This window comes from Pelodiscus sinensis, chromosome 27 (genome assembly GCF_052426305.1).
Source record: "Pelodiscus sinensis isolate ZL-2025 chromosome 27, ASM5242630v1, whole genome shotgun sequence".
Taxonomy (NCBI): Eukaryota; Metazoa; Chordata; order Testudines; family Trionychidae; genus Pelodiscus; species Pelodiscus sinensis.
Window position 1 is genome coordinate 17,659,721 of NC_143078.1, and position 57,187 is coordinate 17,716,907.

The 57,187-nt window shown below is 52.7% G+C and overlaps 2 protein-coding genes across 3 annotated transcripts; both read right to left on the reverse strand.

Moving 5' to 3' along the window:
• Positions 1-4,390: 4,390 nt before the first annotated feature.
• PI16 (peptidase inhibitor 16) lies at positions 4,391-18,150 on the reverse strand. Its single transcript, XM_075909928.2, has 6 exons — positions 17,457-18,150; positions 11,191-11,409; positions 10,384-10,493; positions 9,572-9,660; positions 7,473-8,795; positions 4,391-7,143 (listed from the first exon to the last, which is right to left on the reverse strand). The coding sequence occupies exons 1-6, from the start codon at positions 17,607-17,609 to the stop codon at positions 7,004-7,006; spliced, it is 2,034 nt and encodes a 677-aa protein (XP_075766043.2). The 5' UTR covers positions 17,610-18,150; the 3' UTR covers positions 4,391-7,003.
• Positions 18,151-20,614: 2,464 nt separating this feature from the next.
• C27H6orf89 (chromosome 27 C6orf89 homolog) lies at positions 20,615-51,949 on the reverse strand. Of its 2 annotated transcripts, none has more exons than XM_075909932.2 (8): positions 51,795-51,949; positions 45,072-45,279; positions 40,963-41,128; positions 30,009-30,163; positions 28,920-29,059; positions 27,429-27,555; positions 26,335-26,458; positions 20,615-25,246 (listed from the first exon to the last, which is right to left on the reverse strand). In XM_075909932.2, the coding sequence occupies exons 2-8, from the start codon at positions 45,264-45,266 to the stop codon at positions 25,161-25,163; spliced, it is 993 nt and encodes a 330-aa protein (XP_075766047.1). In that variant the 5' UTR covers positions 45,267-45,279; positions 51,795-51,949; the 3' UTR covers positions 20,615-25,160. The 2 variants fall into 2 exon arrangements, with proteins under 2 accessions (XP_075766047.1, XP_025041528.2); XM_025185743.3 differs by lacking the exon at positions 51,795-51,949 and adding an exon at positions 46,041-50,946.
• Positions 51,950-57,187: the final 5,238 nt, after the last annotated feature.

The window sequence follows — 57,187 nt, forward strand, 5'->3', positions numbered from 1 at the left end:
CTAGTTTGACCTGAGATGGCCAGCTAGCTGGCAGTAGTTTGGGAGATCAATGACAACACCGGCTAATAAGTTGTGCACCTGCTGTATTTTCAAGTGGTGTCATAAAAACTGACTAAGCAGCAAAGGTTACAATGAAAGACTCAGGCTGGAAATAAAAAGAGCCATGCAGCTGTTTGGTTTCAATCCCTGTTCCACACATCTATGTTCTTTGTTGGGGATCCAATCATGTTCAAAGCCCAGGGATATTCACTAGCCTACAGGGAAACTTGCTGTTCATTATTTGTAGTGTTGGTCAAGATCTGGCTTTGCTTTTGTTGGAGAATGTAATTGATTTTGAATTCTAATAAAATATGAATGCAAAAGTTTCCCTCCTCTCTTGTGTTTTTCAGCTTGCTCTATTTATTTGGGTTTTACTATTTGTCTGTTTAAAAACAAACACAGAAAGAATCAGTCCTCCAATCCTGGCGGAAACAATATCACATGGCCACTCACTCACTGGAAATAGTCACCATGACCAGACCCGAGGCTGGAATGGGTCTGTTTGGGCCGTATGAATAAAGTTCCTTGGTGGAAAGCAGGACCTGGAGCCTGCGGGCTGCTTTGGGCCCCTGGGCATGTGCACTTGCTGGGCTCTGACAGAAGGGATGTTTCAGGGAGCTGAAGGGCGTCTAGATCTTGTCCATGTGGGGGGTTGGTCTGAGTGCGAGGAGGGGCTGTGGAGCGAACCCCTAGGCCAGAGTAGGCTGATGAGGTATCCCTGTTTTCTAGGCACAGTCCCAATATTTGGGGCTTTTCCTTGTACAGGTGCCATTACCCCTCCCCCGGTAGGCCTGAGGCTCTTCGCACTGCCAGCGCGCCCCTGTGCTCCACTGCCCCAGAAGGCAGCGCAGCCCACGGCGGTTCAGGGGTGGCCTGTCGGCTGCATTTGGGGCCCCGCGGCGCCTGGCCTCAGTAGGAAGCGGGGAAACAGCGCAGCGTGAGGTTGGGCAGCCGACAACGGGCCTGGTGAGTCCTTCGGGCGCGGCAGGACCCGGCCTCGGCGTCTCTCGCACACGGGGGCCCTGCCCGAGGGATGCCACTTCGCCGGTGCCTGGCCGCAGGCAGCCCCCCGGCTCCCCTGGAGCCACTTGCTGGAGGCGCCTGGGACCTTCGGCGGGGCCTGGCCGAGCCCGAGAGCGGGAGGAGGGAGCCGGGGGCGTGGAGCCGGCCGCTGCTAACAAAAGGGCTGTGTTCGAAGGCTCCAGCTGCCATAGCAACATGGCTGAGGAGAAAGGGGCCGAGCTGCCCCGAGAGGCCGTTCGGCTCCAGGCGGGGGCCACGAGGCAGCTTGTCCAGCCGTCGCCCATCCCGGGGCTTGGACCATCGCCCCGCCGGCTTTCCCGGCCCGGCATGGGATCCCGCTCCCGCCCCACGGCTTCGCCTCCCCCAGAGCCCTCTGCCAGCGCCTGTCTCGGGGACGCTCCTTCGCCACCCTCGCTCCCTGGGGGCTGGGGCGGCCGGCCCCTCACGCAGCCGGGGTGGGGGGCTGGCCAGGCCCGGTACTGCAGGGAAGGGGGCGGGTCAGTGGGCTGATCGTCCATGGGGCAGTGGGGGGCAGGCTGGCGAGGGCTGGATTTGCCTGGGCCAAGCTGAGGGGAGAGCCGGGCCGCCAGAACGAGCCTGACCCGCAGCCCCGCGCTGGGAGCAGGGCTGCAGCCGCAGAGCCCGAGAATCAGCCCAGGCAGCGGCTGTGGAGACTGAGGGCGCTGGGCAGGCACCCCCAGCCAAGAGGCCTTGCGGGTCAGACTTGGAGGGGGATCCTGGCTGGGCAGACGGGTCCAGCCTCCCGGAGCAAGAATCCAAGCCGACGCATCCCTGCGGCTTGGCCGGGGCTCGGTGGGAACAGCCCCCCGAGGTGCTGTGTGCGTCTGCTACCCGCCCCCTTGTGTCCCTGCGCCCCGGGGACCTGGCGGCTGGGCGAGGGGGGGTTTACTCTGGACTGTGAACGTGTCTGGTGCGGTGCGACCACCCCTGAGTGGGGACACTCCTGCCCTGGGTCACCACAGTGGCAGGGGTCGCGCCCCCCCCCCCCCGGCAGCAATCCTGGGCCCAGCCTGGCTGGGGTGGGGAGTGGAAGGGGGGCGCACGAGGCCTCTGGGTGACGGCAGTGAGGTGGGGGCGCATGTCACTGGGGTTGTGCAGAAACCAGGCCGCTTCCCCTCAGTAATCGGCCCAGTCGCCCTCACTACCCCACTGCCTTTGGGACTGACCCTGCACCTTCAACGCACACACACGGCCCGGGCTTTCCTTGCTCTCAGTTTGTTCCCTGGCACTGACCCAGGTACCCTTAAGAACCACCTGTCACTCTGAGCACCCCAAACTCCAGCCCCTCGAACTTGAGCAAGCCAGAGTTTGCGGTGGCTGGGAGCATAAGCATCTTTCGGAATCGCAGCCTGCGATGATTTTACTTATTGGGTGTGTCTAGACTACGTGGCTCCAGCGATAGAGCCATGGAAAGTAGTTTATTCGGCATAGTCAATGATGCGGGGATTTAAATAATCCCCGCTTCATTAAGATAAAAATGTCCGCCGCGCTGTGCCGACAATCAGCTGATCCAGCACAGTGCGGCAGTCTAGACAAGGGGAGCCTTTGTCGACCGCTCCTGTAAGCCTCGTGAAACCTGTCGACGGAGCCATGTAGTCTAGACGTACCCATTAACCCCTCCGAGCAAGGGTGCCATGGCGGGAGGTCAGTGGGGGCAGCAGCCATGTGCTTTTCATCCCGTTCCCCGGACACTAAGGGAGTGAGGGGGAAGTGCCTGTGTCCCATGCATGCCTCTCACGCCCAGCTGGTGAGCTCCCCTCGCTCCCTTAGCGTCCGGGGAACAGGAGGAAAAGCCAGCCGCGTCCTGGAGCGCACGGCTGCTGCATCCTCCTTGCCAAGTGGCCATCTTCAGCGTCTCCCCCAGGGTTCCAGATCAATTTGCAATTAAAGAAAAAAAGCAAAGAACTCTTTCTCGTTTGCACTGTCAAGCAGCCCCTCTGGCGCCCCACAAAAATAGTCCTTTTAAATCATGAGATTACAAGTAAACAAAGGTGACAACTGCATGGGTTAGGGCAGGAGTGGGGAACCTAAGGCCTGGGGGACGGAGGCAGCCCCCAGCTTGCCTGGATCCGGCCCCTGAGGGTCAGGGCTCCCCCCAGCATCTGTGCTGTTGCTCCAGCCCGCCCTGCTATCCCCCTGCAGGGCTGGAGCACACCAAAATCCACCAGCCCCAGGCTCTGGTGTGTGGTCGTTCTCCTTCTTAGTCAGGGGCCATGGCAGTGAGGGTTTTTTTTTTTTTTTTTGCCTCTCACGTGTGTGAGACCCCTGACTGATTCTTCTGTGGGTCAGCATCCCCCAACTCAAAACCAGGTTCCCCACCCCTGGGCGAGGGGTTGTCTGCACTTGCACTGGCTTGACAAAACTTTTGTCCTGCCCAGGTGCTGAAGCCGCCCTCCTATGAACACCAAAGTTTTGCCGCGGCACATGACCGTGTGCACGCTGCTTTGTCGGCAAGAGCTCTCCACTGTCACCGAAGTGAGCCCTGCCCCGTGAAGCGGGGGGCGGGATTGTGTTGACGAGAGTGCCAGCAAAGACCATTCAAACGAGCTGTCTTTTACCAACAAGGCCGTGTCGACGCAGCATTGGCTCTCTGGTCACCGCATAGCTCTGACACTGGGTGCGCTGGGCCACGTCTGGCAAAGCTAATGTGAGTTTAGTTGGTTCTTTTGCAGATGTGCAGGAGGTTTATACCACTGACTTGGCCTAGGCACAGCTTGAAGGTTATAGCTGTAAGACGCTCTTCCTGGTTTGCCCCTCTCGAGTAGCATGTGGGAAACACCCTGGTACTCTTACAAGGAGCAAATAGTAATAGCTAAAGCTGCATTTTGAGGGAGGCCTCACCGCAAACTGGCCAGGGCACGATTTTGTATTGAACGTGGTGTAGCAGCTGCTTTGTGGGCGCTTAGCCTGCACTGAGGCCACGTACAAAGCAGGTTACTTGGGCACCGGTTTATTTTTAGCTGATAGTTAAATACAGCTGCTCTTTCTGATTAAATAAAGCATTTGTGTCTCTGTAGGGTTGTTCAGCAATTTACTTCAGTGGCCCAGTTTCCTCGCTGTCTGAACCACTGCCACCTTCCGGCCACACCGGAGAACAGCCAGTGTCCCTGATGCGTGACCTGAAAAACCCCTTTGAGCGTCTTCCTGTTATGTAACTGGAGTTTTTGCTATAGGCTGTTTTTTTTCTTGCTTTCCTGTCCAGCTCAGTGCAGCATTAGCCGAGCAAAGCAGGCTCTGACGGCTCCGGAAAAGCAAAAGCCCCGTGTAAATAGCAGCCTGTGCGTCCCTGTGGCATGCACACGCTATAGGGCACAGGTAACAGGGTAACTGGTGCGCCACGCAGCGCCGTGAGGCTAAGCCAGCGCTCCCGCGTGTGGCGCTGCTCTGGTTTGCATTTGCAGTCAGACTGCTGCCAGTGGAGGGTGGAATGTGCATGAACAATCTGTTTATTTTCGACCCGCACCCCCAGGAGAAAAGCTTTGGCTGTGCAGGCGGGTGTTGTGTAATTCGCTGCTGCTGGCCCCCTCCCTGGAGCGTACGGTGCTGCCCTAAACATGCCATGGCAGCAATACTCCGCTGCAGGGCTGCAGCGCTCCACAGGGCCCAGGGCAGTCACGGAGCGGCAGCCCCACCTCTGCCACGCAGCATACGGGGGCCGGCCCAAGGTGCTGCTGGGTTTAAATGAATTTAAACGGCTGAGCTGAGCTAACAGAGCATGTCACTGGGGCAGGCTCAGTGACTCCATTCCGTGACCACGCGTGGCTCTGACGGGGCAGTGCTCTTTGGGGCTGCATCCCTGCGTGCAGTGCAGAGCTTGGCCCCCCTTGTAACACGCAAGGCAGAGGCGAGCTGCATGTCAGCGCGATGTTGGAGTACACACTCACCAGTGGACTGTACCGAGAGGGCGGACAGGCCAAGGGTTAGCTCGCTAGGCAGGGCTGCAGGCGACCTGGAGTCAATTCCCTGCTCTGCCACTGCCTCCCTGTGGGACCTTGGGCACATCACTTAGGTCCTCAACAACATTTAAGATGATTTCAATGAGCACTATCTAGGGGCGTGAGGAGCCGGGCCTTTGTCTGTCTACCTCAGTTCCCCTCCAGGGATGGGGGATAATGGCTAGGACCACGAGGCTGTCATGGAAGTCACTCCCTGGCTGACTCCCCTGAGCAGCAGCAATGGCCTAGGCCTCACCACCTAAGCCCCCGCAGCACCCTAGGCTGTCCCTGCAACCAAGCACCAGTAGCACCCCCGAAGCCACCCAGAGCAGCAGCAGTGCTGTAGAGCCCCTGGAGCACCTAGGGTTTGGTTGAGGTATTTACAGTCCAGGCCACAGGCCATGAATTTGTGTTCAATGCCCATGACCTGTCCCATGACTCAGTCTCAGCCTTAGCCCTACTTTGCAGGAGCTGCTGTGCAGAGATCTAAGGGGAAGCTGAGGCGCTCAGAACTGGTGGGACCAGAGGCCACAGAAAGGGACAGCTGGACGGTCAGTTACGTGCTGTGCACCTTCCCACACTCATGGCTCTCAGGGACTCTGAAGGAAATGAACAAAGGACATTGCCTCATCCCAGGCCTTCCCACAAAGAAGCCACAGAAGCCCTTTCTCCCTGCACTAAGCAAACAGCCAAGAGTCTCTCTCCCACACACGTTAACACGCTCCCAGGACTCCATGCACCGCTCAGTGAAACATGGTGTGCTCCGGCATGCTGGTTTCAGAACAGCGTTTATTGAGAGCAGGACCTCACGGGGTATTGGAACCAGTGTCTCTTGCAGCTAAGGGACTACAGGCCTCACGGCTTCTGTTAGCAAACCCACCGGAGACTGCAGTTGCCAAAGGTTCCTATCACTTGGCCCCTTGCACTGGATCGCAACTGGACCTGCTGCAGCTGGTTGTGTAGTTAACACACCTGTCCTGGCAAGGTAAGATACATGGCGCAGAGGCAGAGGGGAAACAAACAGGAACGCCACATATGGTGAAAGCGGATCTACGGTAAGTCCTGCTTCCAGTGGAGAACCCCCTGCGGAACTTGCTTGGAGCTCTGCCAGGCCACCTGATTTTTGCTGGGTCAGATTCCACTGTGCGTAGCGGAGGCCCACCGCAGGCCGAGAGGCGTAGCTAACCTGAAATACGCTGTGCACGCTTCAGGTGCTAGAGGGAAGCTAGTCTGAAGTCGTGCCACGAGGGGCAGAAGATGGCGACAGGAGTTTTACAATGAGCTGCCTCCTTCCTAGCGCACCAGTATCTTTTCTATGCACAAACAGAATTAGACCCTGGCACGTGGCGTAACTCCGAGCGAGAGGCATGTGACGGACGGAACGACACTCCTAAGCAGGGTTTAATTCCCGGCTCTCTGCCAAGCCTGGGCTCCGTAGGCCCATTCCCTAGAGGAGGAGAGAGGGGTTTGCCTAGGGCTGTACCATCCATGGCTCTGCACTGCCCTTCGTGCGGGATTTGTGGGGAAGGACCTTGCAGCCCCATGTGGATAGATGTTCAGGCATCATTTCCAGTGAGGGGCAGGGCCAGGAAGCTCTGAGCCACTAGACGAGCAGGGAAGGGGAACCAGGGTCCTGTCTCTGAGTCAGACGGGAAGAGGAATTAGGGAGCATCAGGTAAGAGTCAGAGCTCGGAGAGGAAGAGGAAGGAATTTCTCCTGCGCAGCTGCTCCCGCCCCTTCAACAGTGAGCTGGGCACATAAACGTAGCTCCCCCTCCCTCCCGTTTTGGGAGCCAGGGCTAGCGGGCTCTCAGCAGTGCTAGGAAGGGACCATTTGCTGGGCACGGCGCAGTGTAACGAGTGAAGCGGACTTGGGCCCAGCAGGGCGTCTCCCCTGGCTGGCGTGGCCCCACCCAGCGGGGCTGTGGGCGACCCGCACTGGAGGAGAGTTGGCGGGCAGGAGCATGGCGGGCTGAGACGGGCCCGTCAGAGCAGAAGGCCTGTCAGAAGGGGAGCAGTGAGCAGGAAGAGCGAAAACTCCAGAAAGTTGCTGGTGGCTGAACCACTGAGCTGGTCCAAATCCTTCTGCGTGGGGCCCGTCATCAGCTCTTCGATCTCCCTGGCACCTGCGAGGGGAAAGGCAGGAGACCTGCAGTCACGGCAAAGGAGCAGCCCGGTCCCACGGCTCCCCCTGCGACCGACAGCAGCACCGCGCGCCTCCCAAGGCAAGACACAGCTGGTGGGTTAGCGGGAAGCCATGCTCACGCGTCACGCAGCAGGCTGCTCCGAGGGTCCCTGACTGCGTTGGGGCAGTGCTGGGAAGGGGTCCGTGCTGTGAGGGGAGTGGCAGGGCCAGGCTGCTCTTGTTTCCTGCCACGTGTATTTAGATTGCTGAGGGGCTGCCCATGCCCTTCCGGCCCAGCCGGGACAGACACTTGCTCCCCAGCTGCCTTACCTGACAGGGAGGAGTGGGCAGCGAGGTTGTGCCCCCCTGTGGCCTTGGAAGATGGCAACACATGCAAGGGGACGGTCACCTTAGCCGTGGCGGGTGCTGGCTGTAGGGCAGGTGGGGGCTGCTTGGTATTGGCCAAGCTCAGCTCGGTTTCCAGAGGCATAAGGCTGAAGGATGGAGGGGGCTCTGAGGAGAGAGCTGGCTCAGCTCCCAGGGAAACTGCATTAGGCTCCTTCCAGGCTCCCTCTCCTCCGGGGGAGGCAGGAGGGCCGAAGGTGGACTCCAGGTCGAGGAAGAGCATGTCCTCCGTGGTCGCCAAGGGAGCACCAGTCTCCTCAGAGCCCACTTGTTTTTCGGGAGAGGGTGTCAGGTCCAGGTCTGAGGTCGGCTCCAAGGAGGGTGTCGGCCCAGTGGCTGAGGGAGGGTTGGGCCTTGCTCTGAGGGTGGGTGTCAGGCTGGAGGGGGTGGGTGTCGGCCTTTTGTTCATGGTGGTGTTGACAAGGGCTGGCCTTGTGGCTGTGGGGGAAATAGTGGGGTTCAGGGTAGAGGGGGTGAGGACTGGCCTGGTGGGTGGGCCTGGCTTTTTTTCCACTGTGGTGGGGGCCGGCCTTGTGGCATCAGTGGTGGGGGGACTCGTGGTCGTGCTGGGGGCCGGCCTTGTGGCAGCAGTGGTGGGGGGACTCGTGGTCGTGGTGGGGGCTGGCCTTGTGGCAGCAGTGGTGGGGGGACTCGTGGTCGTGCTGGGGGCCGGCCTTGTGGCAGTAGTGGTGGGGGGACTCGTGGTCGTGGTGGGGGCTGGCCTTGTGGCAGCAGTGGTGGGGGGACTCGTGGTCGTGCTGGGGGCCGGCCTTGTGGCAGCAGTGGTGGGGGGACTCGTGGTCGTGCTGGGGGCTGGCCTTGTGGCAGTAGTGGTGGGAGGGCTCGTGGTTGTGGTGGGGGCTGGCCTTGTGGCAGCAGTGGTGGGGGGACTCGTGGTCGTGGTGGGGGCTGGCCTTGTGGCAGCAGTGGTGGGGGGACTCGTGGTCGTGGTGGGGGCTGGCCTTGTTGCAGCAGTGGTGGGAGGGCTCGTGGTTGTGGTGGGGGCTGGCCTTGTGGCAGTAGTGGTGGGAGGGCTCGTGGTCGTGGTGGGGGCTGGCCTTGTGGCAGTAGTGGTGGGAGGGCTCGTGGTTGTGGTGGGGGCTGGCCTTGTGGCAGTAGTGGTGGGAGGGCTCGTGGTCGTGGTGGGGGCTGGCCTTGTGGCAGCAGTGGTGGGGGGACTCGTGGTCGTGGTGGGGGCCGGCCTTGTCCTAGAGGATGTAGAGGCCTCTTCCGAGTCTCCCCTGGGTTCTGATGAGACACAAAGAGGGCTGTGCATTATCACCAGTTCCACTAGGAGAGAGAGGAGCCCCAACCCCCCGGGCAGAGCCAGTGAACTCAGCAGTGGAGAACTGGAGAAAGCAGGGGCAGGCACTTTCCCTGGCCTCTCTGGGAATCACCCCTCTCTCTCAGCCCCTTGGCAGGAGCAGAGCTTGACAGGTGGCTGCCGGACGCAGGGACGTCTCATTTCCCAGCAGTTCCCAGGATTTCATTTGGTCTCAGCTCTGGAGGTGAGAAAACTCCACCCCTGTGGGCGCAGGGACCCAGGTGGCTGCTAATGGGACAGGAAGCCTTTTCCGTCTGGCACCAGGTGGGAGGCCGCTGAGCTGGGCGAGCGCCGATGGGCCGGTCACAAGAGCGGCCAGCCACCACCCACGGGCGGCTGCATGAGCTGAAAATGAAAACCACCTGCCCCTAGGAGAGGGCGGGGCCCTGTCAGATGGGCACGGCAGCATGTGCGAGGGACGCTTGCTCAGCTGCTGCGCTGGTCTGTGGAGAACACCGCACTCCAGTCCCGCGCCCGCCAGCACTAGGCGTCCCTCCGGGCAAAGCCTGAGACTCAGGGCTGAGAAGTGCTGGGAATGGGAGAGCGAAATCCCCCCATCGCCAGGTTCTCCCCCCTCCCTCCTGGACTAGCACTGCATTCGGAAGCTCACCCCCCTGGTTTCGGGGATTGCCCCATGGGTGGAGCCTGCCCCCTAGTTCCTGGCCCACCCAGCGGAAACTCAGCAGCTCCCATCACGTACCACAGATTGAGTTCCTACACGTGTAGCCCTCGGGGCACTGGGAGCACGCGGGGCCCTCCTTGTATGGCTTGCGCCCTCGCACGTTGCCGCTGGAAGCAGAAATGCACGTGAAAAGAACAGCCCGGGGCCACAGAGAGGACAGATCCGCCCCGCGCCCGCTGAAAGGAGGGAGATGTTAAATTCAAGTCCCGCCTTGTCTGTGCTCCTCACGGCACCTGGCCTGAGCGCTGTCTGCCGAGCCCAGAGCCTGCGCCCCGGGCCCTTTCCGTTCTCCTCACTCAGCTTTGGCTCAGGCCCTTCCTCATTATTGGAGCTCTCAGAAAAGTGACCCTCAGGCTCATGAACATTCATCATTTTCCATGAACATTTCCTGCCTAGTCCCATTGAGGTCCCCAAACTGGGACCCTGCTGGCCAGCGGGACTAGCCAGACCTTGCCCGTCCACCGCCCCACGGACTGAGGGCCTCAGAGCACCCTACACATCCATGAACTCAGGGCCCAGAGGTAACCCACGGCCAGGAGCTCCACGGAGGGGTGGCATTACACTGGGAGAGGAGCCAAGCCCATTCTTGCCAGATCGTAGCTGGGGAAAATGAAGCAGAGGCCAGGTCACAGCCAAATTCTCCCACTAGCAACAACCCCGGATGTGCCCATTGACCTATGGAGCAGCCCGGCGGCCATGCGGTGTGCCAGGACACAGCCCAGCACAACGCCCAGGACTCCTCTGTCCCAGGCTGGCTTCACGAGGCCTGTTGCACATTTTCCTGTTCAGCCTGGGGGCAAAGGTAACAGCCCTGGGAGAGCGGCACTCACGGAGGGCTGTAGTTGCAGACCAGCAGGTAGAGGTCAGGATCTTCCACGCCGTGCAGGGTTTTACAAAATTGCGTCCCACAGCCAATGTATTTGCTGCTTGCCCAGACCACCTATGGCAAGGGAGGAGGTGAGGAGGGTTAAGTCTGTCAGCACAAGGCAGGAAGGGCAGAGATGGGAGAGCGTGAGCCACGTGCCTGAGAGAGGAGGTTTAGGCAAAGGAGCGAGTGTGCGACCAGTGTCAGCATGGTCACCACGGGGACTTTCCCCCCGACCTCCAGAGCTAAAGGACCAACCCCCGCCGGCAGCCTCAGGCCCTGGAGCAAGGGCGCCACTTCAGTAGCAGCCGGCCAGAGGCAGGCCTGGCTCGTGCTTGGATGAGAGACCCCCACTGACGGTTCTTCTCTGTCCAGCCGGACACGGCCCAAACGCTCCTGACTCACGGGGCAGCTGAAGGGTGGAAGATGCCCCTGTTTTATACTAAGCCAAACGAAAAGTCCAGGCCCTGAGTAACAGAGAGTTCAAGACAAAGAGCTTGAATCCTGAATCCCAGACCAGCGCACATGAAAGCCAGCACCAGGCTGGATGAGTGACCAGCGGGTGCAGCATTAAAACACTCCCATGACGTTAAGGACCAAAGGGAACCGGTTCAGCAGGTCGGTGCTGAGCGCAGCAGCTTGCGATGCCCATGAATCGAGCCATCCATGCTGAACGAGAATCGGTTCTGTCCTGTCCAGATGAGTCTGAAACAGGGCCCGTCATCGTCACCGCTGCCTCCCCGCCCAGCCCCTCGTGCCCATAGCTAGGTACCTGGGTGTAGTGGCCACACATCTGCCCTAGGGCGCACTTGGCCGTGGTCAGGTTGTAATGCTCCTGCTCATCATACCACTGCTCCATGGCCACCTCCACGTCCATCTCGTCCGTGATGGCAAAGAGGTTCTCGCCCCGCCGCCCGCGCGCCTTGTTGTGACCCCAGATGCACTTTGCCGCATAGGCTTTGGCAAAAGCCTCCAGCTCCGGGTCCCAGCTCTGAAACAAACACAAAGCTGCCACCACCAAGAGCACGAGGCCAGGGGACGAATGGGCCGTCAGAATCGAGGGGCTGGAACTAAGGGTGCAGGGGGCTGCAGCACCCCCACTTGAAGGGGTTTCCATCATATCCAGGATATCCAGTTTGGTTCGGTGGCTCCCAGCACTCCCGCTGTGCAGAGGGTCCCAGCGCCCCGGCCTCGCGTCACATGGACTAAACGCGCTGATAGGCCGTGACACACACAGCCCATCCCCTAGCCAGCGGGGTCAGTGGCCAGACCCTAGACCCCCGGGGTCTAGTCTCAGGCGCTAGCAATGGGATGGCTCCCTCCTTTTACAAGACCACGGGCCCTTCTCCTGCATCTGGCTCTGCTAGCAAAGCCTTTGCGTCCAAGCAGTGTCTCGTAGGTGTCGTGTGGACACAGCGCCGTGACTCCCGGCGCCGGCTGCGGGTCTGTGGAGCACAGCCGCCCCGCCCTGTGGCAGGGAAGCAAAACCTGAGTGCTGAGCGAGGCTGAGAACTGCCAATGACATTCCTGCTTCTCGGGTTTGTCGGCAGCTCCTTGCTCCATAGCAGGACAGGCTCAGAAACGAACCCGCCACCCGCCAGCACTGGCTCGCGTTCAGCAGCTTTCCTGGTGGGTCGGCGCCATTACAAAGAACGCCGCGACAAGGGTCCACCGGGACCATGGGGCGCTCAGACTGCCAGCGAGAGGCACAGACTGAACATCCAGCCACACTGCCACTAGCCAGAGATTGAGCAGGGGGCACCCAGCCTGCCAGGACGATGCAGCTCCCCTTGGGATAGGGACTGCTGGGCTCGGGTCTCAGACTGCTGTGGGACGGGGCTCAAAGCAGCCCACGGGGTCGCTAGCAATGACGTGTTCCGAATGGGGACGCTGGGGCAATGGGAAAGGTGACGTCTCATTCGCTGTTCCAGGGCAAACTCTGGGGGAACCAGAAGACCTGGGTCCCTGGTGGAACCACTGACCACAAGGAACAGGACACATGGTAGGGAAGCACCAAGAGAGGGATGCGCCCAGCTCAGCAGGAGCCAGCGCACACATCTGGTACCCTCGTCATAGACACTCAACCCGAGACTCAGTCTGACAGCTGCCTCCCCAGAGATCCCTCCAGTGCCTGGACCACAGCGGTCTCTGAGCTCCCTGGGCTCCATTGCCCACTAGTTGTGGCTGCGAGCTGAGACACATCTTCACACAAGAGAAACATTAAAGGGAAACATGACACAGACGCTCGGACTTCCATTGCATTATGCAGCAGAGGAGGAAATCCAGCCAGCTGAGATAGCAGGGGAGATGGGAGCAGAGCCCCGACATACAAACCTCAGAACATAATCATGGCCAGACTGGTTCACACCAAAGGCCCATCCAGCCGAGGGTCCTGCCTGCCAGCAGTGGCCAGTGCCAGCTGCCCCAGAGGGAGTGACCAGAACAGGGAATCCTCACGTGATCCCTCCCGTCGCCCATTCCCAGCTTCTGACAAACAGAGGCCAGGGACACCATCCTGCCTAGGCTGGCTAACAGCCACTGAGGGACCTGTCCTCCATGAATTTATCGAGCTCTTTTTTGAACCCTGTTAAAGCCCTAGTCTTCACCATATCCTCTGGCGAGGAGTTCCACAGGTTGACACTGCACTGCATGAAGAGAAACTTCCTTTTTAAAAATCCTGCTATCTATTAATTTCATTTGGTGACTCCTAGTTCTTATGTTAGCAAGTGTTCGCCAGTGCAGTGGTTAGTGTGCTGGCTGGTGGTGTGAGCTGTATTGGTTCGAGTCCTGTCTGCCATGGGGGCAAAAGGGGTTTGAGTGCACTTGCTTGCCTGCAGTTAGGGCTGGCCATGAAAATCAAAGGGGCTGGAGCAGTGGGTGAGGAAGCAGGTGGCTACAGCAGGACTGGGTGTGACCCAGTGGTGTTTTGCAGGGAAGGAGAGTAATTTAGCTGGCGTGAGGATGATTCTTGGTTCACTGATTCCTAAGTACCGGAGCCCAAGGCTTAAGCGCAGATGCAGTCAGTGTTCTGCCAAGTTGCTCTGTTTTCTGTACTTACACGGGGCAGTATCCTGGATGGAGTCTGATGAGGCTGTGGAGGGATGTCTGGGTGTGGCGGCTTGTATCCCCAGCCTATGGCAGAGAGCTGGGTTCCATAAGTCTGTGTTATTTGTTTCATTAAAAAATAAGGCTTTGGCCTGCAAAGGTCCACAGTATAATCATTTCCATGGAAACCAGCTCTGCAGTCCCAAACACAAGCGCAGGGTGACTGCAGATGGGCAACCAGCCATGGGAGCAGGCGAACCCAGAAGCCCAGGTCTGGTTCTTGGAAGGAAGAATGTTGTTGGAAGCTCAGATGAGTGTTGCAGAAATGGAGTTTAACCAGAGACTCGTGGGATTCTTTTGAGCAGCCTACGAAAGTTAATCATGGCCTAGAGAAACTGCCGCTGCTGCCCAGCAGGTTTATCGTGTTTTATAACAGTAAATGTAGCTTGGATGTACAGGCAGTCCCCGGGTTACGTACAAGATAGGGACTGTAGGTTTGTTCTTAAGTTGAATCTGTATGTAAGTCGGAACTGGTACATATTGTAGGGGAAACTCTACCAAACATTTCTCCAGAGCTCAGTTTTATTCTCCCACACCTCACTTCCCTCAGTCCTTTATTCTCAAGCTGAGGTGTCTGCTGAGAAAAGCCGCTCCGCGTCTCCCTGGTCTGCTGGGGGGGGGGGGGGGGGGCGCTAGCTTCACGTCTCCGTGGTCTGCTGGGGGGAAGCAGCTAGTGCGGGTTGCCTCACCCCGTTTGTAAATAGGGATCTGATGTAAGTCGGATCCATGTAACCCGGGGACTGCCTGTACTCACCTCAACTCATGGTAAATTCAGGACAAAGGCAAGACTCAAAGGAAGCCATAGTCAAGATCAATGTTTTTCAGGGCAGGGTCTGAGTTAGAATCAGTGTCAAGGTGGAATGTGCCACAGAGCAGCCAAATCTGGATTCAAACTTGTATTTAAAACAGATAGGATTGAATGAGCGTTCTTATTGATAATATGCCTAAATTGTCATCACCCCAGTTTTACAATTAACAGCAGCATACTTCATTAAGCAAATTGCTTAAATCAGTTACGAGCATAAGGGCTTGTCTCCATGGGTGGGTCTGGTTTCTAACGCACACTAACATGTTGAGTATGAATTGTTGCGTGTGCACGCAAGGTTCCTTCGTGCATGTAGGTATGTCAAACAGAACTGTCTGACTGTCGCGTCAGATGATGACATCACATGTTCTCATGTGGCTGTCCAAGCCAACCTATGGGGAGCAAGATCGCAAACAGATGTCACATCAGAATGTGCAGCCTCCCGCTGAGGACTTTGCCGGATGCTTGTGCCCCTTTAATTTTACCCATTTTTTTCACGTATGTTTTCCTCCCAGTGTTTACTACCTTTATTGAATGGAGAGCAACTAACAGGGCAGTTACTAGACTTTGTCATCAAAATGATCAACTCTTACACCAATTCAGCATTTTCACTGGCCACCTCTTCTGTGCTTTCCAAATTTCAGTTCACCCTAAAAAACTCTTCTGGGGAGTCTGTCCTTACCCAAACAGCACTACATTAAAGCAAACCAGCAGGGCCTACAAGGACCAATTACTGTGTAACACATGAGTATGTTTTAGAAAGCACACCCCAAATTGAGCACATGACTTCCCCAAGCCTCATTTGCAAAATTGAATTAGGCACTTAAGAGGCTAAGTCCCTTTGAATTTTAGTGAGATTTTGTTTCCCAAATCACTTTTGAAAGTGGGACTTAGGTGCTTTGTAACAATTTTACCCCTGAACCAAAATACAGGCTGAACTCTGATCCAGCACTCTCCGGTCCGGCAACATCTGTGGTCCAGCATGATTTTAGTTAGCCAGATGTCCACTTGCTATGGGTGGGACCAAGTTTCCCATAAAGTTACAGCCACCAGTACTGGCTCTCAGTGCTCTGTGCTGTTCTTTAGCTCTAATTTACCTGAAATGTCTCAGTGAGCTGTGGAAGTATTTTTAATGGAGATTGCCTATCTCCTAGAACTGGAAGGGACCTTGAAAGGTCATTGAGTCCAGGCCCCTGCCTTCACAGCAGGACCAAGTACCATCCCTGACAAATTTTTGTCCCAAATCCCTAAGTGGCCTCTGCAAGGATTGAACTCACAATCCTGGGTTTAACAGGCCAATGCTCAAACCACTAAGCTATCCCTCCCCAGGACTTTGGCACTGGTCAGGTATCAAGGGTGCTGGACTAGAGAGGTTCAGCCTGTGGTATCAAATTAACTTGGGCTTTGTCTATATAAATGAGTTTTGTTAAATCAGTGCAATTTATGTCTGCTCACAAGGCCTAAACCAATCAGGTCATGCTTAGAGCTCAGGGCAGGAGGAAATGGTTTTTGTCCTTTGAAAAGTTTCCCACCCCAAAAATGGGATGAAAAATCAAAATCTCAACTTTTACATACCAAAAATGTTCAAAAAGTCAATTTGTCTCAGTTGAACCATTTCAGTTTCGTAATTTTGAATATTGTTTCAATTTTGACTTTTTAAAAAATCTTTTAACTCAAAATTTACTAACATTTAAAAATGAAAAGTTGTTTCAAATTGAAAAACTGAAAACTTCCCTCCAAAATATTTTGTCATCAGGAGAGTCATGAAAATTGACCCTGTTTGTGAACAGTTTTTGTTCTGACACTGACATTTTTCAGTACTCATCAAACAATCCCCAATCGACAGCAGTCATGGTAAAGAATCAGCTGCAGATTTCTTTTTATCCAAAGGAATACAGTAATGCAATCCAAATATCAGCACCTCACACTTTATCTAGCACTCTCCCTCTGCAAAACATTTTACTAATATTAAGTCTCAGAGGGGTAGTGGTGTTAGACTGTAACTTTAAAAACAACAAGCAGTCCTATGGCATCTTAGAGACTAAACATTTTATTAGACCATGAGCTTTTGTGTTGGAGTGGAAATTACAGAATCCAGGGTATTTATAACAGCAAAAGCAGTTTACCTGTCCTATAATTGATGGGTAAAATCTTCTGCTGTTATATATACCCTGAATTCGGTAATTTGCACTCCACTCATCTGATGAAGTGGGTCTTACCCATGAAAGCTCACGATCCAGTACATTTGTGTTAATTTGTAAGGTGCCTCAGGACTATTTCCTATTTCCATCTGATGAAGTGGGTTTCACCCACAAAAACTCATGACCTAATAAATGTGCAAGTCTCTAAGCCGATGCCACAGGCCTCCTGGTTGTTTTTACTACTATTAAGTAACGCCTCAGGTATGGAAAGACATTATTCAGAGTAAGAAGTTTACTAAAAGCAGCAACATCCTCAGTCTTATGGTTGGAGCAGGGACTGGAAGGACGAGATTCGGTTTGTCACTTAGAGACACTATTTGACCGTGGGCATGGTTTCTTTATGTTAGATCTCCCTGTTTAAAAACCAGAAATAGGGCTGTTTGGTTGGAGCTACCCCCAGGGGTCTTGTGAGAAGGAACATGCACAAGCTCTGGGATGAAAGATGATCAGTTTTAAGACACCTATGTAGCCAAAATCAGTAAGCGAGGCTCAGTTTTATATTCCATTCTATACATTAAATAGTCTACCAGGAATGACAAGTATTGATCAATGAAGTGCAACACTAATGAAAGCTCTCAGAGCTCAATACTCTGGTGGATGAATTTCAGTGCTGCTTATTTGTTCTCTGCATATTTGTTTACTAAGCAACAACATTTACTGCATAATATGGTGCGCAGCTCAGTCATTGTTACTTGGGGGGAAAGAAACTATTTGTACACTGGATCACCAGCGCAAGCCAATTACATCTATGAACTGAAAGTTCCCAGTACATGTCACAAGAAGAAATACTCCCGTTTGAAGCAGACGTGTAGGAGACCTCCCAGCTAATCAATAAGATGCAGTGAGATCCTGGATTCCCTTTCCAACATGCAGAAGACCCAGCTACCCCACTGCAATCAGACGCAAGGTCTCCCACGGGACACTTACCATTTTCAGCATGTCTGCAGCAGGAGGGGAGACCTGGGAGCGGTAGTTGTTGTGCATCTCCACAATCAACCTCTTGTCATCCTCTGTAAGGGCCCAGCTCAGCTCCACAGCTGTGAGCAGCAGGAGAAGGGGAAGAAGCCCTGAGCTCAGCATTGTAGTGCTCAGTCTCTGGCTTTCGCAGCCTGCGCCTCTGGCAGACACATTTAAAGCACTTCCCAAAACAAGGAACACCCAAAGCCTGAGACTAGGGGAGGAAATGTATCTCTTTATTACAATCCAATGTCAGAGCCACATGGAACACATCCATGTAGTGTCATTGATAAAAAAAGGAATGTTGCTTAAGGGGCCAAGAAGTGAGCCATGCTCACGCCCTGAGAGCTATCAGGTGCAGGTCTTAATTTTCCCCCATCCTAGGAGCTCCATTTTGGGGACTTACAACTGCTGTAATTTCAGATTTAAATGTGACTATTATCCTTGGAGCTGTTCTGTAATTACTCCTTCCACTTTCCTTCCAGGGGATCCCCACATATTTTCCAAACTGAAACAGAGACTACACACAGGGATCATTTTCCGTACCACTGAAATGCAGCCACTTCTGGGGCAACACATGGCAACTGTTTAACAGCAAGCTGCAACACTAGGCAACAATTCAGAATACAGTAATTGTAATTCTAGATCATCTCAGGGGTCCCAGCCTCTTGTCCAGGATTAGATCTCAAAGCAGCCAACACTTGAGGAATGTGCATAAGGTTGCCAGATGGTTTAACAAAAAATACAGACCTCTCCCCCCAAAAAAAAACACACCTGGAAAAAATTCTGTTGAGAAAAAAAAGGGGGGGAGACCCCAAAGTTGTTGAGCTTTAAAAAAAAAAAAAAAAGGCACTGCTCCTTTAAATGACCCCATGCTCACTCTCCCGCCCCCATCCGATGCGGCAGGGGCAAATTGTCCCCGCCAGGCTTCCGTCTGAGGGAAACAGGAAATACCGGACATTTCACATGTTCTGTATTTTCTAGCTTTTTTACCAGATGGGGGACCCGAATAACGGACAGTTCGGGCGAAAACCGGATACCGGGCAACTCTAAATGTGCAGTGAGCAATTATGAAATAACGTTCCTAGACAACATTTCTTCCTGACCTTCATCAGTTAACCCTGTGCCCTTAAGCAAGAGAGCTTATAGTCCTTCCCTGGGGTTATATAGGAAGTGAAAAACACCTTATGAAACTGCCTCTGAAGGAGGGTTAAAGAAGAGTAGAAGAAGCGCGGTGTGTGTCTATAAATTTGACAGGTTTTCTTGTCCCATATCATGGGGAAGAGAGGGGGACAGACAGCTCAGTGGTTGGAGCATTGGCCCGCTAAACCCAGCATTGTGAGCTCCTTGAGGAAGCCATTTAGGGATCTGTTGCAAATCTGTCAGAGATGGTACTTGGTCCTGCCATAAGGGCAGGGGACTGGACTCAATGACCTCTAAAGGACCCTTCCAGATCTAGGAGATAAGTATATCACCATATATACGGCACTGGGCCAATCAGAACTCAGTATTATACTTCATGGACCCACCTTTTGCCCACCCCCTTTTTGGCCATATAGTTTTGCAAGTCGCTCCTACCCTTTCTGTCCTTCCCAGGACCTCTTGGGATCATTTTTGGAAAAGTCCATGTCTGGTGCTGTCAGCCTTGCTGAGAAGAACAGGGTGTTTTCTGAAAGACGTAGGACGTTTTCCCTTCTGGAAACAGGATAAAGAAAGAAGTTGTCCCTTTTAAAATAAGGAAAGGCCTATTTGCCTTTTACACAATGAGTGCTATTAAACAAATACAGATGACAAAACTGCACAAAGTTTTAATGAGAGGAATTAAAGAATTGTTAATATATAGCTGTACCCCCCCCCCCCCCACCTCCCCCTTTTCTAACTTGAACACAAAAATGCCAATCATGCTCTGGGACTTTTAGGGATGTTAGGAAGAGAAAACAAGTAGAAAGGAATTAAGGAGGTTGCTTGGACCTCTCCCCCATCCCCTTCTGTCTTAGCACATTGCCAAGGGGGGAAGCCTGAATCCACCGGCCAAGCAGCAGGGTGCTCTGACTGCCCCTCGTGGACTCTCCTGGTGCAATCCAAGTGCTGGAGCTTGTGGCATGGGCAGGACATCCAGCAGCGCCCCAAGGCATTAGCAATTGACATGGCATCTGCTAGCAACAATGAATTTTTTAGCAGAGACAGCTGCAGCTGTTGGCAATCGTTAGACTGATCGAGGGCGGCGTCTCAGCTCTAGGATCCCACCCATGGTTCTTTTTGGAATCAACATCGGCAGCAAAACAAGCATCAAACTTCCACCCGTCTGCTAACAAGTTTGTCTCCTGCAGGCCCGATTAAATAAGTGTGTGAGGAATGCGGGTTTCTTGTAGTCAGATAACTCAATACAGAAACGTACGGTACAACTGCCAAACCTGATCGATTGTTAGGAACAAATAATTGTTATGTAACATATGGACCACCTAGCACACGATGGGGCTTGTGGGTCTCGTCTGACTTCAGTGGGATGTGGATCAGGCCAAATGGCTATGGTTTCCATGAGAAAATAAGGGCATTAGGTACCCCAATCCCACTGAAAATCAACAGGAGTAGCCATCTTGGGCCTTACATACCAGCTTCTGGCTAACACTTTCAAAAGCACTTAAGCAAAATCTGGTTTTCAAAAAACCAGATATGGCTATGTCGGTTGAGTTGTTGCTGATACAGATATACCAGTAACAGCCCTAGGGTGGATAGCTATACTAGTGTCATGGTGCCTTATACCGGTGGAGCTTATTTGGATTTTCAAACGGAAATACGATAGAGTATAATCCGTTTTCTACCCAAAACACATCTGCGCTATGGGTGGGTTTGCCACTAACTACAGCAGTACAGGTAAAGCAGCAGAGCTGTAAGTGCTTGCAAGACTTTAGGAAAGGATCAGTTTTGCAATTGAGATTTAAGCTCAAATTACTTACGCAGTTTTGAAAATTTTACCCTTGTGGAAAGACAAAATATTACCAGACCGTCAGATATTTAATGCTGTAGGTTGTCTGTCATCAAGCTACGCAGCATATGCAGATCTCTGCCTCACCCTCAGCCACCATTCCTGCTGCCATCGCCCAAGTACAGTCACAAAACCACTGCTCTTGCTTGCGACATGGTTTCTTTTTTTATTAAAGAAAAATCCACATTGGGGAAAAAAGTGCATCAACGTTTGTATTTCAATGCAAAAAAGTGATTTTTTAAAAAAAATTTCTTACATATAAAGCTGATTTATTTACACTTTTTACAGACTTTTCCCAATTATTTACAAACTGCAATATATTAAATTATAATCATTCATAACATTCACTGCATATTTACATTAACAGCCACTTGAATGTTTAGTGTACATAATTCAACAGTCTTTATGCATATATTTATATAATAGTTTGCCCAGCATACCCCTGAGTCTTTGTAGTATGTTACAATTAACCATATTACCCCCTTTTCCACCACAAAAAAGATAACATTACAAATAAATCAATTATCATTGATTAGAATTTGCAAAGCAAAAGGAAAGGCCAGCACTTCCCATGTTTAACTCAACACAACCCTTCCTCTGTCCCGTAAGAGACCTGTTTCAGACACCCAGAAGAGGAGAACACATCGCTCGCCAGAAAACACACAAGAGGAGGCAGATGAATTCTCTGAGAGGTGAAAGGGTTCTGTTCTTTGGGTGCAAGGCTCCTGGAATTGCTCATTATTTGTGGTCAGACCCTGGAAAGTGCCGAGTTCCCTTATTTCCCACAGAATGAGCAAGGACTCCAGGGCACTTCAGCATACTGCAGGATCGAGCCTGCAGCCCTGTCTCACAGCCGCGGTCCCTTTGCAGAGGCAGGACGACTTGCGTGAGAAAGGGTGGAGGCTCCTCTTCCTCACAGTGTAGCACGGGGACCATCCCCTTAGTGGTTGATCTTCCCTCCTCCTCTGCGGCTGCATGTGACACGGGTGCGACTGCAGCTTGGGCAGCCCCACCCGGCTAGCCTGAGCCTGCCTGACACAGCCAACGAGCACAGGGAAGCCATGGCGGCACAGACGTCCACGTGGCTGCCACAAGCCCCCTATGCCAGGGGCACACACACACTGCCAGCCTGTGCTGAGGCCCAAGCCAGTGCCCTGTGCTAGCTGGACTGACATGACCTCGCAGTGGGAGCCCTTGCAGTGGGATTCTGAGGCTGAGATTTGTGGCACTGCACAATTCTTGGTAAAGTCCAAGGGAACTGGCTGCCCAGATCCTCCTAGTTTCCCAGGGTTGAAATCAGCAAAGTGGCCACAGGCTTAGAGCCAGAGAGATGGGGGCATCAAATGTCTTGGGTTATCGGAGACAGGCCTTAAGCCAGCCTCTGCAAAGCTCCACCTGTCCCCTTCCCTGGAGCAGGTGATCTCTCCGTACAGGAGCAAGGCAAGTTTTGTGCCTTGACTGTGACTTTTCACATCAGCTTCGCAAGGCCATGGCGGGTACAAGTCCATCTGCAGGCTCACACAGGAGCAGGCAGGCACTCAGTGGATTTCAAAAGTGGAATGAACTGTTACAAAGGCTGGAGCCACAGGAGCTGGCGGGCTGTGTGGGGCCACATTTAACCCTTTAGCTGCCAAGTCCTTGGCTGGGGGAGATCACAAGACTGGAATCTCACTGCGTCTGGACATGCTGTTGCTTCTCTGGCCGGGAGAAGCTGTGCCCCTGAAACACAAACGAGGTGGGGGTGGGTTGGGACCAATTCTTGCCTGCTGCAGTCATCAGACTGGCTAGCCTGGAAAGCGCTGACTAAGAGCTGAAACTCCTGCAGCATGCGACAGCTCAGATTCACCAGCCACCTTCTCCTTTGACCTCCCCTACCCAGGAGTTCAAGCCCAGCCCACCAGGCCTGGGCCAAAGCACAGCAACAGGCTCACTCTGCTTCTCTGGCGGGGGATGGACTGGAGTGAGACCCCCTTCCGCTGCTGAGGGCTCTGAACTCTAGGGCCGGTGGGACCAGCTTTGATTCTCCAGTTTTTAACAAGCAGAGTAAAGTCAGCCCCCTCCTCTTTCAGGTTAGCAGCTAAGTCTGCCTCTCATTCCTCGCAGCTCCTGGGAGCTGAGGAGAACGCGCAGTGGAAGTGTAAAAACAGATGATGTCAGTTCCAAAGGCAGTGAGGGTTGGGCGTGTGCACTGTTTCTTACACGCAGCTCTGCAGACATAGGCAGAGCCCGAAAGTGCACTTGGACGCAGGCCTGTGATCAGGACAGATTCATCATCGTCCGTCCAATGGGCATAACACCGCCAGTTGTGTTTGAGCTGGGGCAGAGCTGGCTTTATAGGAGCACGTCCGCAGAGTAGACATAAGCCAGCTTTACAACCCACTGCTTGCTAGGGAGCCTGGCGGCTGACTGCACTATTGGCTGATTTCTCCTGCCATCAGGCCAGGGAGCTGTGCTGGCACTGACGCGGGTCTCAGAACACAAGCACTGAACAGGCTACTAACAATTCTCTCTGCAACTTTTGATAAGTCACATTCAAGGACACTTAGCAGCACGAGCAGCATTAACTCACCCGTGATCTTCACAACACTGAGTCCAATACACTCCCTGCCTCGGTCTCTCATTGGCTGCTAAGCACAGAGATGTAAAATCCCATGTCATCAGTCAGCTGGGTAAACGCTTACTGGGAGGCAGGCTGGGGTTGCTCTGGCTGGGCTGGAGCACACCTTGCATGCAGCATGGCATCCCCAGCCAGACTGGTGCGCCCCCCCACCCTGCCCTCCAGCCTGTCCAGACGCACCGCACCATCCTGTGGGCGGGGAGCAGCTCCAGCCTGGCAGGGCCAGTTAACTGTCATAATTTCGCAGGGAGCCCCAGCCAGTAAGGGTGATGCTTCCTGGTTAACCATTCACATCCCTACTGACGACAGAAAAGCCGGGGAGCTGAGGTTACCCATTTGCCTCTGAATGTAAACTGAGACACTGCCAAAACGCAAGCAGCATCGGTCACCAATGTGTGTATTTAGGGCAGGACCCTTTGCCCTCGAACAAGGGAGAGAGGCACACGGCCCCGCACTTACAAGAGCGCGCGGGGGTGCACGCACAATCCCCAAGCAGCAGTGCCGGGACTTGCACAGACCCTGTGCGCTGTAGGATTTTCTGCCAATTAAATGGTTCAAAGCCAAATGAAACAAACCCCACCCACTGGCAGCCTGTTCTCCCGCGACGGGCTCTGCAAAGGCACCTGGAGAGCGATGCGTTAGCAGTGTGCGTGGATGGAACGCTCTGCCCGGCGGGCCCTGGGACAGTAACCTTCTTTAGCTTTTTAGAGCACCCAGCAAAGCCAGGCTCTAACCAGGGCCGGCACCTCAAAACAAACTGTCCCACCCCAACAACGCAGCGTCAGCCCCATCTCCAGCTGCTGCCAAAAGCTGCAAGAGGGTGGAGCGAACCCTTCCACTCCGGCAGTTAAAGCGCCGACAGGTCTTTGCATCTGAGATGGTTCTTGTGGCTCGTAACTGACTCGCTTGCTGAAGAGGCTCTTCAAATCCCAGATTAGTAAGTGCAAGGGAATGTCCTGAGCCCCAGCCCGAGGCAGCTGTCAGCCATCTTCCACACGGGAACAACGGCCCGAAGGCCAGGCTGGAGAGGAACTGCAGCAGCTGCAGCTTGCACAAGAGGAAGCCGATCCTCTCGAAAGGCACTGCTGGGGAGCACACGAGCACCAGGAAACATGCAGAGCAGGCCCGGAAGGGAGTCAGGGAAAAGTCAGCCTTCGCTCGGGAGAAAGCAGCGCTCTGCGGTCCGGAAGAAGTTAACGCAGCTGATTGGGGGAAGAAGGAACTTCCAGATCCGAAAGGCTCCCCCCAACTTAGGCCCTTCCCAGGATGGGCCCGGAAGGCAAGTCAGCACATTTCAAACCAGAGCAGCATGGTACAGACAAGCAGGATCTGCAAGGTGCCAGGGTAGACGGAGGCCAATATTTCAAAGATTTTCACTAGGGACATAAAATCCCGTTTGATTAGTTAACCAGTTAAACGTTGTCTTAACCGTCTAACTGTTTAAATGGGGGCAGGCAGTGGGACCGCTCTAGCCCAGCTGCGTACGGCCCCGTTGACATCCCTAACTGTAACACCATCATGCAGAAGAGCAATCCCAGCGAGACAAGGGGGAAAGGGTCAAACAGATGCATTTGGTACAAGAATGCAGCTGTGCGTGGGGCTGGGAGGCCTGTTCTTTCCCCATGGCACGGAGCCAGGCCTGACGGGCTCGTGCGCATCCACGTGGGGCCCATAATTGGGTTGTGATGGGGGGAGGAACCAGAGAATGTTTCCATAATGTGTCCCCTTGACAGAGCTGCCCTCATGGCAGGCCCCGGGTTGCCCCTCTGGGATAAATGCACAGGGCAGTTTCATTCACTGTGTTGCCCGCTCTGGGGCTCCCTGTAAAACTATGACAGTGTAACAGTCACAAAGGAGGCAAGGAGAAGCCTGGGGCACATCTGTGCGCCCCCGGGGTTACCCAAGTTTAGCTCTACCTCTCCCAAGGGATGCCTGAGCAAGTCTGACTTTGGAGGTCAGGGAATACCAGGCCTCCCGCTTTGTGGGCAGAGTCTTTCAGTGGCACCAGCTTCATGCTCCCCTCTCCTTGTCCCCACTGTGCGTGCCCTCGACGCCGGCATCCCCACGGTTCTTAGCAAGTGGACCCATCGCAAAGGACTACGGGCTCTGCTCCTCTGGAGCTGAAGCTCAGCCTCCAGTGGGCCGCGCTGGCGTAGCCTGAGGAAAGCAAGAGGAAGCAGCATGAGAGGGGCCATGGCTGGTTACTGCATTGGGATAAGCCAGGAAATGGAAAACGCAGGCCCCTTCTCTCTCTGCTCCACGGTAGCCCCTCCGGCCGCAGAGTGGCCGGGCATCAGCCAGAGTGGACCCCGAGGGAATGGGACCAGTACGTCATCCACACCGCACCCTGCAGCATTCTGGCTAGCTTCCTCTCCCAGCACTCACCTAGCCTGGCCTGCTCGCCTGGTGAATGCAGAGAAAACGTTACTGGCGAGAAGAGGAACCCCCCTGCCTGCAGGACCGGGGGGAAAAGGGAACTCAGCTGAGCCTTAGAAGTCCATGGGACCTTGACCAAGAGAGCAGTGAGGGATCAGGGCTCAGCATGAAACTCTGTGGAGTATCTCACGCCAACAAGCTGCTTCTGCTCCAGGCTCACAAACTGAGCCCTTCCAGGCCTGGGGAGCTAAGTTCCCCCAAAGCAGCTCTGCAGCATCCTATTAAAGCCCACATTGGGATCAGGGCCAGAGCAGGCCAGGATCTCTCCCCTGCCCTGATGCTATTAATTAATTTAATTTAATTTAATTAATTAATGGAGATTGCCTATCTCCTAGAACTGGAAGGGACCTTGAAAGGTCATTGAGTCCAGTCCCCTGCCTTCACAGCAGGACCAAGTACCATCCCTGACAAATTTTTGCCCCAAATCCCTAAATGGCCTCTGCAAGGATTGAACTCACAACCCTGGGTTTAGCAGGCCAATGCTCAAACCACTGAGCTATCCCTCCCCCCGCTATCCTGCTACCCTAGCTGGCAGAGCTACTCCGGTGAGCCTGCCCCACATGAGGGTGATGTGCGACATGCCACCTCCAGCCAGAAAACGCATTCACTCGGGAGGGAGGGAGGGGGGAATCAGAGCGACGCCTTCTCCCCGCTGCGTGAGTGGACGTGGACCTGTTGGCATGGGGCAACTGTTTAGTGCTGGACATAGGTGCTCATCTCTGTCTGAGGCAGGGCGTACAAGACACGCCCAGCAGCAGGCGCCTGGGAGGGGCTCTCCTCACTCTACACCCTGCAGCCCTGGGACTCACCGAAGTCCCCAGCTTCCAGCTCCACCGAGAGCGTCCGGCAGTGCCGCCTGCACTCCTTGGAAGGTGTGACAGTCAGGGTCAGCTGCCCGCTTCCAACAGCAAAGGTGCTGTGCAGGCCACGGGTCTGTAACAGAGGGCAAGGGAGGAACGTCAAAAACTCCCGCTGCCCTTTGAGGCCACGGCCCAGTGAAGTCACTGCCCCATTTGTGACGGGGTTATCAATATGGAATCACACCGGGGCCAAGCCCTGCAGGCTGTTCACAGCAGCACACGCCACTCTCCCACTCAGAGGAAAAACCAGGTGAGGAGAGTGAGGAAAAAGGGCCCAGGGTGGGAGAGAACAGGCAGAGGCACAGTGAGAGGCGACGGGGTGTCAGCAGAAATGGTTGGGCACTACTGCCTTAAACCAGCTTCCCAAACCTCCTGCTAAAGGAGCCAGGGTACGTCTCCACTGCAGCTGGGCACTCCCAGCTGGGCCAGGCCAGCTGACTGCAGCCCACAGTTGTTTAACATTCAGGGCTGGGCGGCAACCATGCTCTGAGACTCGCCCACAAACTTGCACACCTGACACTCAATTAAGCAGCTGGCGTGGGGCAGCTGCAGGTTTTGAACTGCAGGATATACAGACCCCAGCCAGAGCCTTATTTTACTGGCAGGGAAACTGAGGCATGGGGCTGTGTGGCTCCCAAGGTCACAGTGGGGCAGGACAGAAGCAGGAACAAAACCCACCATCCTAACTCGCAATCCCCATGCTCTAGAATCTCAGGGAGCTGGAGCAGTGAGCACAGCAGGGTGCTGCGAGCCAGTGGACCTGTAAACCCTGCATAGGATGGAAACCATTTCAAGCCAGGGGGTGCGATAGTGCCCCCAGCCGCCCTAGTACCAGTCCCTATGTAGAATGTCCATTTTCCGGTGCGCTGGGGAAGTGACTGGGTACTCCTGTGCAGAGCAGCTGCAGACAGCCCAAGCAATACCCCGGGATACGTGGTGCAAAGGCCTTCCCCTGGCTCTCTGCACGTGGGCGATTTCCCTGCGTCAAGGCCCGCCGGGTACCTACACAGAGGAGGAAAGGATCCCTGGGATAGGTCTCTCACCTTGTTCCCTAACGCTGGGTGGCGAATGAGAAAGCAGCTTTCCAGGGAGACTGCCTTTGGGAATGCCAGCGAAGACAAAGCAGGGAAAAGTTCCTGGAGAATCTGAGTTTTATTCAGGCCTTTGTTCCTATAAAACATTTTGAAGCATCACTTTATACTACCACTTAGTAATTCTACAGCCTCTGTCCAATGTCCAAGTGCTTCACAAACATCCAGCCCCCACATGCCTGTGAGGCTGGAAGAAATTAGACCCATTTCTATAGATAGGGAAATTGAGGCACAGGCAACTGATGGGTCTTGGTCACACAGAGTCAGAGTCGGGATTAGAACTCATGATTCCCAGCTCCTAGGCCCATGCCCTGCTCACACCATCCTCTTACACAGTGGTGCATCTGAACAGGAGACAGGATATGAAGAGTCAGTCAAGAAGATGCGATTGCTCATTGGTACCGTCTGAGGAGTCCCCTTCCCTTAGAAAAATCTGTTCTAAGTCATTAACCAAATAAAATCGTTAATTAACCTGGGAGCTGCCACCTTGCACTATTTATCATCTATGGTGCTAGCACCTTGGGCTCCCAGCCCATTGCGCTTCGGGCTGTACAAAGACAGCACAAAGAGTCCACATGCTAAGGGTGAGGGTAGTCAGGTCACTTCGCTAGGCCAGAGACAAGACAGTCTGGCATGGGCAGGGGTGTTGTTTTTAACTCGCTGCCTGGTGGACTAACCCGATTAAGTCTTCTGTAGCCTGCAGCCAAATCACTTGTCAAAACCATTACTCTGGACTGATGAGTCCTGTGTCTTCTGCCAAAGGGACCCCAACGAGCATTAACCAAAGCCTAGACTCCAGCATGCCCTCTCTCTCCCTCCCCCGCTGAGAAAGGCAACATTAAGTCAGGCACACCCTGCAATTCCAGCTGGACTCTGGCTCCCAATGAAGCAGGTGCAGAATACCAAGGGGGCTGACTTGTGCCAGGGTCCCAGCTAGAAGATGCACTGCCCCACACCTGAGAAGCAAAGTGGAAAGGTGTTTGTAAAAATATGGACCTGCCTCTAGGCCGGAGCCTGCTGTGCTCCTGTACTGGGTCATGGTCCTGGACAAGTCTAGAGCGTCAGCACAGGTCTGACACCTCACAGTTCTAGCTGGGAAGAGGAGGGCTCCCAAACCTGCTACCCACGGCTCCTCTGGGCTGAGACCCGGCACGGGCCCAAGAAGTTGTACTGTGGGACCCAAGTTCAACCTAGGAGGAACAGCTCCTCAAGTCCCAGCATGCACTGCTCCAGCTGAGCACAGCAGGAGCATTCCGCACGCAGGCCAGCAATCTCCAGGGGCTACGTCCCAATTAGGGACAACGAAGGGCTAAAATCTGCTCCTCTCTTCTTTGCCAATCAGGTGGAGCCCTCAGGCTCCTGGGAACTTGCCAACATATTTCTGAACTGGGAAAAGCCTGGAAACGGGCGTGTGCAACTTGCATGTGTTTTACCTCGACTCACCAGGGGAAGGCAAATGGAAACATCGGTCTGGGAAGGCAGCGCCATAGTTCAGCGGAATTCTCTTCTACTGTCACCTCTGTCAGTTCTGGGTACTGGGACTGGAAATGCTTCAGTTCCTCGTAAGACAGATGCTGCCCTGTCTTAAGTAACAGCAACAGAGAAAGATCCACAGTGTTAACCCAGTCTATTTTCTCTCCATGTGTCAACAAACAGGGACAGGGAGAGCACTGGAACAATGGACCTAGGGGTGTGAAACAATCTCAGTCGCTTGAAGTCCCCGAACACTAGACTGTCTTTCTAAAAAACGTGCTCTCACTGAAACAGGCCTTGTCTCCACTAACCCCCGCTGTCCATCTAGCCTGTACAACTTCAGCTACACAACAGTACAGCTGAAACAAAAAACAGGACTATGTAGCACTTTAAAGACTAACAAGGCTACATATCTATTACTATAGTACAGCTGAAGTCAATGTCGCTCCCACAGCATCTTCTGTGCAGTAAGTTCGGCAGGGGCAGCCTCCCCATTGAGTCCGGTTATTCTTCTCATCCTCATGGAGAACCGGAGTCGATGGGAGAGCACTCGAAGATTGCGTGTAGTCAACCTGTGGAACTCCTTGCCAGAGGAGGCTGTGAAGGCTAGGACTATAACAGAGTTTAACGAGAAGCTAGATAATTTCATGGAGGTTAGGTCCATAAAAGGCTATTAGCCAGGGGACAGAATTGGTGTCCCTGGCCTCTTTGTCAGAGGCTGGAGATGGATGGCAGGAGACAAATCGCTTGATCACGGTCTTCGGTCCATCCTCTCTGGGGCACCTGGTGCTGGCCACTGTCGGCAGACAGGATACCGGGCTAGATGGACCTTTGGTCTGACCCAGTGCGGCCGTTCTTATGTTCTTATGATTTATTGCATCTAAGCAGACACAATAAATCAAGCACCAGTGGATTGATCAATGCAGCGTCAATCTGCCTCATAATGAAGACAAGCCCATAGAAATTATGGGTTTTACACAGATATCACCGGGTGAGATTCTCTGGTCTGTCATATGCAGGCGGTTCGACCCCCTCTGGCTTTACAAAGATATGCATTACCTTGATTATGAGTGGCTGAGGCCTCTGGAAGTTTTCTGATAATTGTCCTAGGTCAGTCACTACCTGGAGGCTTTCAATGGCAGCACAGCAAGAGCAGTTGGCAGGAATCATAGAACCGTTCTTCCTGCAATCTAGTCCCCGCCAGTCATAGCACTCTGGAGGAAAAAGAAAAAAAAATCAAGCTTTTATCTGAAGGAGTCAAATGGAAAGGTAATAGAGCCCAGATTGTAAACTTATTATATCTAAATCCAACACAAATATCATCAGAGTACTGATGGTATCCAACGTTTATCAGCTATTAAAATAATTAATCAGGCAAGCTTTGTTGGACTAATCAATGTTGCTTGTAATAGACTCGTTTCCCTTGGGTGTTAGAGAAGGCAGCAAACTGATGTTTTTGGAGACATGATCTTGAGGCTATGTGTGGAAGAGCATTATGGCAATTTCTATTTGTCTGCAAATCTTTGAGGCAAGTGGGCTAGATATGCTATTACTATAGATGTTTGGGGAAATGTGATGGGCCCTTATTATTGTGTGATGAAACAAACAAACCCACAAAGAAAATGTTTGGATTGCTCTTCCATTTAAAAGACAACCCGAAGACAAAACTAACTGGTCAGGTTAAAAATGTCCTTATTGGTGTCACTGTCACACCTGTGACATGCCAAATCACTTGCTTTACATAACCTTAGCTGCCTGTTTGCTTTTACATGATACTCGACTTGGGCAGGCTCTGCTTGTGTCCCGAGATGCTGCACAGACTCAGCTGCAGCGCCTGCAGGGGAATGGCTTGGATTTCAACAAGAAAGTCTACTCACGATGCATTTTAAATCATCGTTTTTATTTCTGTTTGGTTACGTAATTTTGAAAAAACAATCGGTGAAGGTGTGAGCTCTTCGATCCGAGTTACTTCAATGGATGCAGAAGAGTTAATGATCAATGGTCCACAGACGTCAGCGCTCAGTGTTCATCCACACTTGTAAGTCGTGGGAGCAGAGTCTCAGCTGGGAATAGCTACGGTCCTGCTCATACCATCTGATCAGTACAGGGAGAGTTTTACCATACCTCCTTCATGCTGAGTTACACACGAGCCCTAGCCACACCTCACACAGTGCTCCCAGAGACCTGTCCCAACCTTCCCAGCCAAGCCCTCCCCCTTAGCGTGCTAGCATCATTCAGAGAAGATAAATGGAACTTCTGTTTCGTGCCACCTGCAGACTCAGACAGACACCTGTGACGTTCAGATCTCTCACTGCAGCAGCGTGGGGCCAGGCGAGACGCGCCTCTCCATGGCCACTACTGCTCCAGTGGGCACAGCTGGCAGAGGGGTGCGTGTCCTCCGGCTGGGGCAGGTCCAGGTTAATCTGCCCTAAAGTTAGGATTGAGATGTCCTATCTGTTTAAACAAAGACCGTTCTTAGTGCCCTGGGATCCATACAGCAGCTCGCGCTGCCCTGAAGTCTGGCAGGCTTGGTGGAATGCGGGATACGGTAGGGATCTGAATTTGAGGTGACTGGACCAATGGGTTCTGAAGTACAGCCAATGTTCTCTCTAATTTTTCCATCCATGTGTGAATACATTTTGGTATGTGCATTGAGGCATGTGTGAATGTGCACCACTCGTAGAAACACGTGCTGCCAGCTGTGGGCGCTTTGCTGATCAGCTGGGCAACATCTGAATCTTTCCTGGGTGGCTGCCCAAGTGCTCAGTTTGCAGGGAACGCTTTATACAGCCCCCCAAAATAAATGGCTTTTGAAAAGACACAGCCTAGCAATGTCCTTCTGCCCAAATCTAGAGCTCAGACCACGGGGCTGATCCTGGCACAAGGGTCTTGCTCCCTCGAGGGCTGCCCAAGGGCATATGGTGCCCAATTCCGAATGCTATTGGCAAGAGTTTGGCTCTTCCGCTGGGCTCGGGAGCGAGGGTCGAGCACCACACAGACCACTGAGCATGTGCAGGCAGGACCTGGAGCTGTCACTGGAGTGGGACGGCTTGAAGGGCTGAGTAGTAAGCCTTTGGTGCCAAAGATCGGACCCAGCCAGCGCCAGGCCCGGCCTCATCTTGGTCAGAAATCAGGGAAGGGTGGGAAAGTCACATTGCTAAGAGCTGGCTGGGAGGGGTTTTCTCATGGGGGTGTGGGGATCTATTTTGTAAAACTAATGAGAGGAGGGGGATTCTGGGGATGGGCAGGAGGGGCCAGAGAAGGGACACTGGGAAGGGAACCAGAGGACCTAAAGGAGGACAAGGGCAGAGATGGCGGTCAGCCTCTCATTCTTGCCTTGTGTGCATGCACCGGGACCTGGTGGTCCCCTGCCCCCTGCGTGTGAACAGGAGTTTGAGGGGGCCTCGCCTCTCAGAGGTGCATGAGCGCTGTTCTCATTCCCCACTGCATGTGCCAGGGTCTGGGGGGCCTGACTCTCCTCTGGTTTATATAGTGGTAGCACCTAGGAGGCTCCTGCATGGACCCCACCCCCTGTGTAGAGATCCAGCAGAAAGAGATGGATCTTGCCCAGTGCTAACAAGCCTCACCCCTGCCTCTGGGTAATGTGCGTGTATCTCAGCTGCTGTCACAGCTCACAAACCAGCCTACACTTTGTTCTGAGTCCCACAGGGCGATGCCTCCTCGGGCAAAGTCAAGCATTTCACCCATTGGCGAGTGGCTGGTCAGGCGAGAGAGCGGGATGGAATAGCATTTCCCCTCTCAGCTGGGTCGGGATGGCTATCTCCAGCTTTATCTGAGGGTGTAAACAAGTGATTGGAAAAAACGGCAAATCTACAGCAACCAATCTGCTAGCTGAAGGGCAACAGTTCTGGCTGGCTGAAAGACCCTAAGAAATCTGCTCCACCCGGCACCTCCACAGATGCCCTGCAAGACAGCACCACAACTCCAACTCCCAGCACAAACCGCACATGGCGTCAAAACCACCACTTTGCAATTCCCTCACCGCTTCCACCCAAGCACCACAACACACACACGAAGCTCCAGCCCATCCGTGCTTCCCCCCAAAACCTCTCCTAACAAGCATTCGAGTCCAGAAGAGGGGAGAAGGGAGGAGGAAGGGGAGAGATACTGGAGACTCCCAAATGCAAAACCAGCAAGTTTTCTGCATTCTACAATCCCGCAATGACGAGGAGTTCGTTTACCATCAGCAATTTCAAATAAACAATCCCATGGCTTGAATGAGGGCCAAAGTAAAGCTGGAAAATACAAAGACTCTACAACCGCCCTTTGCTGCAGAGCCAGACTGACTTTTCCTTTTTTCAAACATGAGCCAACACATGTGTCTGCTGTTACGTCTCAGGTCACATTATTAAACGGTTGTTTACAATGAAGCTCAGCCAGGCTTGCAGCAGCAAGAGGGTTCGGAGAGAGCCCTGGGGCGTAGCGCAGCCAAGTGCCCCACGAGGAAGAAGTGGTTTCTGCTAGAAGCGAAATGGAAATGATCTATTTCACAGCAAGGCCTGTGGTTGATGGCAAGGAGGGCTGGGCTGGGGGCCAGCACATTCACCTGGGGCACGGGAGCTAAGGAGAGGTTTGCTTCCTGTTCCAGCAGAAAAATTCAAGCCCCTTAGGAGACACAGTTAAGCTGTCCAAAGCCTAAGTGTAATCATCACAAGGTTGTTTTGTCATATGGCACCACCAATCTAGTAGGGATGTTAAACTAGTCCCCAGTAACATAGGCGTGCGCACGGGGTGTGCCGGGTGTGCCCAGGCACACCCTAATGTCTCGGGCCGGCTAGCCCGAGCCATTTTTGAGCCCTGGGCCCCACCTGGCGCGGTGCCCCTGAGGCGCCCCCGCCCAGCACTGCAGCAAGGTGCAGTGCCCTTGAGGCGCCTGGGAGCGCCCCCGCCCAGCACTGCAGCACCGCACAGCACCCCTGAGGTGCCCAGGAGCGCCCCCACCCAGCCCTGCAGCACTGCGCAGCACCCTGGGGGTGTCCCCGCCCCGCCCTGCAGCACTGCGCAGCGCCCTGGGGGTGTCCCCGCCCCGCCCTGCAGCACTGCGCAGCGCCCTGGGGTGTCCCCGCCCCGCCCTGCAGCACTGCGCGGCGCCCTGGGGGTGTCCCCGCCCCGCCCTGCAGCACTGCGCGGCGCCCTGGGGGTGTCCCCGCCCCGCCCCGCCCTGCAGCACTGCGCAGCGCCCTGGGGGTGTCCCCGCCCCGCCCTGCAGCACTGCGCGGCGCCCTGGGGGTGTCCCCGCCCCGCCCTGCAGCACTGCGCAGCGCCCTGGGGGTGTCCCCGCCCCGCCCTGCAGCACTGCGCGGCGCCCTGGGGGTGTCCCCGCCCCGCCCTGCAGCACCGCGCGGCGCCCCACTCTGCAGCACCGCGCAGTGCCGCGGGGGCGCCCCCGCCCAGCCCTGCAGCTTGGGCTGGCTCTGACTCCAGCCCTGCAGCTGTAAGGCAGAAGCTGAAGGTAAAGGGGGAGGGGGCGGAATAAGAGGAAGGGGTGGGAGAGGAAGGGACTTTTGCAGTGGGGGAGGAAGAAAGGGGATGGGGCTTGTACGGAGGGGGAGGGAAGTGGGGGAAGAAAGGGGAAGGCACCAAAGGGACAGGGTAGAGGAGACACAAATGCTAGGGGGGAAGTGGAGACAATGAGGAAAAGGGCAGGAGGGGAGGTGTCAGTGGGAGGGGAGACAGGGTGATGCTGGGAGAGGAGAGGGGAAGGGCCCTGGGGATTGGAGGGGGAGGTGCTGGGAGAAGGCTTGACAGAAGGGGTGGGCATGAGGAAGGTGGGGTTGGAGCAAGTCATGTCTGAGGGCACAGGGGCATGAGGAGAATGGGGGCAGAGGGAGGTGAGGGGATGGGCATCAGGGGAAAAAGGGCAAAGGGGGCAGGGGCAGTGAGGGAAGGGGAAGGCACCAGGAGGGTGCAGGGGTAAGAGAAGGTGCAGGTGCCAGGGGATTCTGGGGGTGAAGCAGAAGGGCAGACACCTGCAGGGAAGGGACCAGCACCAGAGGAGAGAGGCGAGGGAGGTGTTAAGACGAAGCGATGAGGAGGGGTAGCTCACGTGATCAGAGTGGGGCTCTTGGAGGAGTGGGCAAGGGGGAGAGAGAGGCTGGCGGAGGGGGGCAGGTTTCAGGAAGGCTGAGGGCAGTGAGAAGGGCAGGAGTCAGGACAGCAGAGGAGGGTGAGGGGTTGGGGGGCAGCAGGCACCAGGGGAGCTGATGGAGCAAGGGGAGGAGACATGGCAGCAGAAGGGAAAGGTAGATATTTATTAATAACTTGGGTGCTACAATGGCACACCGAACAAGCCACATGAACTCAGTACTGGTGCACAACACAAAATTCATTCTGCTCATGGGAGGAAACTCTTAGAGGGAACAGTTCCCTCCCCCCCCCCCCGCCCAGCCTCTCCACCCCCATATTAATGTCACATACATTGGATTAATTCAATTACAGGATAGTTGCATGGGGGGGGGGGGGGAGTTTGGAGGGGACCAAACTAATCCCTATTGGTAGGAGGATGGTGGGAAAAATCCTTGGGTCGGGGGTCACACGACACCTTTTACTTCTGGTCATGTGCCTATCTTGCCCAGAGAGGGTTACCTCCAGGGGCGTGGCTAACGGGGGCCAGGGGTGTGGTTAACAGGGGTCAGGGGTGTGGCTAATGGGGGGGATCAAAGTGCATTTTAAAAAAATTCTTTGGGTGCACACCCTAATGAAATGTGCTGCACACACCTATGCCCAGTAAGCATGAGGCTTACTAGTTAACCAACCCTTGCTGGTGAACTTTGCCAGTGGCCAGGCATGCTGGAGGGGCTGATGGGCTAGCTGGTGGGACCCTGCGGTCAGACTCAATGGCACTCCCTAGGTTCAACCGTTAACCAGTTAAGTGCTAGCGATTAACCATTTTAACATCCCTACAGTTTAGTTACTGCCTCTCAAAGGGGACAAATTCACAGAAAATCCCCTTTTGTTGCTGCGTCAATTGTCTACAACTCTACACTATAGGGCCGTGATGCAGCTGTAACCCTGTAGTACTAATATACCCTCGACGCCTCAGTCTTCCATCTGTAAAATGGGTCAAGCGCAGCACTGTCCTAGCTCACAGAGAGCTGTGAGGATAAATACGTTAAAGATTGAGAGGTGCTCAAATGCTAATCGGAGCCAGACAGACGTGTGTGTGGCCAGCACAGCAAAGGCTGCTCTGGGAAGGGTGAAGTGCACAGAGAAGCTGGAACCTGGATAGGAGCCAAAGAAGCCCCAAGAGAAACTGAAGGTGGCCAGCCAAAAGACAAAGATTACTGTTCTACTTTCTCCCTGCTGTTCAGGGCTAGGTAACCACTCCCTCTGATCTCTCACCACTTAGCTCTCAAATGCACCTCAGGGGAGCTGTGTAATGTACAACTACACTTCAGTTACATTCTGGTGGGGCCAGGCTAGTGCCGGATTGGTTCCACTCCATCTATTCTAACACCTTTTCAGACCCCTGATCTAGGTGATCTGAGGAAAGGATCCAGGAACCCCCACATTCTAATCTCACCTCAAACCCGTACTCCCCTGTTGTCTGCTGCGAGTCACATGGGCTAACGTTTCCACCTGCAGCCTCTGAGCTTACGTGTTCCAGGTTTTGCCTGTCCAGCGTCTTGGGCCTGATTTTCAGAAACACCAAGCATCTCCAGACAGGGACCTCCTTAGTGGGGTGCAGGTCCAGGGCAACTCCCTGCCACATTCACTGCAGCGGCGGGAGCCGGAACAAGCCGGCAGCCTGCGCTGCCCAACTAGCCTGCTGCACCCCGTTTCCCCACGGTGGCGGGGAGCAGAGGGTCTGAGGCGCTCTCCTTCCCACTCCCATAGTGAAGTGGAGCGCAGCCAGGAGAGAGCGGTGTGGGAAAACTGAGACCCAGAAAGATAAGTGACTTGCCCAAGGTCACAAAGGGAGACGGCATAGCCAGGTTTGAACCCAGATTAACTATGCCACTTTCCTTCCTCCTTGGCCAGGCAAGGTCCTTGCAATGCATGTTCTAGCATGTTACCCATTTTTAAATGACCATGGCGTCAGTTCTTTTGCTTGGCAGGGGGGCTATTCCAGTCTGTCGATCTGAATGTAATACTCCTGACATTCAGCCTGTTTCCCATCTCCAGTCTCACTGGTCCAAATTACACACGCTACTGACTCCTCTCCCTCAGTGCCTTCTAATACTTGCGGCCGCTATTTCCTCTCCTGATGGCCCTCTGAGCTGTTCCCAAGTCAAGTGGGGCGCATGGAGAGCGAGTTAAGAGAGGCCCCACTGAACTCTCAGACTCATTCCAGACACTTGGCTCTTCCACAGAGCTCACTGGCAGAACATTTAGGCACTTAAGCTGGTTTCCTCTTGGTCAAACCATAGTCATTAAAGTGTTTTAATTGTCCAGGTGCAGCCTTCCCTCCCATTTATCTTCTGTCCTGTGTGGAAACCGTAGCAGCAGTGACTAAGCAAGCTGGGAACTACACTTCCAACAGAACCACTGGGAGGGCAAATCAGCTGGATTTTCCCTTTTGCCAGGCTGGAATGGTCTGCAGCACTGATCGGCTAAGGGTGGACTCCCCCCCCAGTCGGACACGGACACAAGCTACTGCCTCAATTCCTTCTTTACCTCCCAAACTCTCCCTTGTTTCGGTGTCTCTGCACTAGTTCTTATGTGGCCCCAATGACACTGCAGCACTCCAAAACCTCTGACCTCCAGCCTTGTAACACTCTGGCTTTTCTGTAGCCATGCTGGAAGGCTGTGCTAGGCCTGAACCAAAGCCGCCTTCTGCAGCCAGACTGAAGAGTAGCAGCCATTCCCGTAAGGCCTGGAGTCACATCCTCACAGTTCCATCTAAATTGTATTACAAAGTGTTACACCAGGTTGTGAGGAGGGGACTTTGCCCTGATCGTTCCCCCACTGTCACCAGAGAAAGAAACAGATCTCAAGATGGCTAAAGAAATTTGTGCGTAACACCATTCTGTCTGGCAAGAAGCTGCTTATCCATAGAGGATGTTGTGGAATCCTCATCCTATGAGCATTGTCACTACACTTTCCTGTTGTTTGACTGTGTGATCTCTGTCTGGTTTGTAACTGTTTCTGTCTGCTGGATAATTAATTTTGCTAGGTGTAAATCAATTAAGGTGGTGGGGTATGATTGGTTAGGTAATTTTGTTATGATTGGTTAGTAAAATTATACTAAAGTAATTGGTTACGGTCTAGCTAAGCAAGACTCAGGTTTCATGATATAAACTGGGGTTCAAGAAGGAGAAGGGGGAAGATCATCAGGAGTAACAGAAGGAAGGAAAGGCTGGAAGAGGACCAGGAAGAGGGAGAAGACCTGGAAAGAAGAACTCACTTCTGAGATACAGCCTAAGACCAGAGAGACTGATATTGCCTGGCCACCAGGGGAAGCCTGCCTGCCTTTATCAGGATTGGTGAGCATGACACTGTGCGCTTAGCATGTGCATTCTGCTAGTTTGGGAATTGTCAATACATAGAGGATAAGGACATTACTGTGTGAGGCTCTTTCAGTGGCTAAAGATCCTGCCAACCCGCGGGTTGTTACACCCTGAGCCCTAGGAATTGGGTGAGGGTGGGTGTGTAAATTCACAGAGTTGCACCTTGAGCCCTAGGAACTGGGTAAAGCTGTGTGTCCCTACAGTGTGGAAGGGATAAAGACATTTGTGCGGGTAACAGCCTTGCTTGCATATGCCACATCAGCCACCCTGGAGACAGATTCCTCTCCGAAGGGACGGCGCCAATGAGATGATATACCTCTTCCGGAAATGGGCAGAGACACTACACCTGCCTTGCAGAGCTCGAATCTGCATGCTACAGGTACCACACCCACCAAAATGAACGGCCCCACAGAACGTGATCAGCAAAGCCTGGGAGGGTGATCTGCGACTCCTTCATCTTCTCCCCCTCACATCTGCGCACCTAGAATACATCTGAGATCCATGCAAAGTTATGGGACTTGAAACATTGTAACAGTTCCTTCTCCCAGTTTATCAGTCCCGGGCTTTCCCTACTCCCTTTGGATACCTTCCCACCTCCTACCGTTTGCCCCAGGCAGATCCAGCTCCCTCCACACTCAAAGAGGAAAAACAGAAGCTGAACTGGGCCTTTGCCTCTTTCCTGGATATTTCTCACAGTGCCAGGAAACCTTGCTGACCGTTCCCCACTCAAGACAACCGGGTACATACAAACTGCAGCATCTGAAAGTGTTTACAGCATTTTATTAGCTCATTCATGCTACAAAAATTAAAAGCCTAGAACCATCTGCTGAGTTCCTCTTTCCAGCAGAGAAGCTGAGACCCATTGTATCGGCACCAAGGACATTTTTGCAAGTATACTTAGGGAGAGTTAGATAAGCAGGCTATCAGTATCAGCTTGGAGTCAGAGGCCTCTCCCCAACCTCGGAAAGATTTTTTTGTCCACTAAATCCCGATATGCCAGCCAGGAAATAAACAATGGGGGATACCCTGTGTGACGTAGTGGGGGTACCTGGCTGGTTTCTATGCTGCTGGCTCTGGGGTAACCCCCACTGGCTGCCGTGGGTACCACGACCCAGCAAAACAGGATGAGTCACTATGCAAACCAGTATGGCCAGACACCCCCCATGGAGAGGAACAAAGGAAGGTGGAATGCTGCCCTGGCTGGGGGGCAGGGCTGGAAGAGAGTTGGTTAGTGGCTGGCTGGAAGCATGGAGGAGACAGCCTAGGGAGGGGAGCTGGAGTTTAGGGGCCCAGTCTCCCCCATCTCAAGGGGGCCTGAGGCATCCTAGCCCAGCTCTGTGACCAGACTACATCTGTGCTGTGCTGTAACCTGGAGAGGCAATAAACTTCCTCTAATCCACCGGCTGGGGCAGTCTGTTTGTGCCATTTCAGGGTGCAGGAGACGGGGGACCCCCAACGCGCCGTCACACCCTGCCCCACCCACATGGCCCTCCCAACATATGTGCCGACGGAAAAGAGAGACACTCAGAGAAAAGGCAGAACCAGGCTGGCATTTCAGACGGCTGATGCAGGAAGTTCAAAGCCAAATAATAGAACTCTGACACAATGGACTAAACATAAGCTAAATATAAATCAACTCAGGGCAAGGCCTTGAGCCTTTGCTTTATTATGGGCTGCAAAATAATCACTATCATGCTCCTGCCTCAGCTAGAAGAACTGAAAACGTTACTGACCTTCCTGGAGCCTGGAGGAAGGATACATCAATACTGCCTCAGGACCCTACACTACTGCCCACCTATAGCTCCACGGGGTTGGTAAAAACTGACTTAGAATGGAAACAAGAAGTCAGCCCACACGTTTCCCTTCCTACTATGTCTATTCAGGCATTTACACTGCGTGCATCGCCGTGACACTGGCACGCCCACTCAGGGATTCAGTGCTTTAGCTGCCTTATGCATTGAACTCATTGACTTCCCTGGACGTTCTAGGTGCACACACTAAAGGGATCAGAATTGCAGGCTAGAGTTTCAGTCCTCTATTCATAAACACCAGGATTTACAATGCTACTTCCACTTGCTTACCCGAGAACCAAGAGGCGGCTTTTACAGGGAAATCTACCTCTCAAGGCCCTTCCTGTACTTCTATCACTGCAAAATCTGAGCACCTGACTGAGCCACTTAACTGGTTTTTCATTCTGGGAGCAGGAAAGCAAACTTCTCTGCCAGGGCCTTCTGTACTAGATGAGAAGCTACAGGAAGGGACTGATATAAAAACAGAGAGAAAAGGTACAGCCTAGTCCAGATTTATATCCTGGAAATTGCTTGTGGGAATCTGATTCAGGCTAACTTCATGTTCTGTCTACTGATAAAACAAACTGTGTGTAAATATGGTGCCAGAAACAAGACTGGCACCACCACTGTAAAATGGTACTGGTTTGATGGAAGGCCAAACACTCAGCTGGGGTGTGGCGTTACAATTCAACACAGGGTGGTCTTCCCTGCCTCGATACATGTCACACAACAGCAAAGAAATTGTTTTCTTACTCTCCAGCATGTACTTCTTGGCAATGGGCAAAGAGAGCAGCCGGATGTGACCGACGAGGAAGCCCCAGGCGTGGGCCCTGGAGAGCGTGGTTTCAGGTGGCGAAGAGCTATGTGGCTGCATCACGAAATATGCAGTTAGCAAAATCAACCCCAGGGTAAGCAGGCCCTGTGAGAGAAGACAGGCATGTGATTAATTACACGGCAAGAAGCAGACATCTCTCCGCCCAGGTCTGAGGGGTTCACTTCTGCCAAGACACCTCACTTAGTGTGCATCTTCACTACCCGCTGGATCCATGGGAAGCAATCGATCAAGCGGAGATCGACTGATCACCTCTAGCATAGATGCAATAAATCAACCTCCGGGTGCTGTCCCATCAGTTCCGGTACTCCACCAAAATGAGAGGAGTAAGAGGAGTTGATGGGAGAGCCTCAGGTGTTGACTCACCTAAGTTTCTCTGGAGGTGGGTGACAGGGAAGGGATCACATGAGGATTCCCTATTGTGATCCCTCCCTCTGGGGCACCTGGCATTGGCCACTGTGGGCAGACAGGGCCCTGGGCAGGATGGACCTTTGGTCTGACCGTTCTTAAGTATGCCAACTTCAGCTGCTCTTCGCATAGCTGAAGTTGTGTAACTAGGTCGACTGCCCACGGCAGACAGAAAAGGCCAGACAGCAATACTGGTCACACAGGTGTAGACTTCTCATTCAGTTTTGTTGACTGGAGCTGTACGTGAATGATGATAATTAGGGTTTAAACATCTGCAGACAGGGTTGCTTTTTAAACACTTAAGTACTGATATTCCCCCACAGAAAGGCCAGAGATCTCCATGAACAATTCTAGACTCCTACTCTTTCATCAGATATTTTGAAACCCCTTTTCTACAAGCATTTGAAAGTGCTTTGCAAGCATCAACCAAGCCTCACAACACTCTGGAGGTTACTTCACCAGTGCAAATGGTCAAAATAAGCCTCAAAGAAATTACAGAGAGTCGGCAGAAGAACCAGGGATAAAATCGGAACAGCCACCGTCTCACTACGCAGCATTTGTGTAGTCTTAGGAATGACAAAACTGGACTTCTTCTGTTGGCATAAAATGCTTCCGAGCGAGTTATAGAAGAGGGCTCCTCAGCTGCCTAAAAACTCATCAAAGAACCACTTTGGCAGACCCCTTCCCTCCAAGGGAGAGCTGAAGAGGACAGTAACCGCATATCCTGTAGTCCCATCGGAAATGTCCCATCATTGTAGCAAATACGTCACCACCCCCTAGATGACACTGTCTCCTCTACCCTCCACCCTCCCCAGTAAAAACCCTACTTAGGCACTTCCTGGCCAAGAATCTCAAAGCATCCCCCAGCATTAGATCCTCGAGGCATGCATCCCCATCTTAGAGATGGGGAACCAGATGCATACAGGTGCAAGTCAATGCGGAGATTGGGGCAGAGCCAGGAGTACAACCCAGATCTCCTCAGTCCCCACCCTGAGTTTTAACCACGAGACCAGCCTTCCTCTATAGCAATCAGGCTAGGGAACACACGTTTCTACTCAGAGTGCTGGCGTGATGAGTCTTCATTAGCTCAGAGGCACAGCTGCATTCTTTATGAAGAGGGAGTTGCCTACACACTCATCTATCGACTTACTAGGACAGTTCCAAAGCTCAGTCAACGCATCTTCTTCCTCAATCTCACTGGAGAATGAATGCAGGGCTATGAACATGGCTAGTTCTAGCAAAATCAGACAGACTCCACCAGAAAATCATAGAAACGTTAGGTTGGAAGAGGCTACACAAGGTCATGTAGGCCAGCCCCCTGCACCAAGGCAGGACCAAGTAACCTTGACCACTGCATCAGACTTTTGTCTAATCTACAACCACCAATGAAGGAGATTCCACAACCTCCCTTGAAATCCTATTTCAGAGATTAACTATCCTTATAGTTAGAAAACAGTTCCTAATGGCGAACCTAAAGCCCCCTTGCTACTGATGAAGTCCATTACTTCTTGTTCTACCTTCTGCAAATATGGCAAACAATTGGTGACCTTCCTCTTACTGACAGCCTATGACATATTTGACGACTGTTGTCGGATCCACCCTCTCACTCTTCTTTGCTCAAAAATAAAAACACCCAGTTTTTAATCTTTTCAAGTAAATCAGTTTTCTAAACTTTTTAGCATGTTTGTTGCTCTCCAAAAGACTCTCTCCAATTGTCCACATCTTTCTTTAATTCTAGATTCTGCCCCTTGACATAGGGTTCCAAGATCAGGCTTCAGCAGTGTCAAGTAGAACAGGACAATTATCCCTTGTGTCCTACATATGGTACTCTGTAACTATACTGCAAGATACTAGCCTTTTACACAACTGCACCACCCACCTGACTCCTATTCACTTTGTGATCCCCTGTAACTCCCAGATCCTTTTCAGCTGTATTGTCACCTAGCCAGCCATTCTCCATTGTGTAGCTGAGTATCTGACTTTTCCTTAATCAGTGACGTACTTTGCACTCGTCTCTATTGAATTTCACCGATTCTCCAATGTAACGTTATTTAGATGTGCTTGTAATGAGCTTGCAGCGCTTTCAGGTTTGCATCATCCAGACGTCTGATAAGGATGCTCTCTACTCCAGCTCATAACCTAATTCGGGTCATGTATGCAAATACTGACTAATTCTGGACCAAAGACAGGACTCTGCAGACCCCACTAAATACGTTCCCACAGACTGACAACAAATCATTGATCACTACTCTTTGAATGCAGTCTTTCAACCAGTTTGCACCCAGTTTATTGTAATTTAATCTAGATCAATTTTCCCTGTTTACCAGAAAATCATATCTGAGTCAAAAGCCTTAACCCTTACCCATTAGACCAATAACCCTGTCAAAGGTGGAAATTATGTTGTTCTTAATAAATCCATGTTAGCTATTACACAGGACGCTATCAGCCTCTCAGTCAGTGAGTGGGCTGCATGAGCGGCCTCCTTCATCTCAGTGGGCTGCAAGATTGTCGGAATCAAGACGGTTTCCCAGGACAGGGTAGTTTCACTAACTCAGCTGGCGTAAATAGAATTTGTGGCATGTGCCGGTTGAACCGTAGCCGTGCTTTGATTGGCTGCAGTGGGAGTGCCCAGCTTTCAGTTAGTATTGTGTGCAATTAGCACTCCCCTCACTTCATATACCCTGGCTTTACACGTGTGTCACTTTAGTAAAATCATTAGGAAAAAAATGACAGTTGGAAACCAGCAGAATCTAGCAACCGTGAGCGTGGGCAACAGTATACAATGTTTCGCAGGCCACACACAGAATCCCGATGGGCCACATGCAGCCTGCGTGTCACCCATCACTGCTCTAGGTGTTTACAATTAAGATATTGTGTATTCCAGTATCTTTCCTTATATTGGTGTTATGCTGACTAAGTGATAATTCCCTGGGTCCTTTTCGCTCCCCTTTTTAAAGATGAAAACAGTGTTTTCCCTTCTTCACGCCTCTTAGACCTCACCCAACTCCCACTGATTGTCAAAGATAATGGCTAATGGTTCTGTGATTGCTTAAACTAGTCCATAAATATCCTCAGATACATTTCATCAGGCCCTAACAACTTGAATACGTACAACGTATCTAAGTATTCAATTGCCTGTTCCTTCCCCCCTGTTGTGAATATTACTTGCAAAGTATCTGATCACAATTCACCTTCTTAGTAAAGACTGAAGCAAAATAGGTATTAAACTTATCAGCCTTCTTGATGTCATGCACTAATAGAGAACCTACACTTCCCTTTGTCCTTCTCTTGCTTCTCACATGTGTGGAACCTCTTCTTACTGCCTCATGTTACGCCACAGCCTCTCTGATTTTGTCCCTATGGGCTTGTGCTTTTCTTCCATAGCCATTTGTCCACACTCCCACTTTTTGTAGGATACTTCTTTGATTTTTAGGTCATTAGAGAGCTCCTGATGGAGCCACACTGGCCTCTTCCTGTCTTTCCTTTCCATTGGGATAATTTGCTGCTGTGCCTTTATACTGTAACCCTGGGGAAATACAAGCCATAAAAGGCAAACATTCCAAAAGCACGTAGGTTTAAGTATCAGCATCTTCCACCCCTGCAGGTCAAAATGGTGGTTTACCTTGTAGACAGTCAGCAAGAAGGGGTAGCGGGGAGGGCCCGGGGGGGGCTCGTTTTTTTCCAAAAGCTGCTTGACAAACTTCTCAATGGCTTTCTCAGACATCCCACACTGGTGCCCAGTCTGCCTCACTAGGTCAATGGTGTCCGACAGCTTGTCATAAATGCTGAGCTCGCTGGCAGAAAGCTCCATGGCCATCAGTGAAAAATCCCTGCGGGGGCATTGAACACAGTCAGACAACAAGGCTGCAAGAGCCCCCACCCCATGCCCCTCTCTGCAGAACAGCGCGCCTCCCCGCAATTCAGCCGTGGCCAAAGAGCCAGGTCATTCAGATGCAAAGGGAGGCAACCTGAGAGCGGTGAGCTGCAGCCCACCCACTTCTGCTGCATCTGTGACTGCTAGAGAACGTAAGCCTGGGCTCCGTGAGTCACGGAGGTGACTAAGGGGACTGGCAGGCAACGGGGTCTGAGGACTGCTCCTCAGCAGTTGTAAATGGGTTGACCTAAGGGAGACGTCTGGCCCACAAGGCATACTGCTCACCGAAGGTCACTGCCTATGCTACGGCAGTTGGTGACTGTCTGCACTGGCCAAGCTTTTTTCTCTCATCGCTTCGGAGAGTCACTTATTTTAACCAGGCACATCTTTTGTTCCTCACACCCCGTGTCCCTCTGCCCACTTCCTCGGTACCAATAAGCAGTGTGGGGGAGGGGATGGTCAAGATTTTATCATTTAAGTTCTTGCAAGTGAATTCCAAGGCCAGCTCATTGCTGGGTATTGGCAATGTGGTGAGTTTCCTGTCATAGCAACTCTCCCTTTCCATTTCCTTGAAAATGATTCACATACAGCAACTCTATGCACCAGCCAGGTACCTCAGCGAAACATTCAGCACAAATACAAGAGAGAGGCAAAATGGCTTGTGAGGGCGAATTATTCCTGGCCAGGGAGTTTAGGTGGGAAGTTTGTGACACTTACAAATCACACACTGCAACTGAAAACTCTTCACAGCAGTGGCACCCAAAGCTGTGATTGACAGCAAGATGTGTCGGAAATGCATTCCTCCATCCATCACAAGGCTCAGCCTTTTAACATGGAATGAGTTCTGCCATGTCCGTCAGTGTGGAGGTGGCGTGGGACACATCGCTTCCATATCCAAGTACGTAACAAAATTCTTTGTGGCGGGAGTGGGGCTGAGGGGCTCTGAGTGTGAGGGCAGCTCAGGCCTGGGGCAGAGGACTGGGGTGCAGAAATATGAGGGCTCTGGGGTAGAGCTGAGGATGAGAAGTTTGGGGTCCAGGAGGGAGACACAGGCTCTAGACTGGGGGTCGCTTCAGGGTGAGGCCAACGAGGAAGGGCCTGGAGTGCAGGAGGTGGTTCCGGGTTAGAGGGGCCTCAGAGTGGGGCCGGAGCTTGGGGCTCGCCCTTACCTTGGCAGCAGCACTAAGGCATGCTGCCTGGTGCCTGCCTGTCCTGAGGCACCGTGTTGTGCCCCCAAAAGCAGTCAGCAGGTATTCTGGGAGTGGAGCGTGAGGCTCCACGGCGCTCCACATGCTCTGCTCCTGCCCGTGGTCCCCCCGTCTAGGAGCCAGACCTGCTGGGCTGGTCGCTTCCCACCAGCCCGTGCTGGGGATGGTAAAAGGGGCACTCCCCCCCGCCAGTTGTGGAAGCTTTGGAACTTGGGGAGAGGCAGCCCTGAGTCCTTGTGTGGGACTTAATGGGAAGCTGCACAGCCACGCAGCTTAGCAGGAATGTAGCTTGTGACAAAGATACTATAAATGATTTGTATTAGCGTGCTTAGGAGCCCTAGTCATGGCTTAGGACTGCACTGTACAATGCAGATGAGCTGTAGAAAGATGTATGGAAATAAGCCATTTGGGACTGCCAGAGTTCTAGCATTAGAGAGTCGCATCAAACTGTGAGAGTCTCTAGCACTGGATACAGAGTCTTCCATTAGCTCTTAATTCTGAGCTCAGAAAATTCTTTTCTCCACTAGAGTGGGGCAATCCAAAGCTATTTGGAGAGAGGAAGATGAATCACATGCTGCCCAGGAGTGTGCCTTCCTGCACATGAAAATCCCAGGTGTGCAGACTGTCTCAGACTGAGATCATAAACAAGGCTCCTGCCTTGCTTGAGTTCCAACTGCCACCCCACAGCAGGAGGAGCCTGGCTTGTCCACCCTGTTATAAAATGTCTCCTCTGGCTCACTCTGGTATGCCCACGACAGCAGCACTCTGAGGCGAGTGTACGCAGCAGCCCATTATACATGTATTCTCTGACTAGCCACACAACTCATCTGATGTTTTAAAACCACAGTCCAGTTCAGCAGCATGTCCTTGAGGGAGCAAAGGGCAGAACAAACACACACAAACAAATATATTTTTAAACAGCAACTCCTTTTCTGAGAAGCCTCCCCCAAAATAAAAAAATATTCAACAAATCAATTTCCTTGTTGAGCAACCAAATTCAAAGTCTGGCTGTCCGTAAAAAAGTTATCTAAAAATGTTTCCTCACCTGCCAGAGTTGGCAATTAACTAAGAGAGAGGACATTTCCACTCTCCATTCCTGCAATATCAGAAACACTAACAAAAATGAGGAATGGAATATATGCTATGCCGTACTGGCAGTTTGCTCTGCTTCTTGTCATACAGCAATGGTGCCCCTCCTTCATCTCAGTAGGCTGCAAAATTGTTGTTACCAAGCTGGTTTCCCAGGCTAGGATAGTTTTGCTAACTGCACTTGTGTACCTAGAATGTGGGTGGTGTGCCAGCTGAACCGCAGCAGCGCTGTGATTGGCTGCAGAGGGAGCACCTGGCTCTGACAGGCAATGCTATGTGCAATCACCACGCACTTCACTTCACGGGCCCTGGCTTTACGTGCATGTCCCTTCAGTAATAGCACTAGAAGAAAACTACACGGATGGAAACCAGCAGAATCTGGCAGCCCTGCATGTGGACAACAGTAAACAAGATGTCTCACAGGCCCCACAGAGAACCCCAATGGGCCACTGGGTGCCCACCACCGTCCCCTATTCCATTCTCCATTCCTCATGCTTAGCTATGGCCTCATCAGGCAAATGTTTACTACAAGATGTAATTATTTCCTACTTTTATGAGTAGCCCACCTGAGTAGTAAACATTCAGGGTGGGATTCACATCGATATTAAGTGCCTAAATCCCACCTAAGCACCTTTATGAATACCACCCTACATCCAGAAGCATGGAAGAGTAGATTGTAGATTGCAAGCGCTCTAAGAAAGGTATCTTTTCTTCTAGTGTGTAGAGCAGCTAGTACACAGCTACACTGATTCACAAAATAAGCAAGAGCCAGAGCATCTGCAGAAAATTACACTGTCTTTGCTCAGCTTTTATGATTGCTCTAGTTGCCTTGAAACTGAAACTGCAAGGAATGTACTAAATGGAGTGAAGAGTCATTGAGTTTCTCTGTAGCTCCTGTATAGCTCTTTGTATCATTTCCTGAAATTCCTGAGCTCAAGCTTGCGAACCCTCCACATCAAGAATTGCCATGAATTCAATAAGATCTGTGCACGAAGAACTTGCGAAACAGAGCATTTGTTTTGTACTTGCTGACAGCAATTCCATGCAGCAGCTCGTGACAGATATCTTTACTGTAAATGCAATTTGTCTCTTTCCCAGGTAGCAGAAGTTCATCAATATAAAAAAGACCAGCCCCCTCTATATGAGTAGCTACTCTTACGGAGCATAACTGAAGATGCCTCCTACAAATCACATTTCACCACTGAAAACCTTTCACATTTCTTCAGCGAAAGTCAATAGTACTGTACTATGTTTCCTGCTGGAAAATAAAACACTTCACCTAACATTGTTTTAAAAATAAATGATGCCTTAAAATATCAATCCATTACATACCTTCTGATCAATGCAACATGATTTATAAAATACGAATGACAGGCTAACTCTTCTACTTAGTTGCTTTACACATATAGGAAATAAATCTTCTACATCTTCTATGGCTAAGTGTTGAGAAATAACAGCGTTTCTTCTGTTTCTGGATTTGTTTTAAATCAGAAAGCCATTAGAGTTACTGTTGTTATACTATTAAGTATTTATTTATGGTAATAAGTAAAGAAGTACTTATTTACGGCAGCGCTCCAATGAGAATCAGGGACCCATTGTGCTACTTAGTGATCCTGCAAAACCTATGTATGAGATTAAAGAAATGCAGGTGCAGGTATTCTCAGGCCTAATTTTAAAGCCAGACCAGGATAGAATTTGAGCTGAGGACAGCCTAAAAGTGTCAAGTGGTTTTCAGACTGATGCAAACCATTCCCAACATTTCACCCTGAACTTGTGTAAGTGCTGCCTCCTCCTTGAGGTTTGGTCTGGTGGGGGTTTCCCACTCCCTATGTTGGGTGCCATCTTTGGTAAGTTCCTGCAGCATGAGAGGGGCTGTGACTTGTCAGCATGCAGGCGCTGCAGCATACACAGCACAGAGAACAGGTAGCCAGCAGAAATGGGGCATGCAGTAGCCAATGCACAAAGTCCACTGGCAGTAAGGTGATCAGAGATGACCAGACCTAAGCCAGACACTGGTAGGTTCTGGCTGGGTTGTGGGGCTCTATTCAGGATCATGCCCTAAGGTCCCAATCCTGCAAACATTTAAATATCTGCTCAACTTTATGCATGGGAGCTGTCCCAATGACTTCAAAGTGCTCCAAACTCCTCAAGATAGCTAAGACCAAAGCAGACTGTGAAGAGCTTCAAAAAGATCTCAACAAACTAAGTGATTGGGCAACAAAATGGCAAATGAAATTTAATGTAGATAAATGTAAAGTAATACACATTGGAAAAAATAATCCTAATTATACATACAATATGATGGGGACTAATTTAGCTACAACTACTCGAGAGAGATCTTGGAGTCACTGTGGATAGTTCTCTGAAAACATCTACATGGTGTGCAGCAGCAGTCAAAAAAAGAAATAGAATGTTAGGAAACATTAAAAAAGGGATAGAGAATAAGACAGAAAATATCTTATTGCCTCTCTATAAAACCATGGTACACCCTCATCTTGAATATTGCATACAGATGTGGTCGCCTCATCTAAAAAAATATGTATTTGCATTGGAAAAGGTTCCAAAAAGGGCAACAAAAATGATGAGGGGTTTGGAATGGGTCCCATGTGAAGAGAGATTAAAGAGACTTGGATTTTTCAGCTTAGAAAAGAGGAGACTAAAGGGGGATATGATAGAGGTCTATAAAATCATGACTGGTATGGAAAAAGTGAATAAGGAAAAGTTATTGACTTATTCCCACAATATAAGAACTAAGGGGTCACCATATGAATTTAATAGGCAGAAGGTTTAAAATAAACAAAAGGAAGTTTTTCTTCACTCAGCACACAATCAACCTGTGGAACTCCCTGCCAGAGGATATTCTGAAGACTAAGACTTTAACATGGTTTAAAAAAAGTGAGATAGATTCATGGAAGTTAGGTCCATCAATGGCTATTAGCCAGGATGGGTAGGAATAGTGTCCCTAGCCTCTTGTTTGTCTGGAAATGGATGACAGAAGAGGGATCACGTGATGATTACCTGTTGTGTTCCCTTCTTCTGGGGCAGTGGTCCCCAACACGGTGCCTGCAGGTGCCATGGTGCCCGCAGGGGCATTTGTGTGCGCCCGCCAAGTGCTCGGGGCTGGCCTGGCCCTGGGCACGTGGCGCACGCATGGTGCCGGAGCTGACCCCGGGCGCATGGCGAACAGTGAGCGCCGGCCCCGGGAGCGCCGCGAATTGGCCGCCCGCGCTCTGGGCATGCGGCGCTTGGAGGAGGCGCCGGCCCCGGGCGCGCGGCGCTTTGAGGGGGGGAGCTCCGGTCCCAGGCATGCGGCACTTGGAGGGGTGGGGGGAGCTCTGGCCCCGGGCGCGCGGCGCTTGGAGGGGGGGGGAGCTCCGGCCCCGGGGGCGCGGCGCTTGGGGGGGGGGGGGAGCTCCGGCCCCGGGCGCGCGGCGCTTGGAGGGGGGGGGGAGCTCCGGCCCCGGGGGCGCGGCGCTTGGAGGGGGGGGGGAGCTCCGGCCCCGGGGGCGCGGCGCTTGGAGGGGGGGGGGAGCTCCGGCCCCGCGGCGCTTGGAGGTGGCCCCGCCCCTGGGCGCACTGATATGGGGGGGCCCCGCCCCCGGGCGCCCAGCAACCTCCAAATGTTGGGGACCACTGTTCTGGGGCATCTGGTATTGGCCTTTGTTGGCAGACAGGGTACTGGGCTAGATGGACCTTTGGTCTGACCCAGTCTGGCTGCTCTTACGTCCTACAGTGAATGCTTGTGCTGAATGTTTGTGCCTCAGTGTTCGGAGAATCAGGGCCTGCACGGGACACGCTCTCACTCTGCCTGAGCAAAGGGAAAACAAGCAAACCCCATCCCGTGCCTGAGGCCGCCCCGAGCCTGGTAGAGACCGTGGAGCATCGTGGGGGGCAGCGCCAGCGCCCTTGCCAGCATTTGGCGCCCACGCGATAGCAGCACGCGGGGCGACACCCCTCCCCCACACCCGCCTGGAGACTCTGCTCCTCAGACTGCAGCCCAGCCCCTGCCCGGGCCTCCCCTCGCGCTCCCGGGGGGGGGCTGCGCCCCGCAAAGCTCCGACACGGGGCCGCTGGGCCGGGGGGGCTTCCCCTGGATTTTCAGCAAAGGGGGCGCCCCGGGAATCCGCCCGCGCCCCCCCCGCCGGGCCCCCGCCCCGAACCCCTTCCCCCTCACCCAGCCAGGCTCAGCGGCCCGCGCGCTTCAGCCTCCGACCGGCGCTTCCGGCTTCCTGCTGCCGCGGCCGCTGATTGGCCGGGACTCGGGCGCGAGGAGCCGCGCGACGCCTCCCCCGCGCCTGCAACGGCCGCGCCTCCTGCCTTAGTCCCCGGCCACCTCAGCGCCCCCTCCCCCGGCCTCACCCCGCTCCAACTCAGCGCTCCCCCCGCCCCTCCGGAGCCCCCCTCTGCTCCGCCTCCGCGCCCCCTCCCCTCTCAGCACCTCGTTCCCCCCCTGCTCCCACCCCCCTGCCCACCTCAGAACCTCCCGCCCCTCCCAAGCTCAGTGTCCCCTCCCCCAGCCTCGCCCTGCTCCACCTCAGCGCCCCCCTCCCCTCAGCGCCCCCCTCCTCCCCTGCCCTGCCCCCCACCTCAGCGCCCCCCCTCCTCCCCTGCCCCCCACCTCAGCGCCCCCCTCCCTGTCCACACCCGCTTCCCCCTCAGCGCCCCATCCCTCACTCTGCTCCACCTCAGTGCCCCCACCCCTCCCGAGCCCCCCTCCCGCCCTCAGCGCCACCTCCCACTGTCCCACCTCAACGCCCCCTCCTCTGCTCTGCCCGCGCCCCCCTCCTCCCGCTGCCCCGCCCCCTTCCACTGCCCCGCCGCACCTCAGCACCCCCTTCTCACACCCCCGACCCACACTGACCATGTCTCACACCCCCGACCCACCTCAGTGCCCCCTCCCCTCGTGCTGCCCATGGCCCCCCCACCTCAGCGCTCCTTCCCCCGCCCATGCCTCCTGCCCCATCTCAGTGCCCCATTCCCCCGCCCTGCCTGCATCCTGTGACCCCTTCCCCCGCCCTGCCAGTGCCATGCCCCCCTGCACCTCCTGCCCCACCTCAGCGCTCCTTCCCCCGCCCATGCCTCCTGCCCCATCTCAGTGCCCCATTCCCCCGCCCTGCCTGCATCCTGTGACCCCTTCCCCCGCCCTGCCAATGCCATGCCCCCCTGCACCTCCTGCCCCACGTCAGCGCCCCCTTCGCCCCGCTCTGCCCCATGCCCTGCCAGTGCCATGCTCCCGCCTGTTATTCTCCCAGCCCTGCCTGGCCAGGCTGTCTGGCACATGACTGCAGCCCCACCCGAGTCCTGGCAGCTACCATGCGCTGTGGCCTGGGTACCAGGGGCAATATCCCCTCAACTGGCTAATGGGGCCCAGGCTGGCATGCCCCTACCAGGGTGGGCAGAAGTTGCCCCACTCCCCACAGCTAAACTGCTGGGGGTGAGGCTCACAGGCTAACCTGTCTCATCCTTACCAGGCACCCACTTTCCTCTATGCCAGCAGCTTGTCCCTGCACAGGCTCCCCATCACTGCTGTCCTCTGCCTCTCAAAGCCACGGGCTAGCTGGCTGCTAGGGTAACAGCTGCATGGCCTGTGCCTGTTGCTTCTGGCTGTCAGTCCATGACACTAGGTGAGACTGAGCAATCACTTGCTTTCAGTGAGTTCATTAACTACTTTTGCACAACTCAAGCTGACCTGCTGGATGTCCATTCTGGGCACTATGTCCTTGTTTTTGGGTAAATCTGGCATTGTCCACTGTTTGAAGACCGGCTGCTTGGGCTAGGTGGACATTTGGTCTGACTCAGTATGGCCATTCTTATGTTCTTAATTAAAGGCCTTGTGTCTTGGTTTCCCTATTGTATAGTGAGAGTAATGATACTGACCTTTGTACAGCATTATGAGATACAGGTCAGAAGTATATTGTTAGGGATGTGAAGGTGTGATCATTTACATGGTTAACCGGTCATCAGTTAACATGAATGGTTACACACATTTAAACCTCCCTAGTTATTGTCATTAGTTCAGTGAATATTTTATATGCCAATAAGGGTAAATAATCAGTGAAGAATACAAAGAATTTGAGAAGGAGCTTTCTGAGACCAAATAGTTTGTAAATTTAAGCCTTTGTAGGATGATCTGTTAAAATGTGCTCACTCACTCCGGTTGGGGTTTGCTTTTCAGGAGCAGTCCACAAAGTGTTATGGCTGCAGGCACTCAACTTGTTTATTTTTGTTTTGTTCTCTGAAATGGAATTTTATTTTGAAAGTTTCTCTGTTACACATTAAGTGCTTATAGTAATCCTGAGAGGTTTAAAAAGACAGCTTATAAATAATATGGTGTAAGCAAATAAAATGTGTTTTCCTGTGATATACTATTGCCATTGGCCCTGATCCTCCAACCTCTTATGTGTATGCATCACTTTATAGGAGTAGTCCCTTTCAGTCACGTGAGTGCTCAATCAGTGGACGGCCCTACTGCCTCCTGGCTAGACAAAGACTGTCCCCCCCAAGACACCACTTTATACACAGGTACAAACAACTTTCACATCACTCCTCACGTTGTCAGGTTGCCACCCTCTGACATCAGCTTGCCACCCTCTGACACTACTTAGAGATCACCCTGCACCTCATGGTTTGATTAGAACAGGGGTGGGCAAAAGGGCCCCCGCTGCCCTGCCCCCAGGCGGATTAGCTCTGCTGGGCCTGGGAGACAGGGGAGTGTGCGAAGCCTCCTCCCTCCCTGCGAAGTTCCGTGTACTGGCAGTACAGGGATAAGGTGGAGGAAACTTCGTGCATGTCTCCTGTCCCCAAGCCAATCGGGGTTTGGGGGTGGGGGGGTGCGTGAAGTCTCCTCCAGCCCTGCCAGGGGCATGAGTGCTTAGTGGGGGGAAGCAACGAGGCTCCTCCACCCCCCAGACCAATCGTGGTCTGTGGGTGAGGAAGCCTGGAAGCATCCTGGTCCCGCCCCTTCTCTTTTAGGTCCTATCCATGCTGGGGTGGTCCGAGCTCATTTCAAAAATTTTTGAAGTGGCCCCTGGCCAAAAATTATTACCCATCCCTGAATTAGAACATCTCTATCCACTGTCATTTTAGACCCTTTCCTGGACCTGGGTCAGTATCTGTGGGGAGTCTTTTTTAATGAGCTGATGGTACCATCCTTTTGGAATTTGCTGTCAACTTATGACCAGTACCAATTACTGTTTTACAGCTGGTACCTACACCTGGGCCTACTACCAATTAGTGTTTTGTTCTCTCAGCCCTGTTCCTGCCAAGTTCTGTGAGCAGGGGCCTGCCTCTCACTCACAGCTTATCTTTGCTTTATATTAGCCAAGTGTTGTCCATTGTTAGCTAGGCCTCAGGCCTCAAACCAGGCTTGTGTTACATAGGCTTTTGTTTCAGGCCTTCATCTTACTACAACCATTTCTCTGTGTGTCATGTTTTATAAAAGCTTGGCTTTACAGATCTATGTTTTGGGCCAAATTCGAGTTAACAGCATCTCCCATACACCTCAGATACTATGCAGCTGGAATGTATAGTTGCATTTGCTACCATCTAATGGAAGAGTTGAGGAAAAGCAACTTAACTAATTTAATCTTCTTTTGTAGGCAAATAAAGCTGTTTGCTGACTGACTGAAGCAGGAAAAGCGCCATCTCCCGTACATAATCCAAACAAGATTTAGGTAAGAGAAACCTCTTGGCAGCTTTTGTTTTTGTGCAGCTGTACAGCTATCTACAGAAGCTGGAATAGAAATACACAGCTTTAAGGCCTGTGAAGTGAAAAGATGGTCTGTTTTGGTTGATGGACATTGAGATTTTGTTGCTTTCATTGTTTATTGGCATTTCAAGTGTATTTGGATTTATGCTCTTCAAGAAAGAATACATTGACTTTTAAAATAGAAGTAGTAAAACTGGGCCCAAATTAAGAGTCCGAATTTAGTGCCATTAAGAGTCCCTCTTTAGTGAATACATTCCAAAGGCTAATTCTAGCACTAAATACAAAAATATCATTTTATAGTGAAGTCTGGTAGAGAATAGCCTCCAACAGGAATTAGGTAAATTGGATTAAGAAAATACAGTCCTTTTAAAATTTGTGCTAAGGGACAGTTGTCTTCCACTCAGGAGTTCTCAACCTTTTTCTTTCTGTAGCACTCCCTCACCTTCCACACACTAGGAAAAACGATACGGGCCAGCTATGCCAGAACAATTGTTTTTCTGCATGTAAAAGCCAGGGCCAGCGTTAGGGAGGAAGAAAGCAGAGTAAGTACCAGGGCAGGGGCCTCATGAAGCTTCAGCTTCGGCCCTGAGTGGTTGGACTCCAGTCCTGTGTGGCAGGGCTTTGGCCCCTGAAACCGGCTCATGGCCCAGCAGGGAGCCCAAAGCCCCAGTTGAGAACCCCTGTTGTAGTTGACGTTCCTAGTAAAGGCAGCAGAATGTGTCTATAAGGAAAGGAGTTTGCTGGCCTGGGATTTGCAGGCTCTGAGCTCATTACCCTCCTCTTGCACGTTTCCTTGTTACCTTGGTCAAGTTCCTCAGACTTAGAACCTCAAAATTATATAGGCATCTCGGTGCCATTGAAATCAACAGGAGTTAGGCACTTAAATACCATTGAGGGTCTGGTCGTTAGTCTGTGCCTCAGTTCCACATCTGTACAGTGGGGCTAAGAGCACTGCCCTGCTTCACAGAGAGGTTGCGAGATTAATGCATTAAAGAGTGTGAATTGTCCAGATACACCACAAATACAGGGAGACTTTAGTGCCACCTATGAGGAATAGACCGCCTTGGTTAGAGATGAGGCAAGCTACGTAAATTAAAGGTTGTTAGAACTGAATGGTGAGCAGCAGGCTCCAAAGCAGCTCTTGAAGGAATTTGTGACAGGAAATGAAAACAAACTGACAGGCCACTCCGTTCAGTGTGAAATTGGTGAATATAATGGAAATGGGGGGACTTTAACTTCTTATTAGAAGAGAGATTAATGTTCATGTTGAGAGAACTGATTATGCAGCCAGTGACCTTGCAGCTAAGACATGGCTGCAAGAGGTTCACCCTTTATTGTAATATGTGTCAAGAGGCAGATAAATCAGATTGGGAAACAGAGTTTTACTGATTTTGGGGGGCGGAGGGGGGGGTTCTGAAATGTTGCATTGTTAACAGGGATAGACAGCCATTCATTGAGACCCTGGAACCCCTGAGCTCTGACAATGTGTGATCTGAGCCTAACTCTTAATGACAAGGGTGTGCCATACCTAGTAAAAATTTGTTACGCACACTAGCACTGGTTATGCTCTGATGCCATTTGTTGACTTGTGATCATTTGATCTCTCCCTTTGTTAATCAGTTTTGCTGTTTTTGAGATTTTTGGTCTTGGTCTGTTGTTGGACTATATTCCCAGCTGTCCTGTAATGTAACTATGGGATTGGCCCTGCTTTGAGCAGGGGGTTGAACTCGGTGACCTCCTGAGGTCTCTGCCAAGTCTAGTCTTCTATGATTCTATATTGCTCATTTTCCCCAACTGGAACCAACACATGGACAGTTCCATTCAATTAAGTCCCTAAATACCTTCTGCATTTCTGTGAA

Bases quoted from the DNA above. Each gene is read 5' to 3' on its own strand.
- C27H6orf89 (XM_075909932.2), bottom strand. From the start codon at position 45,266: ATGGCCATGGAGCTTTCTGCCAGCGAGCTCAGCATTTATGACAAGCTG. The intron at 30,164-40,962 runs GTAAGAAAACAA...TTTTTCCTCCAG, and splicing joins CAAGAAGTACATGCTGGAGA to AGTGCTATGACTGGCGGGGA. The intron at 25,247-26,334 runs GTGAGTCCCAGG...TGCTTTCCTCAG, and splicing joins GCTGGAAGCTGGGGACTTCG to GCTACGCCAGCGCGGCCCAC.
- PI16 (XM_075909928.2), bottom strand. From the start codon at position 17,609: ATGCTGAGCTCAGGGCTTCTTCCCCTTCTCCTGCTGCTCACAGCTGTG. The intron at 10,494-11,190 runs GTACCTAGCTAT...CCCTTGCCATAG, and splicing joins TGTGTGGCCACTACACCCAG to GTGGTCTGGGCAAGCAGCAA. The intron at 8,796-9,571 runs GTACGTGATGGG...GTGTCTCATCAG, and splicing joins GTGTAGGAACTCAATCTGTG to AACCCAGGGGAGACTCGGAA.